General features: G+C 39.6%; 16 non-coding genes across 16 annotated transcripts; all 16 read left to right on the top strand.

Annotated features, from left to right (window-relative positions):
- Positions 1–5,109: 5,109 nt before the first annotated feature.
- Positions 5,110–5,182, top strand: TRNAF-GAA (transfer RNA phenylalanine (anticodon GAA)). The gene has a single exon. It is a non-coding gene; the product is annotated as a tRNA-Phe (tRNA).
- A 3,423-nt stretch (positions 5,183–8,605) lies between these two features.
- On the top strand, positions 8,606–8,678 carry TRNAF-GAA (transfer RNA phenylalanine (anticodon GAA)). The gene has a single exon. It is a non-coding gene; the product is annotated as a tRNA-Phe (tRNA).
- Positions 8,679–13,834: 5,156 nt separating this feature from the next.
- On the top strand, positions 13,835–13,907 carry TRNAF-GAA (transfer RNA phenylalanine (anticodon GAA)). Its single transcript has one exon. It is a non-coding gene; the product is annotated as a tRNA-Phe (tRNA).
- Positions 13,908–17,908: 4,001 nt separating this feature from the next.
- Positions 17,909–17,981, top strand: TRNAF-GAA (transfer RNA phenylalanine (anticodon GAA)). Its single transcript has one exon. It is a non-coding gene; the product is annotated as a tRNA-Phe (tRNA).
- Positions 17,982–20,819: 2,838 nt separating this feature from the next.
- On the top strand, positions 20,820–20,892 carry TRNAF-GAA (transfer RNA phenylalanine (anticodon GAA)). Its single transcript has one exon. It is a non-coding gene; the product is annotated as a tRNA-Phe (tRNA).
- Positions 20,893–23,729: 2,837 nt separating this feature from the next.
- TRNAF-GAA (transfer RNA phenylalanine (anticodon GAA)) lies at positions 23,730–23,802 on the top strand. Its single transcript has one exon. It is a non-coding gene; the product is annotated as a tRNA-Phe (tRNA).
- A 2,255-nt stretch (positions 23,803–26,057) lies between these two features.
- Positions 26,058–26,130, top strand: TRNAF-AAA (transfer RNA phenylalanine (anticodon AAA)). The gene has a single exon. It is a non-coding gene; the product is annotated as a tRNA-Phe (tRNA).
- Positions 26,131–32,458: 6,328 nt separating this feature from the next.
- On the top strand, positions 32,459–32,531 carry TRNAF-GAA (transfer RNA phenylalanine (anticodon GAA)). The gene has a single exon. It is a non-coding gene; the product is annotated as a tRNA-Phe (tRNA).
- A 1,673-nt stretch (positions 32,532–34,204) lies between these two features.
- On the top strand, positions 34,205–34,277 carry TRNAF-GAA (transfer RNA phenylalanine (anticodon GAA)). The gene has a single exon. It is a non-coding gene; the product is annotated as a tRNA-Phe (tRNA).
- A 1,091-nt stretch (positions 34,278–35,368) lies between these two features.
- On the top strand, positions 35,369–35,441 carry TRNAF-GAA (transfer RNA phenylalanine (anticodon GAA)). The gene has a single exon. It is a non-coding gene; the product is annotated as a tRNA-Phe (tRNA).
- Positions 35,442–37,114: 1,673 nt separating this feature from the next.
- On the top strand, positions 37,115–37,187 carry TRNAF-AAA (transfer RNA phenylalanine (anticodon AAA)). Its single transcript has one exon. It is a non-coding gene; the product is annotated as a tRNA-Phe (tRNA).
- A 4,583-nt stretch (positions 37,188–41,770) lies between these two features.
- On the top strand, positions 41,771–41,843 carry TRNAF-GAA (transfer RNA phenylalanine (anticodon GAA)). The gene has a single exon. It is a non-coding gene; the product is annotated as a tRNA-Phe (tRNA).
- A 3,414-nt stretch (positions 41,844–45,257) lies between these two features.
- Positions 45,258–45,330, top strand: TRNAS-GGA (transfer RNA serine (anticodon GGA)). Its single transcript has one exon. It is a non-coding gene; the product is annotated as a tRNA-Ser (tRNA).
- Positions 45,331–47,001: 1,671 nt separating this feature from the next.
- TRNAS-GGA (transfer RNA serine (anticodon GGA)) lies at positions 47,002–47,074 on the top strand. Its single transcript has one exon. It is a non-coding gene; the product is annotated as a tRNA-Ser (tRNA).
- A 15,537-nt stretch (positions 47,075–62,611) lies between these two features.
- TRNAF-GAA (transfer RNA phenylalanine (anticodon GAA)) lies at positions 62,612–62,684 on the top strand. The gene has a single exon. It is a non-coding gene; the product is annotated as a tRNA-Phe (tRNA).
- Positions 62,685–67,031: 4,347 nt separating this feature from the next.
- On the top strand, positions 67,032–67,104 carry TRNAS-GGA (transfer RNA serine (anticodon GGA)). The gene has a single exon. It is a non-coding gene; the product is annotated as a tRNA-Ser (tRNA).
- The last annotated feature ends 4,793 nt before the right edge of the window (positions 67,105–71,897 follow it).

Genomic DNA, 71,897 nt, shown 5'->3' with positions numbered 1-71,897 from the left:
TTTCTCTATTAACATTTTTATCAACTGATCTACAAAATGATCAATTCAACATAGACTTTGCTTTCTGTCCTCCTTTTAAACTTTCTTCCACCTATCTTGCCTTCAGGTTTGACAATGAATGTTTCCCATTTCGTCCTTTTTTGTAAAGTAAACTCTTGTCTGCATCACATTCCACTTCCCCTTGAACACAGATGTCAGTAGTCAGATGACATTGCTTACCTACTCATGCCAAATATATCTAGGTAATATAGTGCTAGTCCATTCAGAGTTAAAAAAACAACTACCTAACCTGGATCCGAAAAATGCTATTTACCGATTGCACCAGTTAACTGGGGAATGATACAGGACTCCTCCAAACATATCTCTACCATATGAGGTTAAAAATCCAGGTCCTGCATCTATTTTGTTAAATGGTTCAAATTAAAGTATGAAGACCACAGCTATCAGAAGGCCGAAATAGCTCAGTTGGGAGAGCGTTAGAGTGAAGATCTAAAGGTCCCTGGTTCAATCCCGGGTTTCGGCACAGTTGAGAGGTTCCTTGCTTCTAACAAAATAGGTTTTGGAATCAGCTGTAGTACTTTTTCTCTATTCATCAATTTTTTTCCAACTGATCTACAACACAATCAATTTAACATAGACTTTGCTTTATATCCTCCTTCTAAACTTGCTTCCACCTCTCTTACCTTCAGGTTTGACAATGAATATTTCCCATTTCATGCTTTTTTGTAAAGTAAACTCTTGTCTGCATTACCTTCCACTTCCCCTTGAACACAGATGTCAGTAGTCAGATGACATTGCTTACCTACTCATGCATAATATATCTGGGTAATATAGTGCTAGCCCATTCAGAGTTAAAAAAACAACTACCTAACCTGGATCCCAAAAATGCTGTTTACCCATTGCACCAGTTAACTGGGGAATGATACAGGACTCCTTAAAACATATCTCTACCATATGAGGTTAAAAATCCAGGTCCTGCATCTATTTTGTTAAATGGTTCAAATTAAAGTATGAAGACCTTAGATATCAGCAGGCCGAAATAGCTCATTTGGGAGAGTGTTAGACTGAAGATCTAAAGGTCCCTGGTTCAATCCCGGGTTTCGGCACTGTTGAGAGGTTCTTTGCTTCTAACAAAATAGGTCTTGGAATCTGCTGTAGTACTTTTTCTGTATTCATCAAATTTTTTCCAACTGATCTACAACACAATCAATTTAACATAGACTTTGCTTTCTGTCCTCCTTCTAGACTTGCTTCCACCTCTCTTGCCTTCAGGTTTTACTATGAATGCTTCCCATGTCATGCTTTTTTGTAAAGTAAACTCTTGTCTGCATTACCTTCCACTTCCCCTTGAACACAGATGTCAGTAGTCAGATGACATTGCTTACCTACTCATGCCAAATATATCTGGGTAATATAGTGCTAGTCCATTCAGAGTTAAAAAAACAACTACCTAACCTGGATCCCAAAAATGCTATTTACCCATTGCACCAGTTAACTGGGGAATGATACAGGACTCCTTAAAACATATCTCTACCATATGAGGTTAAAAATCCAGGTCCTGCATCTATTTTGTTAAATGGTTCAAATTAAAGTATGAAGACCCCAGCTATCAGAAGGCCGAAATATCTCAGTTGGGAGAGCGTCAGACTGAAGATCTAAAGGTCCCTGGTTCAATCCCGGGTTTCGTCACAGTTGAGAGGTTCCTTGCTTCTAACAAAATAGGTCTTGGAATCAGCTGTAGTACTTTTTCTCTATTCATCAAATTTTTTCCAACTGATCTACAACACAATCAATTTAACATAGACTTTGCTTTATGTCCTCCTTCTAAACTTGCTTCCACCTCTCTTACCTTCAGGTTTGACAATGAATATTTCCCATTTCATGCTTTTATGTAAAGTAAACTCTTGTCTGCATTACCTTCCACTTCCCCTTGAACACAGATGTCAGTAGTCAGATGACATTGCTTACCTACTCATGCCAAATATATCTGGGTAATATAGTGCTAGTCCATTCAGAGTTAAAAAAACAACTACCTAACCTGGATCCCAAAAATGCTATTTACCCATTGCACCAGTTAATTGCGGAATGATGCAGGACTCCTTAAAACATATCTCTACCATATGAGGTTAAAAATCCAGGTCCTGCATCTATTTTGTTAAATGGTTTAAATTAAAGTATGAAGACCACAGCTATAAGCAGGCCGCAATAGCTCAGTTGGGAGAGCGTTAGGCTGAAGATCTAAAGGTCCCTGGTTCAATCCCGGGTTTCGGCACAGTTGAGAGGTTCCTTGCTTCTAACAAAATAGGTCTTGGAATCAGCTGTAGTACTTTTTTCTCTATCAACATTTTTATCAACTGATCTACAAAATGATCAATTCAACATAGACTTTGCTTTCTGTCCTCCTTTTAAACTTTCTTCCACCTATCTTGCCTTCAGGTTTGACAATGAATGTTTCCCATTTCGTCCTTTTTTGTAAAGTAAACTCTTGTCTGCATCACATTCCACTTCCCCTTGAACACAGATGTCAGTAGTCAGATGACATTGCTTACCTACTCATGCCAAATATATCTAGGTAATATAGTGCTAGTCCATTCAGAGTTAAAAAAACAACTACCTAACCTGGATCCCAAAAATGCTATTTACCCATTGCACCAGTTAACTGGGGAATGATACAGGACTCCTTAAAACATATCTCTACCATATGAGGTTAAAAATCCAGGTCCTGCATCTATTTTGTTAAATGGTTCAAATTAAAGTATGAAGACCCCAGCTATCAGAAGGCTGAAATAGCTCAGTTGGGAGAGCGTTAGACTGAAGATTTAAAGGTCCCTGGTTCAATCCCGGGTTTCGGCACAGTTGAGAGGTTCCTTGCTTCTAATAAAATAGGTCTTGGAATCAGCTGTAGTACTTTTTCTCTATTCATCAAATTTTTTCCAACTGATCTACAACACAATCAATTTAACATAGACTTTGCTTTATGTCCTCCTTCTAAACTTGCTTCCACCTCTCTTACCTTCAGGTTTGACAATGAGTATTTCCCATTTCATGCTTTTTTGTAAAGTAAACTCTTGTCTGCATTACCTTCCACTTCCCCTTGAACACAGATGTCAGTAGTCAGATGACATTGCTTACCTACTCATGCCAAATATATCTGGGTAATATAGTGCTAGTCCATTCAGAGTTAAAAAAACAACTACCTAACCTGGATCCAAAAAATGCTATTTACCCATTGTACCATTAATTGCGGAATGATACAGGACTCCTTAAAACATATCTCTACCATATGAGGTTAAAAATCCAGGTCCTGCATCTTTTTTGTTAAATGGTTTAAATTAAAGTATGAAGACCACAGCTATAAGCAGGCCGAAATAGCTCAGTTGGGAGAGCGTTAGACTGAAGATCTAAAGGTCCCTGGTTCAATCCCGGGTTTGGGCACAGTTGAGAGGTTCCTTGCTTCTAACAAAATAGGTCTTGGAATCAGCTGTAGTACTTTTTCTCTATTCATCAAATTTTTTCCAACTGATCTACAACACAATCAATTTAACATAGACTTTGCTTTATGTCCTCCTTCTAAACTTGCTTCCACCTCTCTTACCTTCAGGTTTGACAATTAATATTTCCCATTTCATGCTTTTTTGTAAAGTAAACTCTTGTCTGCATTACCTTCCACTTCCCCTTGAACACAGATGTCAGTAGTCAGATGACATTGCTTACCTACTCATGCCAAATATATCTGGGTAATATAGTGCTAGTCCATTCAGAGTTAAAAAAACAACTACCTAACCTGGATCCCAAGAATGCTATTTGCCCATTGCACCAGTTAATTCCGGAATGATACAGGACTCCTTAAAACATATCTCTACCATATGAGGTTAAAAATCCAGGTCCTGCATCTATTTTGTTAAATGGTTTAAATTAAAGTATGAAGACCACAGCTATAAGCAGGCTGCAATAGCTCAGTTGGGAGAGTGTTAGACTGAAAATCTAAAGGTCCCTGGTTCAATCCTGGGTTTCGGCACAGTTGAGAGGTTCCTTGCTTCTAACAAAATAGGTCTTGGAATCAGCTGTAGTACTTTTTTCTCTATCAACATTTTTATCAACTGATCTACAAAATGATCAATTCAACATAGACTTTGCTTTCTGTCCTCCTTTTAAACTTTCTTCCACCTATCTTGCCTTCAGGTTTGACAATGAATGTTTCCCATTTCGTCCTTTTTTGTAAAGTAAACTCTTGTCTGCATCACATTCCACTTCCCCTTGAACACAGATGTCAGTAGTCAGATGACATTGCTTACCTACTCATGTCAAATATATCTAGGTAATATAGTGCTAGTCCATTCAGAGTTAAAAAAACAACTACCTAACCTGGATCCCAAAAATGCTATTTGCCCATTGCACCAGTTCATTGCGGAATGATACAGGACTCCTTACAACATATCTCTACCATATGAGGTTAAAAATCCAGGTCCTGCATCTATTTTGTTAAATGGTTTAAATTAAAGTATGAAGACCATAGCTATAAGCAGGTTGCAATAGCTCAGTTGGGAGAGCGTTAGACTGAAGATCTAAAGGTCCCTGGTTCAATCCCGGGTTTCGGCACAGTCGAGAGGTTCCTTGCTTCTAACAAAATAGGTCTTGGGATCAGCTGTAGTACTTTTTCTCTATTCATCAAATTTTTTCCAACTGATCTACAACACAATCAATTTAACATAGACTTTGCTTTATGTCCTCCTTCTAAACTTGCTTCCACCTCTCTTACCTTCAGGTTTGACAATGAATATTTCCCATTTCATGCTTTTTTGTAAAGTAAACTCTTGTCTGCATTACCTTCCACTTCCCCTTGAACACAGATGTCAGTAGTCAGCTGACATTGCTTACCTACTCATGCCAAATATATCTGGGTAATATAGTGCTAGTCCATTCAGAGTTAAAAAAACAACTACCTAACCTGGATCCCAAAAATGCTATTTACCCATTGCACCAGTTAATTGCGGAATGATACAGGACTCCTTAAAACATATATCTACCATATAAGGTTAAAAATCCAGGTCCTGCATCTATTTTGTTAAATGGTTTAAATTAAAGTATGAAGACCACAGCTATAAGCAGGCCGAAATAGCTCAGTTGGGAGAGCGTTAGACTGAAGATCTAAAGGTCCCTGGTTCAATCCCGGGTTTCGGCACAGTTGAGAGGTTCCTTGCTTCTAACAAAATAGGTCTTGGAGTCAGCTGTAGTACTTTTTCTCTATTCATCAAATTTTTTCCAACTGATCTACAACACAATCAATTTAACATAGACTTTGCTTTATGTCCTCCTTTTAAACTTGCTTCCACCTCTCTTACCTTCAGGTTTGACAATGAATATTTCCCATTTCATGCTTTTTTGTAAAGTAAACTCTTGTCTGCATTACCTTCCACTTCCCCTTGAACACAGATGTCAGTAGTCAGATGACATTGCTTACCTACTCATGCCAAATATATCTGGGTAATATAGTGCTAGTCCATTCAGAGTTAAAAAAACAACTACCTAACCTGGATCCCAAAAATGCTATTTACCCATTGCACCAGTTAATTGCGGAATGATGCAGGACTCCTTAAAACATATCTCTACCATATGAGGTTAAAAATCCAGGTCCTGCATCTATTTTGTTAAATGGTTCAAATTAAAGTATGAAGACCACAGATATCAGCAGGCCGAAATAGCTCAGTTGGCAGAGTGTTAGACTGAAGATCTAAAGGTCCCTGGTTAAATCCCGGGTTTCGGCACAGTTGAGAGGTTCTTTGCTTCTAACAAAATAGGACTTGGAATCAGCTGGAGTCCTTTTTCTGTATTCATCCAATTTTTTTTAACTGATCTACAACACAATCAATTCAACATAGACTTTGCTTGCTGTCCTCCTTCTAGACTTGCTTCCACCTCTCTTACCTTCAGGTTTGACAATGAATATTTCCCATTTCATGCTTTTTTGTAAAGTAAACTCTTGTCTGCATTACCTTCCACTTCCCCTTGAACACAGATGTCAGTAGTCAGATGATATTGCTTACCTACTCATGCCAAATATATCTGGGTAATATAGTGCTAGTACATTCAGAGTTAAAAAAACAACTACCTAACCTGGATCCCAAAAATGCTATTTGCCCATTGCACCAGTTAATTGCGGAATGATACAGGACTCCTTAAAACATATCTCTACCATATGAGGTTAAAAATCCAGGTCCTGCATCTATTTTGTTAAATGGTTTAAATTAAAGTATGAAGACTACAGCTGTAAGCAGGCCGCAATATCTCAGTTGGGAGAGTGTTAGACTGAAGATCTAAAGGTCCCTGGTTCAATCCCGGGTTTTGGCACAGTTGAGAGGTTCCTTGCTTCTAACAAAATAGGTCTTGGATTCAGCTGTAGTACTTTTTTCTCTATTAACATTTTTATCAACTGATCTACAAAATGATCAATTCAACATAGACTTTGCTTTCTGTCCTCCTTTTAAACTTTTTTCCACCTATCTTGCCTTCAGGTTTGACTATGAATGTTTTCCATTTCGTCCTTTTTTGTAAAGTAAACTCTTGTCTGCATCACATTCCACTTCCCCTTGAACACAGATGTCAGTAGTCAGATGACATTGCTTACCTACTCATGCCAAATATATCTGGGTAATATAGTGCTAGTCCATTCAGAGTTAAAAAAAACAACTACCTAACCTGGATCCCAAAAATGCTATTTACCCATTGCACCAGTTAACTGGGGAATGATACAGGACTCCTTAAAACATATCTCTACCATATGAGGTTAAAAATCCAGGTCCTGCATCTATTTTGTTAAATGGTTCAAATTAAAGTATGAAGACCCCAGCTATCAGAAGGCCGAAATAGCTCAGTTGGGAGAGCGTTAGACTGAAGATCTAAAGGTCCCTGGTTCAATCCTGGGTTTCGGCACAGTTGAGAGGTTCCGTGCTTCTAACAAAATAGGTCTTGGAATCAGCTGTAGTTTTTTTTCTCTATTCATCAAATTTTTTCCAACTGATCTACAACACAATCAATTTAACATAGACTTTGCTTTATGTCCTCCTTCTAAACTTGCTTCCACCTCTCTTACCTTCAGGTTTGACAATGAATATTTCCCATTTCATGCTTTTTAGTAAAGTAAACTCTTGTCAGCATTACCTTCCACTTCCCCTTGAACACAGATGTCAGTAGTCAGATGACATTGCTTACCTACTCATGCCAAATATATCTGGGTAATATAGTGCTAGTCCATTCAGAGTTAAAAAAACAACTACCTAACCTGGATCCCAAAAATGCTATTTACCCATTGCACCAGTTAATTGCGGAATGATACAGGACTCCTTAAAACATATCTCTACCATATGAGGTTAAAAATCCAGGTCCTGCATCTATTTTGTTAAATGGTTTAAATTAAAGTATGAAGACCACAGCTGTACGCAGGCCGCAATAACTCAGTTGGGAGAGTGTTAGACTGAAGATCTAAAGGTCCCTGGTTCAATCCCGGGTTTTGGCACAGTTGAGAGGTTCCTTGCTTCTAACAAAATAGGTCTTGGAATCAGCTGTAGTACTTTTTTCTCTATTAACATTTTTATCAACTGATCTACAAAATGATCAATTCAACATAGACTTTGCTTTCTGTCCTCCTTTTAAACTTTCTTCCACCTATCTTGCCTTCAGGTTTGACTATGAATGTTTTCCATTTCGTCCTTTTTTGTAAAGTAAACTCTTGTCTGCATCACATTCCACTTCCCCTTGAACACAGATGTCAGTAGTCAGATGACATTGCTTACCTACTCATGCCAAATATATCTGGGTAATATAGTGCTAGTCCATTCAGAGTTAAAAAAAACAACTACCTAACCTGGATCCCAAAAATGCTATTTACCCATTGCACCAGTTAACTGGGGAATGATACAGGACTCCTTAAAACATATCTCTACCATATGAGGTTAAAAATCCAGGTCCTGCATCTATTTTGTTAAATGGTTCAAATTAAAGTATGAAGACCCCAGCTATCAGAAGGCCGAAATAGCTCAGTTGGGAGAGCGTTAGACTGAAGATCTAAAGGTCCCTGGTTCAATCCTGGGTTTCGGCACAGTTGAGAGGTTCCGTGCTTCTAACAAAATAGGTCTTGGAATCAGCTGTAGTTTTTTTTCTCTATTCATCAAATTTTTTCCAACTGATCTACAACACAATCAATTTAACATAGACTTTGCTTTATGTCCTCCTTCTAAACTTGCTTCCACCTCTCTTACCTTCAGGTTTGACAATGAATATTTCCCATTTCATGCTTTTTTGTAAAGTAAACTCTTGTCTGCATTACCTTCCACTTCCCCTTGAACACAGATGTCAGTAGTCAGATGACATTGCTTACCTACTCATGCCAAATATATCTGGGTAATATAGTGCTAGTCCATTCAGAGTTAAAAAAACAACTACCTAACCTGGATCCCAAAAATGCTATTTACCCATTGCACCAGTTAATTGCGGAATGATACAGGACTCCTTAAAACATATCTCTACCATATGAGGTTAAAAATCCAGGTCCTGCATCTATTTTGTTAAATGGTTTAAATTAAAGTATGAAGACCACAGCTATAAGCAGGCCGAAATAGCTCAGTTGGGAGAGCGTTAGACTGAAGATCTAAAGGTCCCTGGTTCAATCCCGGGTTTCGGCACAGTTGAGAGGTTCCTTGCTTCTAACAAAATAGGTCTTGGAATCAGCTGTAGTACTTTTTCTCTATTCATCAAATTTTTTCCAACTGATCTACAACACAATCAATTTAACATAGACTTTGCTTTATGTCCTCCTTCTAAACTTGCTTCCACCTCTCTTACCTTCAGGTTTGACAATGAATATTTCCCATTTCATGCTTTTTTGTAAAGTAAACTCTTGTCTGCATTACCTTCCACTTCCCCTTGAACACAGATGTCAGTAGTCAGATGACATTGCTTACCTACTCATGCCAAATATATCTGGGTAATATAGTGCTAGTCCATTCAGAGTTAAAAAAACAACTACCTAACCTGGATCCCAAAAATGCTATTTGCCCATTGCACCAGTTAATTGCGGAATGATACAGGACTCCTTAAAACATATCTCTACCATATGAGGTTAAAAATCCAGGTCCTGCATCTATTTTGATAAATGGTTTAAATTAAAGTATGAAGACCACAGCTGTAAGCAGGCTGCAATATCTCAGTTGGGAGAGTGTTAGACTGAAGATCTAAAGGTTCCTGGGTTTCGGCACAGTTGAGAGGTTCCTTGCTTCTAACAAAATAGGTCTTGGAATCAGCTGTAGTACTTTTTTCTCTATCAACATTTTTATCAACTGATCTACAAAATGATCAATTCATCATAGACTTTGCTTTCTGTCCTCCTTTTAAACTTTCTTCCACCTATCTTGCCTTCAGGTTTGACAATGAATGTTTCCCATTTCGTCCTTTTTTGTAAAGTAAACTCTTGTCTGCATCACATTCCACTTCCCCTTGAACACAGATGTCAGTAGTCAGATGACATTGCTTACCTACTCATGCCAAATATATCTAGGTAATATAGTGCTAGTCCATTCAGAGTTAAAAAAACAACTACCTAACCTGGATCCCAAAAATGCTATTTACCCATTGCACCAGTTAACTGGGGAATGATACAGGACTCCTTAAAACATATCTCTACCATATGAGGTTAAAAATCCAGGTCCTGCAACTATTTTGTTAAATGGTTCAAATTAAAGTATGAAGACCCCAGCTATCAGAAGGACGAAATAGCTCAGTTGGGAGAGCGTTAGACTGAAGATCTAAAGGTCCCTGGTTCAATCCCGGGTTTCGGCACAGTTGAGAGGTTCCTTGCTTCTAACAAAATAGGTCTTGGAATCAGCTGTAGTACTTTTTCTCTATTCATCAAATTTTTTCCAACTGATCTACAACACAATCAATTTAACATAGACTTTGCTTTATGTCCTCCTTCTAAACTTGCTTCCACCTCTCTTACCTTCAGGTTTGACAATGAATATTTCCTGTTTCATGCTTTTTTGTAAAGTAAACTCTTGTCTGCATTACCTTCCACTTCCCCTTGAACACAGATGTCAGTAGTCAGATGAAATTGCTTACCTACTCATGCCAAATATATCTGGGTAATATAGTGCTAGTCCATTCAGAGTTAAAAAAACAACTACCTAACCTGGATCCCAAAAATGCAATTTGCCCATTGCACCAGTTAATTGCGGAATGATACAGGACTCCTTAAAACATATCTCTACCATATGAGGTTAAAAATCCAGGTCCTGCATCTATTTTGTTAAATGGTTTAAATTAAAGTATGAAGACCACAGCTATAAGCAGGCCGCAATAGCTCAGTTGGGAGAGCGTTAGACTGAAGATCTAAGGGTCCCTGGTTCAATCCCGGGTTTCGGCACAGTTGAGATGTTCCTTGCTTCTAACAAAATAGGTCTTGGAATCAGCTGTAGTACTTTTTTCTCTATCAACATTTTTATCAACTGATCTACAAAATGATCAATTCAACATAGACTTTGCTTTCTGTCCTCCTTTTAAACTTTCTTCCACCTATCTTGCCTTCAGGTTTGACTATGAATGTTTTCCATTTCGTCCTTTTTTGTAAAGTAAACTCTTGTCTGCATCACATTCCACTTCCCCTTGAACACAGATGTCAGTAGTCAGATGACATTGCTTACCTACTCATGCCAAATATATCTGGGTAATATAGTGCTAGTCCATTTAAAGTTAAAAAAACAACTACCTAACCTGGATCCCAAAAATGCTATTTACCCATTGCACCAGTTAACTGGGGAATGATACAGGACTCCTTAAAACATATCTCTACCATATGAGGTTAAAAATCCAGGTCCTGCATCTATTTTGTTAAATGGTTTAAATTAAAGTATGAAGACCACAGCTATAAGCAGGCCTAAGTAGCTAAGTTGGGAGAGCGTTAGATTGAAGGTCTAAAGGTCCCTGGTTCAATCCCCGTTGTCGGCACAGTTGAGAGGTTCCTTGCTTCTAACAAAATAGGTCTTGGAATCAGCTGTAGTACTTTTTTCTCTATCAACATTTTTATCAACTGATCTACAAAATGATCAATTCAACATAGACTTTGCTTTCTGTCCTCCTTTTAAACTTTCTTCCACCTATCTTGCCTTCAGGTTTGACTATGAATGTTTTCCATTTCGTCCTTTTTTGTAAAGTAAACTCTTGTCTGCATCACATTCCACTTCCCCTTGAACACAGATGTCAGTAGTCAGATGACATTGCTTACCTACTCATGCCAAATATATCTGGGTAATATAGTGCTAGTCCATTTAGATTTAAAAAAACTACTACCTAACCTGGATCCCAAAAATGCTATTTACCCATTGCACCAGTTAACTGGGGAATGATACAGGACTCCTTAAAACATATCTCTACCATATGAGGTTAAAAATCCAGGTCCTGCATCTATTTTGTTAAATGGTTCAAATTAAAGTATGAAGACCCCAGCTATCAGAAGGCCGAAATAGCTCAGTTGGGAGAGCGTTAGACTGAAGATCTAAAGGTCCCTGGTTCAATCCTGGGTTTCGGCACAGTTGAGAGGTTCCTTGCTTCTAACAAAATAGGTCTTGGAATCAGCTGTAGTTCTTTTTCTCTATTCATCAAATTTTTTCCAACTGATCTACAACACAATCAATTTAACATAGACTTTGCTTTATGTCCTCCTTCTAAACTTGCTTCCACCTCTCTTACCTTCAGGTTTGACAATGAATATTTCCCATTTCATGCTTTTTTGTAAAGTAAACTCTTATCTGCATTACCTTCCACTTCCCCTTGAACACAGATGTCAGTAGTCAGATGACATTGCTTACCTACTCATGCCAAATATATCTGGGTAATATAGTGCTAGTCCATTCAGAGTTAAAAAAACAACTACCTAACCTGGATCCCAAAAATGCTATTTACCCATTGCACCAGTTAATTGCGGAATGATGCAGGACTCCTTAAAACATATCTCTACCATATGAGGTTAAAAATCCAGGTCCTGCATCTATTTTGTTAAATGGTTCAAATTAAAGTATGAAGACCACAGATATCAGCAGGCCGAAATAGCTCAGTTGGCAGAGTGTTAGACTGAAGATCTAAAGGTCCCTGGTTCAATCCCGGGTTTCGGCACAGTTGAGAGGTTCTTTGCTTCTAACAAAATAGGACTTGGAATCAGCTGTAGTCCTTTTTCTGTATTCATCCAATTTTTTTTAACTGATCTACAACTCAATCAATTCAACATAGACTTTGCTTGCTGTCCTCCTTCTAGACTTGCTTCCACCTCTCTTACCTTCAGGTTTGACAATGAATATTTCCCATTTCATGCTTTTTTGTAAAGTAAACTCTTGTCTGCATTACCTTCCACTTCCCCTTGAACACAGATGTCAGTAGTCAGATGACATTGCTTACCTACTCATGCCAAATATATCTGGGTAATATAGTGCTAGTACATTCAGAGTTAAAAAAACAACTACCTAACCTGGATCCCAAAAATGCTATTTGCCCATTGCACCAGTTAATTGCGGAATGATACAGGACTCCTTAAAACATATCTCTACCATATGAGGTTAAAAATCCAGGTCCTGCATCTATTTTGTTAAATGGTTTAAATTAAAGTATGAAGACCACAGCTGTAAGCAGGCCGCAATATCTCAGTTGGGAGAGTGTTAGACTGAAGATCTAAAGGTCCCTGGTTCAATCCCGGGTTTTGGCACAGTTGAGAGGTTCCTTGCTTCGAACAAAATAGGTCTTGGAATCAGCTGTAGTACTTTTTTCTCTATTAACATTTTTATCAACTAATCTACAAAATGATCAATTCAACATAGACGTTGCTTTCTGTCCTCCTTTTAAACTTTCTTCCACCTATCTTGCCTTCAGGTTTGACTATGAATGTTTTCCATTTCGTTCTTTTTTGTAAAGTAAACTCTTGTCTGCATCACATTCCACTTCCCCTTGAACACAGATGTCAGTAGTCAGATGACATTGCTTACCTACTCATGCCAAATATATCTGGGTAATATAGTGCTAGTCCATTCAGAGTTAAAAAAAACAACTACCTAACCTGGATCCCAAAAATGCTATTTACCCATTGCACCAGTTAACTGGGGAATGATACAGGACTCCTTAAAACATATCTCTACCATATGAGGTTAAAAATCCAGGTCCTGCATCTATTTTGTTAAATGGTTCAAATTAAAGTATGAAGACCCCAGCTATCAGAAGGCCGAAATAGCTCAGTTGGGAGAGCGTTAGACTGAAGATCTAAAGGTCCCTGGTTCAATCCTGGGTTTCGGCACAGTTGAGAGGTTCCGTGCTTCTAACAAAATAGGTCTTGGAATCAGCTGTAGTTTTTTTTCTCTATTCATCAAATTTTTTCCAACTGATCTACAACACAATCAATTTAACATAGACTTTGCTTTATGTCCTCCTTCTAAACTTGCTTCCACCTCTCTTACCTTCAGGTTTGACAATGAATATTTCCCATTTCATGCTTTTTTGTAAAGTAAACTCTTGTCTGCATTACCTTCCACTTCCCCTTGAACACAGATGTCAGTAGTCAGATGACATTGCTTACCTACTCATGCCAAATATATCTGGGTAATATAGTGCTAGTCCATTCAGAGTTAAAAAAACAACTACCTAACCTGGATCCCAAAAATGCTATTTACCCATTGCACCAGTTAATTGCGGAATGATACAGGACTCCTTAAAACATATCTCTACCATATGAGGTTAAAAATCCAGGTCCTGCATCTATTTTGTTAAATGGTTTAAATTAAAGTATGAAGACCACAGCTATAAGCAGGCCGAAATAGCTCAGTTGGGAGAGCGTTAGACTGAAGATCTAAAGGTCCCTGGTTCAATCCCGGGTTTCGGCACAGTTGAGAGGTTCCTTGCTTCTAACAAAATAGGTCTTGGAATCAGCTGTAGTACTTTTTCTCTATTCATCAAATTTTTTCCAACTGATCTACAACACAATCAATTTAACATAGACTTTGCTTTATGTCCTCCTTCTAAACTTGCTTCCACCTCTCTTACCTTCAGGTTTGACAATGAATATTTCCCATTTCATGCTTTTTTGTAAAGTAAACTCTTGTCTGCATTACCTTCCACTTCCCCTTGAACACAGATGTCAGTAGTCAGATGACATTGCTTACCTACTCATGCCAAATATATCTGGGTAATATAGTGCTAGTCCATTCAGAGTTAAAAAAACAACTACCTAACCTGGATCCCAAAAATGCTATTTGCCCATTGCAACAGTTAATTGCGGAATGATACAGGACTCCTTAAAACATATCTCTACCATATGAGGTTAAAAATCCAGGTCCTGCATCTATTTTGTTAAATGGTTTAAATTAAAGTATGAAGACCACAGCTGTAAGCAGGCTGCAATATCTCAGTTGGGAGAGTGTTAGACTGAAGATCTAAAGGTCCCTGGTTCAATCCTGGGTTTCGGCACAGTTGAGAGGTTCCTTGCTTGTAACAAAATAGGTCTTGGAATCAGCTGTAGTACTTTTTTCTCTATCAACATTTTTATCAACTGATCTACAAAATGATCAATTCATCATAGACTTTGCTTTCTGTCCTCCTTTTAAACTTTCTTCCACCTATCTTGCCTTCAGGTTTGACAATGAATGTTTCCCATTTCGTCCTTTTTTGTAAAGTAAACTCTTGTCTGCATCACATTCCACTTCCCCTTGAACACAGATGTCAGTAGTCAGATGACATTGCTTACCTACTCATGCCAAATATATCTAGGTAATATAGTGCTAGTCCATTCAGAGTTAAAAAAACAACTACCTAACCTGGATCCCAAAAATGCTATTTACCCATTGCACCAGTTAACTGGGGAATGATACAGGACTCCTTAAAACATATCTCTACCATATGAGGTTAAAAATCCAGGTCCTGCATCTATTTTGTTAAATGGTTCAAATTAAAGTATGAAGAAGCCCAGCTATAAGAAGGACGAAATAGCTCATTTGGGAGAGCGTTAGACTGAAGATCTAAAGGTCCCTGGTTCAATCCCGGGTTTCGGCACAGTTGAGAGGTTCCTTGCTTCTAACAAAATAGGTCTTGGAATCAGCTGTAGTACTTTTTCTCTATTCATCAAATTTTTTCCAACTGATCTACAACACAATCAATTTAACAAAGACTTTGCTTTATGTCCTCCTTCTAAACTTGCTTCCACCTCTCTTACCTTCAGGTTTGACAATGAATATTTCCCGTTTCATGCTTTTTTGTAAAGTAAACTCTTGTCTGCATTACCTTCCACTTCCCCTTGAACACAGATGTCAGTAGTCAGATGACATTGCTTACCTACTCATGCCAAATATATCTGGGTAATATAGTGCTAGTCCATTCAGAGTTAAAAAAACAACTACCTAACCTGGATCCCAAAAATGCTATTTGCCCATTGCACCAGTTAATTGCGGAATGATACAGGACTCCTTAAAACATATCTCTACCATATGAGGTTAAAAATCCAGGTCCTGCATCTATTTTGTTAAATGGTTTAAATTAAAGTATGAAGACCACAGCTATAAGCAGGCTGCAATAGCTCAGTTGGGAGAGTGTTAGACTGAAGATCTAAGGGTCCCTGGTTCAATCCCGGGTTTCGGCACAGTTGAGATGTTCCTTGCTTCTAACAAAATAGGTCTTGGAATTAGCTGTAGTACTTTTTTCTCTATCAACATTTTTATCAACTGATCTACAAAATGATCAATTCAACATAGACTTTGCTTTCTGTCCTCCTTTTAAACTTTCTTCCACCTATCTTGCCTTCAGGTTTGACAATGAATGTTTCCCATTTCGTCCTTTTTTGTAAAGTAAACTCTTGTCTACATCACATTCCACTTCCCCTTGAACACAGATGTCAGTAGTCAGATGACATTGCTTACCTACTCATGCCAAATATATCTAGGTAATATAGTGCTAGTCCATTCAGAGTTAAAACAACAACTACCTAACCTGGATCCCAAAAATGCTATTTACCCATTGCACCAGTTAACTGGGGAATGATACAGGACTCCTTAAAACATATCTCTACCATATGAGGTTAAAAATCCAGGTCCTGCATCTATTTTGTTAAATGGTTCAAATTAAAGTATGAAGACACCAGCTATCAGAAGGCTGAAATAGCTCAGTTGGGAGAGCGTTAGACTGAAGATCTAAAGGTCCCTGGTTCAATCCCGGGTTTTGGCACAGTTGAGAGGTTCCTTGCTTCTAACAAAATAGGTCTTGGAATCAGCTGTAGTACTTTTTCTCTATTCATCAAATTTTTTCCAACTGATCTACAACACAATCAATTTAACATAGACTTTGCTTTATGTCCTCCTTCTAAACTTGCTTCCACCTCTCTTACCTTCAGGTTTGACAATGAATATTTCCCATTTCATGCTTTTTTGTAAAGTAAACTCTTGTCTGCATTACCTTCCACTTCCCCTTGAACACAGATGTCAGTAGTCAGATGACATTGCTTACCTACTCATGCCAAATATATCTGGGTAATATAGTGCTAGTCCATTCAGAGTTAAAAAAACAACTACCTAACCTGGATCCCAAAAATGCTATTTACCCATTGCACCAGTTAATTGCGGAAAGATACAGGACTCCTTAAAACATATCTCTACCATATGAGGTTAAAAATCCAGGTCCTGCATCTATTTTGTTAAATGGTTTAAATTAAAGTATGAAGACCACAGCTATAAGGGGCCGCAATAGCTCAGTTGGGAGAGCGTTAGACTGAAGATCTAAAGGTCCCTGGTTCAATCCCGGGTTTCGGCACAGTTGAGAGGTTCCTTGCTTCTAACAAAATAGGTCTTGGAATCAGCTGTAGTACTTTTTTCTCTATAAACATTTTTATCAACTGATCTGCAAAATGATCAATTCAACATAGACTTTGCTTTCTGTCCTCCTTTTAAACTTTCTTCCACCTATCTTGCCTTCAGGTTTGACGATGAATGTTTCCCATTTCGTCCTTTTTTGTAAAGTAAACTCTTGTCTGCATCACATTCCACTTCCCCTTGAACACAGATGTCAGTAGTCAGATGACATTGCTTACCTACTCATGCCAAATATATCTAGGTAATATAGTGCTAGTCCATTCAGAGTTAAAAAAACAACTACCTAACCTGGATCCCAAAAAGGCTATTTACCCATTGCACCAGTTAACTGGGGAATGATACAGGACTCCTTAAAACATATCTCTACCATATGAGGTTAAAAATCCAGGTCCTGCATCTATTTTGTTAAATGGTTCAAATTAAAGTATGAAGACCCCAGCTATCAGAAGGCTGAAATAGCTCAGTTGGGAGAGCGTTAGACTGAAGATCTAAAGGTCCCTGGTTCAATCCTGGGTTTCGGCACAGTTGCGAGGTTCCTTGCTTCTAACAAAATAGGTCTTGGAATCAGCTGTAGTACTTTTTCTCTATTCATCAAATTTTTTCCAACTGATCTACAACACAATCAATTTAACATAGACTTTGCTTTATGTCCTCCTTCTAAACTTGTTTCCACCTCTCTTACCTTCAGGTTTGACAATGAATATTTCCCATTTCATGCTTTTTTGTAAAGTAAACTCTTGTCTGCATTACCTTCCACTTCCCCTTGAACACAGATGTCAGTAGTCAGATGACATTGCTTACCTACTCATGCCAAATATATCTGGGTAATATAGTGCTAGTCCATTCAGAGTTAAAAAAACAACTACCTAACCTGGATCCAAAAAATGCTATTTACCCATTGTACCATTAATTGCGGAATGATACAGGACTCCTTAAAACATATCTCTACCATATGAGGTTAAAAATCCAGGTCCTGCATCTATTTTGTTAAATGGTTTAAATTAAAGTATGAAGACCACAGCTATAAGCAGGCCGAAATAGCTCAGTTGGGAGAGCGTTAGACTGAAGATCTAAAGGTCCCTGGTTCAATCCCGGGTTTCGGCACAGTTGAGAGGTTCCTTGCTTCTAACAAAATAGGTCTTGGAATCAGCTGTAGTACTTTTTCTCTATTCATCAAATTTTTTCCAACTGATCTACAACACAATCAATTTAACATAGACTTTGCTTTATGTCCTCCTTCTAAACTTGCTTCCACCTCTCTTACCTTCAGGTTTGACAATTAATATTTCCCATTTCATGCTTTTTTGTAAAGTAAACTCTTGTCTGCATTACCTTCCACTTCCCCTTGAACACAGATGTCAGTAGTCAGATGACATTGCTTACCTACTCATGCCAAATATATCTGGGTAATATAGTGCTAGTCCATTCAGAGTTAAAAAAACAACTACCTAACCTGGATCCCAAGAATGCTATTTGCCCATTGCACCAGTTAATTCCGGAATGATACAGGACTCCTTAAAACATATCTCTACCATATGAGGTTAAAAATCCAGGTCCTGCATCTATTTTGTTAAATGGTTTAAATTAAAGTATGAAGACCACAGCTATAAGCAGGCTGCAATAGCTCAGTTGGGAGAGCGTTAGACTGAAGATCTAAAGGTCCCTGGTTCAATCCCGGGTTCCGGCACAGTTGAGAGGTTCCTTGCTTCTAACAAAATAGGTCTTGGAATCAGCTGTAGTACTTTTTTCTCTATCAACATTTTTATCAACTGATCTACAAAATGATCAATTCAACATAGACTTTGCTTTCTGTCCTCCTTTTAAACTTTCTTCCACCTATCTTGCCTTCAGGTTTGACAATGAATGTTTCCCATTTCGTCCTTTTTTGTAAAGTAAACTCTTGTCTGCATCACATTCCACTTCCCCTTGAACACAGATGTCAGTAGTCAGATGACATTGCTTACCTACTCATGCCAAATATATCTAGGTAATATAGTGCTAGGCCATTCAGAGTTAAAAAAACAACTACCTAACCTGGATCCCAAAAATGCTATTTGCCCATTGCACCAGTTAATTGCGGAATGATACAGGACTCCTTAAAACATATCTCTACCATATGAGGTTAAAAATCCAGGTCCTGTGTCTATTTTGTTAAATGGTTTAAATTAAAGTATGAAGACCACAGCTATAAGAAGGCTGCAATAGCTCAGTTGGGAGAGCGTTAGACTGAAGATCTAAAGGTCCCTGGTTCAATCCCGGGTTTCGGCACAGTCGAGAGGTTCCTTGCTTCTAACAAAATAGGTCTTGGAATCAGCTGTAGTACTTTTTCTCTATTCATCAAATTTTTTCCAACTGATCTACAACACAATCAATTTAACATAGACTTTGCTTTATGTCCTCCTTCTAAACTTGCTTCCACCTCTCTTACCTTCAGGTTTGACAATGAATATTTCCCATTTCATGCTTTTTTGTAAAGTAAACTCTTGTCTGCATTACCTTCCACTTCCCCTTGAACACAGATGTCAGTAGTCAGCTGACATTGCTTACCTACTCATGCCAAATATATCTGGGTAATATAGTGCTAGTCCATTCAGAGTTAAAAAAACAACTACCTAACCTGGATCCCAAAAATGCTATTTACCCATTGCACCAGTTAATTGCGGAATGATACAGGACTCCTTAAAACATATATCTACCATATGAGGTTAAAAATCCAGGTCCTGCATCTATTTTGTTAAATGGTTTAAATTAAAGTATGAAGACCTCAGCTATAAGCAGGCCGAAAAAGCTCAGTTGGGAGAGCGTTAGACTGAAGATCTAAAGGTCCCTGGTTCAATCCCGGGTTTCGGCACAGTTGAGAGGTTCCTTGCTTCTAACAAAATAGGTCTTGGAATCAGCTGTAGTACTTTTTCTCTATTCATCACATTTTTTCCAACTGATCTACAACACAATCAATTTAACATAGACTTTGCTTTATGTCCTCCTTCTAAACTTGCTTCCACCTCTCTTACCTTCAGGTTTGACAATGAATATTTCCCATTTCATGCTTTTTTGTAAAGTAAACTCTTGTCTGCATTACCTTCCACTTCCCCTTGAACACAGATGTCAGTAGTCAGATGACATTGCTTACCTACTCATGCCAAATATATCTGGGTAATATAGTGCTAGTCCATTCAGAGTTTAAAAAACAACTACCTAACCTGGATCCCAAAAATGCTATTTGCCCATTGCACCAGTTAATTGCGGAATGATACAGGACTCCTTAAAACATATCTCTACCATATGAGGTTAAAAATCCAGGTCCTGCATCTATTTTGTTAAATGGTTTAAATTAAAGTATGAAGACCACAGCTGTAAGCAGGCTGCAATATCTCAGTTGGGAGAGTGTTAGACTGAAAATCTAAAGGTCCCTGGTTCAATCCTGGGTTTCGGCACAGTTGAGAGGTTCCTTGCTTCTAAAAAAATAGGTCTTGGAATCAGCTGTAGTACTTTTTTCTCTATTAACATTTTTATCAACTGATCTACAAAATGATCAATTCAACATAGACTTTGCTTTCTGTCCTCCTTTTAAACTTTCTTCCACCTATCTTGCCTTCAGGTTTGACAATGAATGTTTCCCATTTCGTCCTTTTTTGTAAAGTAAACTCTTGTCTGCATCACATTCCACTTCCCCTTGAACACAGATGTCAGTAGTCAGATGACATTGCTTACCTACTCATGCCAAATATATCTAGGTAATATAGTGCTAGTCCATTCAGAGTTAAAAAAACAACTACCTAACCTGGATCCCAAAAATGCTATTTACCCATTGCACCAGTTAACTGGGGAATGATACAGGACTCCTCCAAACATATCTCTACCATATGAGGTTAAAAATCCAGGTCCTGCATCTATTTTGTTAAATGGTTCAAATTAAAGTATGAAGACCCCAGCTATCAGAAGGCCGAAATAGCTCAGTTGGGAGAGCGTTAGACTGAAGATCTAAAGGTCCCTGGTTCAATCCCGGGTTTCGGCACAGTTGAGAGGTTCCTTGCTTCTAACAAAATAGGTTTTGGAATCAGCTGTAGTACTTTTTCTCTATTCATCAATTTTTTTCCAACTGATCTACAACACAATCAATTTAACATAGACTTTGCTTTATATCCTCCTTCTAAACTTGCTTCCACCTCTCTTACCTTCAGGTTTGACAATGAATATTTCCCATTTCATGCTTTTTTGTAAAGTAAACTCTTGTCTGCATTACCTTCCACCTCCCCTTGAATACAGATGTCAGTAGTCAGATGACATTGCTTACCTACTCATGCCAAATATATCTGGGTAATATAGTGCTAGTCCATTCAGAGTTAAAAAAACAACTACCTAACCTGGATCCCAAGAATGCTATTTGCCCATTGCACCAGTTAATTCCGGAATGATACAGGACTCCTTAAAACATATCTCTACCATATGAGGTTAAAAATCCAGGTCCTGCATCTATTTTGTTAAATGGTTTAAATTAAAGTATGAAGACCACAGCTATAAGCAGGCTGCAATAGCTCAGTTGGGAGAGCGTTAGACTGAAGATCTAAAGGTCCCTGGTTCAATCCCGGGTTCCGGCACAGTTGAGAGGTTCCTTGCTTCTAACAAAATAGGTCTTGGAATCAGCTGTAGTACTTTTTTCTCTATCAACATTTTTATCAACTGATCTACAAAATGATCAATTCAACATAGACTTTGCTTTCTGTCCTCCTTTTAAACTTTCTTCCACCTATCTTGCCTTCAGGTTTGACAATGAATGTTTCCCATTTCGTCCTTTTTTGTAAAGTAAACTCTTGTCTGCATCACATTCCACTTCCCCTTGAACACAGATGTCAGTAGTCAGATGACATTGCTTACCTACTCATGCCAAATATATCTAGGTAATATAGTGCTAGGCCATTCAGAGTTAAAAAAACAACTACCTAACCTGGATCCCAAAAATGCTATTTGCCCATTGCACCAGTTAATTGCGGAATGATACAGGACTCCTTAAAACATATCTCTACCATATGAGGTTAAAAATCCAGGTCCTGCATCTATTTTGTTAAATGGTTTAAATTAAAGTATGAAGACCACAGCTATAAGCAGGCCGAAATAGCTCAGTTGGGAGAGCGTTAGACTGAAGATCTAAAGGTACCTGGTTCAATCCCGGGTTTCGGCACAGTTGAGAGGTTCCTTGCTACTAACAAAATAGGTCTTGGAATCAGCTGTAGTACTTTTTCTCTATTCATCAAATTTTTTCCAACTGATCTACAACACAATCAATTTAACATAGACTTTGCTTTATGTCCTCCTTCTAAACTTGCTTCCACCTCTCTTACCTTCAGGTTTGACAATTAATATTTCCCATTTCATGCTTTTTTGTAAAGTAAACTCTTGTCTGCATTACCTTCCACTTCCCCTTGAACACAGATGTCAGTAGTCAGATGACATTGCTTACCTACTCATGCCAAATATATCTGGGTAATATAGTGCTAGTCCATTCAGAGTTAAAAAAACAACTACCTAACCTGGATCCCAAAAATACTATTTGCCCATTGCACCAGTTAATTGCGGAATGATACAGGACTCCTTAAAACATATCTCTACCATATGAGGTTAAAAATCCAGGTCCTACATCTATTTTGTTAAATGGTTTAAATTAAAGTATGAAGACCACAGCTTTAAGCAGGCTGCAATAGCTCAGTTGGGAGAGCGTTAGACTGAAGATCTAAAGGTCCCTGGTTCAATCCCGGGTTTCGGCACAGTTGAGAGGTTCCTTGCTTCTAACAAAATAGGTCTTGGAATCAGCTGTAGTACTTTTTTCTCTATAAACATTTTTATCAACTGATCTGCAAAATGATCAATTCAACATAGACTTTGCTTTCTGTCCTCCTTTTAAACTTTCTTCCACCTATCTTGCCTTCAGGTTTGACGATGAATGTTTCCCATTTCGTCCTTTTTTGTAAAGTAAACTCTTGTCTGCATCACATTCCACTTCCCCTTGAACACAGATGTCAGTAGTCAGATGACATTGCTTACCTACTCATGCCAAATATATCTAGGTAATATAGTGCTAGTCCATTCAGAGTTAAAAAAACAACTACCTAACCTGGATCCCAAAAAGGCTATTTACCCATTGCACCAGTTAACTGGGGAATGATACAGGACTCCTTAAAACATATCTCTACCATATGAGGTTAAAAATCCAGGTCCTGCATCTATTTTGTTAAATGGTTCAAATTAAAGTATGAAGACCCCAGCTATCAGAAGGCTGAAATAGCTCAGTTGGGAGAGCGTTAGACTGAAGATCTAAAGGTCCCTGGTTCAATCCTGGGTTTCGGCACAGTTGCGAGGTTCCTTGCTTCTAACAAAATAGGTCTTGGAATCAGCTGTAGTACTTTTTCTCTATTCATCAAATTTTTTCCAACTGATCTACAACACAATCAATTTAACATAGACTTTGCTTTATGTCCTCCTTCTAAACTTGTTTCCACCTCTCTTACCTTCAGGTTTGACAATGAATATTTCCCATTTCATGCTTTTTTGTAAAGTAAACTCTTGTCTGCATTACCTTCCACTTCCCCTTGAACACAGATGTCAGTAGTCAGATGACATTGCTTACCTACTCATGCCAAATATATCTGGGTAATATAGTGCTAGTCCATTCAGAGTTAAAAAAACAACTACCTAACCTGGATCCAAAAAATGCTATTTACCCATTGTACCATTAATTGCGGAATGATACAGGACTCCTTAAAACATATCTCTACCATATGAGGTTAAAAATCCAGGTCCTGCATCTATTTTGTTAAATGGTTTAAATTAAAGTATGAAGACCACAGCTATAAGCAGGCCGAAATAGCTCAGTTGGGAGAGCGTTAGACTGAAGATCTAAAGGTCCCTGGTTCAATCCCGGGTTTCGGCACAGTTGAGAGGTTCCTTGCTTCTAACAAAATAGGTCTTGGAATCAGCTGTAGTACTTTTTCTCTATTCATCAAATTTTTTCCAACTGATCTACAGCACAATCAATTTAACATAGACTTTGCTTTATGTCCTCCTTCTAAACTTGCTTCCACCTCTCTTACCTTCAGGTTTGACAATTAATATTTCCCATTTCATGCTTTTTTGTAAAGTAAACTCTTGTCTGCATTACCTTCCACTTCCCCTTGAACACAGATGTCAGTAGTCAGATGACATTGCTTACCTACTCATGCCAAATATATCTGGGTAATATAGTGCTAGTCCATTCAGAGTTAAAAAAACAACTACCTAACCTGGATCCCAAGAATGCTATTTGCCCATTGCACCAGTTAATTCCGGAATGATACAGGACTCCTTAAAACATATCTCTACCATATGAGGTTAAAAATCCAGGTCCTGCATCTATTTTGTTAAATGGTTTAAATTAAAGTATGAAGACCACAGCTATAAGCAGGCTGCAATAGCTCAGTTGGGAGAGCGTTAGACTGAAGATCTAAAGGTCCCTGGTTCAATCCCGGGTTCCGGCACAGTTGAGAGGTTCCTTGCTTCTAACAAAATAGGTCTTGGAATCAGCTGTAGTACTTTTTTCTCTATCAACATTTTTATCAACTGATCTACAAAATGATCAATTCAACATAGACTTTGCTTTCTGTCCTCCTTTTAAACTTTCTTCCACCTATCTTGCCTTCAGGTTTGACAATGAATGTTTCCCATTTCGTCCTTTTTTGTAAAGTAAACTCTTGTCTGCATCACATTCCACTTCCCCTTGAACACAGATGTCAGTAGTCAGATGACATTGCTTACCTACTCATGCCAAATATATCTAGGTAATATAGTGCTAGTCCATTCAGAGTTAAAAAAACAACTACCTAACCTGGATCCCAAAAATGCTATTTGCCCATTGCACCAGTTAATTGCGGAATGATACAGGACTCCTTAAAACATATCTCTACCATATGAGGTTAAAAATCCAGGTCCTGTGTCTATTTTGTTAAATGGTTTAAATTAAAGTATGAAGACCACAGCTATAAGCAGGCTGCAATAGCTCAGTTGGGAGAGCGTTAGACTGAAGATCTAAAGGTCCCTGGTTCAATCCCGGGTTTCGGCACAGTCGAGAGGTTCCTTGCTTCTAACAAAATAGGTCTTGGAATCAGCTGTAGTACTTTTTCTCTATTCATCAAAATTTTTCCAACTGATCTACAACACAATCAATTTAACATAGACTTTGCTTTATGTCCTCCTTCTAAACTTGCTTCCACCTCTCTTACCTTCAGGTTTGACAATGAATATTTCCCATTTCATGCTTTTTTGTAAAGTAAACTCTTGTCTGCATTACCTTCCACTTCCCCTTGAACACAGATGTCAGTAGTCAGCTGACATTGCTTACCTACTCATGCCAAATATATCTGGGTAATATAGTGCTAGTCCATTCAGAGTTAAAAAAACAACTACCTAACCTGGATCCCAAAAATGCTATTTACCCATTGCACCAGTTAACTGGGGAATGATACAGGACTCCTTAAAACATATCTCTACCATATGAGGTTAAAAATCCAGGTCCTGCATCTATTTTGTTAAATGGTTCAAATTAAAGTATGAAGACCCCAGCTATCAGAAAGCAGAAATAGCTCAGTTGGGAGAGCGTTAGACTGAAGATCTAAAGGTCCCTTGTTCAATCCCGGGTTTCGGCACAGTTGAGAGGTTCCTTGCTTCTAGCAAAATAGGTCTTGGAATCAGCTGTAGTACTTTTTCTCTATTCATCAAATTTTTTCCAAATGATCTACAACACAATCAATTTAACATAGACTTTGCTTTATATCCTCCTTCTAAACTTGCTTCCACCTCTCTTACCTTCAGGTTTGACAATGAATATTTCCCATTTCATGCTTTTTTGTAAAGTAAACTCTTGTCTGCATTACCTTCCACTTCCCCTTGAACACAGATGTCAGTAGTCAGATGACATTGCTTACCTACTCATGCCAAATATATCTGGGTAATATAGTGCTAGTCCATTCAGAGTTAAAAAAACAACTACCTAACCTGGATCCCAAAAATGCTATTTACCCATTGCACCAGTTAATTGCGGAATGATACAGGACTCCTTAAAACATATCTCACCATATGAGGTAAAAATCCAGGTCCTGCATCTATTTTGTTAAATGGTTTAAATTAAAGTATGAAGACCACAGCTATAAGCAGGCCGAAATAGCTAAGTTGGGAGAGCGTTAGACTAAAGATCTAAAGGTCCCTGGTTCAATCCCGGGTTTCGGCACAGTTGAGAGGTTCCTTGCTTCTAACAAAATAGGTCTTGGAGTCAGCTGTAGTACTTTTTTCTCTATCAACATTTTTATCAACTGATCCACAAAATGATCAATTCAACATAGACTTTGCTTTCTGTCCTCCTTTTAAACTTTCTTCCACCTATCTTGCCTTCAGGTTTGACAATGAATGTTTCCCATTTCGTCCTTTTTTGTAAAGTAAACTCTTGTCTGCATCACATTCCACTTCCCCTTGAACACAGATGTCAGTAGTCAGATGACATTGCTTACCTACTCATGCCAAATATATCTGGGTAATATAGTGCTAGTCCATTCAGAGTTAAAAAAACAACTACCTAACCTGGATCCCAAAAATGCTATTTACCCATTGCACCAGTTAACTGGGGAATGATACGGGACTCCTTAAAACATATCTCTACCATATGAGGTTAAAAATCCAGGTCCTGCATCTATTTTGTTAAATGGTTCAAATTAAAGTATGAAGACCCCAGCTATCAGAAGGCCGAAATAGCTCAGTTGGGAGAGCGTTAGACTGAAGATCTAAAGGTCCCTGGTTCAATACCGGGTTTCGGCACAGTTGAGAGGTTCCTTGCTTCTAACAAAATAGGTCTTGGAATCAGCTGTAGTACTTTTTTCTCTATCAACATTTTTATCAACTGATCTACAAAATGATCAATTCAACATAGACTTTGCTTTCTGTCCTCCTTTTAAACTTTCTTCCACCTATCTTGCCTTCAGGTTTGACTATGAATGTTTTCCATTTCGTCCTTTTTTGTAAAGTAAACTCTTGTCTGCATCACATTCCACTTCCCCTTGAACAAAGATGTCAGTAGTCAGATGACATTGCTTACCTACTCATGCCAAATATATCTGGGTAATATAGTGCTAGTCCATTCAGAGTTAAAAAAACAACTACCTAACCTGGATCCCAAAAATGCTATTTACTCATTGCACCAGTTAACTGGGGAATGATACAGGACTCCTTAAAACATATCTCTACCATATGAGGTTAAAAATCCAGGTCCTGCATCTATTTTGTTAAATGGTTTAAATTAAAGTATGAAGACCACAGCTATAAGCAGGCCGAAATAGCTCAGTTGGGCGAGCGTTAGACTGAAGATCTAAAGGTCCCTGGTTCAATCCCGGGTTTCGGCACAGTTGAGAGGTTCCTTGCTTCTAACAAAATAGGTCTTGGGATCAGCTGTAGTTCTTTTTCTCTATTCATCAAATTTTTTCCAACTGATCTACAACACAATCAATTTAACATAGACTTTGCTTTATGTCCTCCTTTTAAACTTGCTTCCACCTCTCTTACCTTCAGGTTTGACAATGAATATTTCCCATTTCATGCTTTTTTGTAAAGTAAACTCTTGTCTGCATTACCTTCCACTTCCCCTTGAACACAGATGTCAGTAGTCAGATGACATTGCTTACCTACTCATGCCAAATATATCTGGGTAATATAGTGCTAGTCCATTCAGAGTTAAAAAAACAACTACCTAACCTGGATCCAAAAAATGCTATTTACCCATTGCACCAGTTAATTGCGGAATGATACAGGACTCCTTAAAACATATCTCTACCATGTGAGGTTAAAAATCCAGGTCCTGCATCTATTTTGTTAAATGGTTTAAATTAAAGTATGAAGACCACAGCTATAAGCAGGCCGAAATAGCTCAGTTGGGAGAGCGTTAGACTGAAGATCTGAAGGTCCCTGGTTTAATCCCGGGTTTCGGCACAGTTGAGAGGTTCCTTGCTTCTAACAAAATAGGTCTTGGAATCAGCTGTAGTACTTTTTCTCTATTCATCAAATTTTTTCCAACTGATCTACAACACAATCAATTTAACATAGACTTTGCTTTATGTCCTCCTTCTAAACTTGCTTCCACCTCTCTTACCTTCAGGTTTGACAATGAATATTTCCCATTTCATGCTTTTTTGTAAAGTAAACTCTTGTCTGCATTACCTTCCACTTCCCCTTGAACACAGATGTCAGTAGTCAGATGACATTGCTTACCTACTCATGCCAAATATATCTGGGTAATATAGTTCTAGTCCATTCAGAGTTAAAAAAACAACTACCTAACCTGTATCCCAAAAATGCTATTTACCCATTGCACCAGTTAACTGGGGAATGATACAGGACTCCTTAAAACATATCTCTACCATATGAGGTTAAAAATCCAGGTCCTGCATCTATTTTGTTAAATGGTTCAAATTAAAGTATGAACACCCCAGATATCAGAAGGCAGAAATAGCTCAGTTGGGAGAGCCTTAGACTGAACATCTAAAGGTCCCTGGTTCAATCCCGGGTTTCAGCACAGTTGAGAGGTTCCTTGCTTCTAACAAAATAGGTCTTGGAATCAGCTGTAGTACTTTTTCTCTATTCATCAAATTGTTTCCAACTGATCTACAACATAATCAATTTAACATAGACTTTGCTTTATGTCCTCCTTCTAAACTTGCTTCCACCTCTCTTACCTTCAGGTTTGACAATGAATATTTCCCATTTCATGCTTTTTTGTAAAGTAAACTCTTGTCTGCAATACCTTCCACTTCCCCTTGAACACAGATGTCAGTAGTCAGATGACATTGCTTACCTACTCATGCCAAATATATCTGGGTAATATAGTGCTAGCCCATTCAGAGTTAAAAAAACAACTACCTAACCTGGATCCCAAAAATGCTATTTACCCATTGCACCAGTTAATTGCGGAATGATACAGGACTCGTTAAAACATATCTCTACCATATGAGGTTAAAAATCCAGGTCCTGCATCTATTTTGTTAAATGGTTTAAATTAAAGTATGAAGACCACAGCTATAAGCAGGCCGAAATAGCTCAGTTGGGAGAGCGTTAGACTGAAGAACTAAAGGTCCCTGTTTCAATCCCGGGTTTCGGCACAGTTGAGAGGTTCCTTGCTTCTAACAAAATAGGTCTTGGAATCAGCTGTAGTACTTTTTTCTCTATCAACATTTTTATCGAACTGATCTACAAAATGATCAATTCAACATAGACTTTGCTTTCTGTCCTCCTTTTAAACTTTCTTCCACCTATCTTGCCTTCAGGTTTGACTATGAATGTTTCCCATTTCGTCCTTTTTTGTAAAGTAAACTCTTGTCTGCATCACATTCCACTTCCCCTTGAACACAGATGTCAGTAGTCAGATGACATTGCTTACCTACTCATGCCAAATATATCTGGGTAATATAGTGCTAGTCCATTCAGAGTTAAAAAAACAACTACCTAACCTGGATCCCAAAAATGCTATTTGCCCATTGCACCAGTTAATTGCGGAATGATACAGGACTCCTTAAAACATATCTCTACCATATGAGGTTAAAAATCCAGGTCCTGCATCTATTTTGTTAAATGGTTTAAATTAAAGTATGAAGACCACAGCTGTAAGCAGGCTGCAATATCTCAGTTGGGAGAGTGTTAGACTGAAGATCTAAAGGTCCCTGGTTCAATCCTGGGTTTCGGCACAGTTGAGAGGTTCCTTGCTTCTAACAAAATAGGTCTTGGAATCAGCTGTAGTACTTTTTTCTCTATCAACATTTTTATCAACTGATCTACAAAATGATCAATTCATCATAGACTTTGCTTTCTGTCCTCCTTTTAAACTTTCTTCCACCTATCTTGCCTTCAGGTTTGACAATGAATGTTTCCCATTTCGTCCTTTTTTGTAAAGTAAACTCTTGTCTGCATCACATTCCACTTCCCCTTGAACACAGATGTCAGTAGTCAGATGACATTGCTTACCTACTCATGCCAAATATATCTAGGTAATATAGTGCTAGTCCATTCAGAGTTAAAAAAACAACTACCTAACCTGGATCCCAAAAATGCTATTTACCCATTGCACCAGTTAACTGGGGAATGATACAGGACTCCTTAAAACATATCTCTACCATATGAGGTTAAAAATCCAGGTCCTGCATCTATTTTGTTAAATGGTTCAAATTAAAGTATGAAGACCCCAGCTATCAGAAGGACGAAATAGCTCAGTTGGGAGAGCGTTAGACTGAAGATCTAAAGGTCCCTGGTTCAATCCCGGGTTTCGGCACAGTTGAGAGGTTCCTTGCTTCTAACAAAATAGGTCTTGGAATCAGCTGTAGTACTTTTTCTCTATTCATCAAATTTTTTCCAACTGATCTACAACACAATCAATTTAACAAAGACTTTGCTTTATGTCCTCCTTCTAAACTTGCTTCCACCTCTCTTACCTTCAGGTTTGACAATGAATATTTCCCGTTTCATGCTTTTTTGTAAAGTAAACTCTTGTCTGCATTACCTTCCACTTCCCCTTGAACACAGATGTCAGTAGTCAGATGACATTGCTTACCTACTCATGCCAAATATATCTGGGTAATATAGTGCTAGTCCATTCAGAGTTAAAAAAACAACTACCTAACCTGGATCCCAAAAATGCTATTTGCCCATTGCACCAGTTAATTGCGGAATGATACAGGACTCCTTAAAACATATCTCTACCATATGAGGTTAAAAATCCAGGTCCTGCATCTATTTTGTTAAATGGTTTAAATTAAAGTATGAAGACCACAGCTATAAGCAGGCCGCAATAGCTCAGTTGGGGGAGCGTTAGACTGAAGATCTAAGGGTCCCTGGTTCAATCCCGGGTTTCGGCACAGTTGAGATGTTCCTTGCTTCTAACAAAATAGGTCTTGGAATTAGCTGTAGTACTTTTTTCTCTATCAACATTTTTATCAACTGATCTACAAAATGATCAATTCAACATAGACTTTGCTTTCTGTCCTCCTTTTAAACTTTCTTCCACCTATCTTGCCTTCAGGTTTGACAATGAATGTTTCCCATTTCGTCCTTTTTTGTAAAGTAAACTCTTGTCTACATCACATTCCACTTCCCCTTGAACACAGATGTCAGTAGTCAGATGACATTGCTTACCTACTCATGCCAAATATATCTAGGTAATATAGTGCTAGTCCATTCAGAGTTAAAACAACAACTACCTAACCTGGATCCCAAAAATGCTATTTACCCATTGCACCAGTTAACTGGGGAATGATACAGGACTCCTTAAAACATATCTCTACCATATGAGGTTAAAAATCCAGGTCCTGCATCTATTTTGTTAAATGGTTCAAATTAAAGTATGAAGACACCAGCTATCAGAAGGCTGAAATAGCTCAGTTGGGAGAGCGTTAGACTGAAGATCTAAAGGTCCCTGGTTCAATCCCGGGTTTCGGCACAGTTGAGAGGTTCCTTGCTTCTAACAAAATAGGTCTTGGAATCAGCTGTAGTACTTTTTCTCTATTCATCAAATTTTTTCCAACTGATCTACAACACAATCAATTTAACATAGACTTTGCTTTATGTCCTCCTTCTAAACTTGCTTCCACCTCTCTTACCTTCAGGTTTGACAATGAATATTTCCCATTTCATGCTTTTTTGTAAAGTAAACTCTTGTCTGCATTACCTTCCACTTCCCCTTGAACACAGATGTCAGTAGTCAGATGACATTGCTTACCTACTCATGCCAAATATATCTGGGTAATATAGTGCTAGTCCATTCAGAGTTAAAAAAACAACTACCTAACCTGGATCCCAAAAATGCTATTTACCCATTGCACCAGTTAATTGCGGAATGATACAGGACTCCTTAAAACATATCTCTACCATATGAGGTTAAAAATCCAGGTCCTGCATCTATTTTGTTAAATGGTTTAAATTAAAGTATGAAGACCACAGCTATAAGCAGGCCGCAATAGCTCAGTTGGGAGAGCGTTAGACTGAAGATCTAAAGGTCCCTGGTTCAATCCCGGGTTTCGGCACAGTTGAGAGGTTCCTTGCTTCTAACAAAATAGGTCTTGTAATCAGCTGTAGTACTTTTTTCTCTATAAACATTTTTATCAACTGATCTGCAAAATGATCAATTCAACATAGACTTTGCTTTCTGTCCTCCTTTTAAACTTTCTTCCACCTATCTTGCCTTCAGGTTTGACGATGAATGTTTCCCATTTCGTCCTTTTTTGTAAAGTAAACTCTTGTCTGCATCACATTCCACTTCCCCTTGAACACAGATGTCAGTAGTCAGATGACATTGCTTACCTACTCATGCCAAATATATCTGGGTAATATAGTGCTAGTCCATTCAGAGTTAAAAAAACAACTACCTAACCTGGATCCAAAAAATGCTATTTACCCATTGTACCATTAATTGCGGAATGATACAGGACTCCTTAAAACATATCTCTACCATATGAGGTTAAAAATCCAGGTCCTGCATATATTTTGTTAAATGGTTTAAATTAAAGTATGAAGACCACAGCTATAAGCAGGCCGAAATAGCTCAGTTGGGAGAGCGTTAGACTGAAGATCTAAAGGTCCCTGGTTCAATCCCGGGTTTCGGCACAGTTGAGAGGTTCCTTGCTTCTAACAAAATAGGTCTTGGAATCAGCTGTAGTACTTTTTCTCTATTCATCAAATTTTTTCCAACTGATCTACAACACAATCAATTTAACATAGACTTTGCTTTATGTCCTCCTTCTAAACTTGCTTCCACCTCTCTTACCTTCAGGTTTGACAATTAATATTTCCCATTTCATGCTTTTTTGTAAAGTAAACTCTTGTCTGCATTACCTTCCACTTCCCCTTGAACACAGATGCCAGTAGTCAGATGACATTGCTTACCTACTCATGCCAAATATATCTGGGTAATATAGTGCTAGTCCATTCAGAGTTAAGAAAACAACTACCTAACCTGGATCCCAAGAATGCTATTTGCCCATTGCACCAGTTAATTCCGGAATGATACAGGACTCCTTAAAACATATCTCTACCATATGAGGTTAAAAATCCAGGTCCTGCATCTATTTTGTTAAATGGTTTAAATTAAAGTATGAAGACCACAGCTATAAGCAGGCTGCAATAGCTCAGTTGGGAGAGCGTTAGACTGAAGATCTAAAGGTCCCTGGTTCAATCCCGGGTTCCGGCACAGTTGAGAGGTTCCTTGCTTCTAACAAAATAGGTCTTGGAATCAGCTGTAGTACTTTTTTCTCTATCAACATTTTTATCAACTGATCTACAAAATGATCAATTCAACATAGACTTTGCTTTCTGTCCTCCTTTTAAACTTTCTTCCACCTATCTTGCCTTCAGGTTTGACAATGAATGTTTCCCATTTCGTCCTTTTTTGTAAAGTAAACTCTTGTCTGCATCACATTCCACTTCCCCTTGAACACAGATGTCAGTAGTCAGATGACATTGCTTACCTACTCATGCCAAATATATCTAGGTAATATAGTGCTAGTCCATTCAGAGTTAAAAAAACAACTACCTAACCTGGATCCCAAAAATGCTATTTGCCCATTGCACCAGTTAATTGCGGAATGATACAGGACTCCTTAAAACATATCTCTACCATATGAGGTTAAAAATCCAGGTCCTGTGTCTATTTTGTTAAATGGTTTAAATTAAAGTATGAAGACCACAGCTATAAGCAGGCTGCAATAGCTCAGTTGGGAGAGCGTTAGACTGAAGATCTAAAGGTCCCTGGTTCAATCCCGGGTTTCGGCACAGTCGAGAGGTTCCTTGCTTCTAACAAAATAGGTCTTGGAATCAGCTGTAGTACTTTTTCTCTATTCATCAAATTTTTCCAACTGATCTACAACACAATCAATTTAACATAGACTTTGCTTTATGTCCTCCTTCTAAACTTGCTTCCACCTCTCTTACCTTCAGGTTTGACAATGAATATTTCCCATTTCATGCTTTTTTGTAAAGTAAACTCTTGTCTGCATTACCTTCCACTTCCCCTTGAACACAGATGTCAGTAGTCAGCTGACATTGCTTACCTACTCATGCCAAATATATCTGGGTAATATAGTGCTAGTCCATTCAGAGTTAAAAAAACAACTACCTAACCTGGATCCCAAAAATGCTATTTACCCATTGCACCAGTTAATTGCGGAATGATACAGGACTCCTTAAAACATATATCTACCATATGAGGTTAAAAATCCAGGTCCTGCATCTATTTTGTTAAATGGTTTAAATTAAAGTATGAAGACCTCAGCTATAAGCAGGCCGAAATAGCTCAGTTGGGAGAGCGTTAGACTGAAGATCTAAAGGTCCCTGGTTCAATCCCGGGTTTCGGCACAGTTGAGAGGTTCCTTGCTTCTAACAAAATAGGTCTTGGAATCAGCTGTAGTACTTTTTCTCTATTCATCAAATTTTTTCCAACTGATCTACAACACAATCAATTTAACATAGACTTTGCTTTATGTCCTCCTTCTAAACTTGCTTCCACCTCTCTTACCTTCAGGTTTGACAATGAATATTTCCCATTTCATGCTTTTTTGTAAAGTAAACTCTTGTCTGCATTACCTTCCACTTCCCCTTGAACACAGATGTCAGTAGTCAGATGACATTGCTTACCTACTCATGCCAAATATATCTGGGTAATATAGTGCTAGTCCATTCAGAGTTTAAAAAACAACTACCTAACCTGGATCCCAAAAATGCTATTTGCCCATTGCACCAGTTAATTGCGGAATGATACAGGACTCCTTAAAACATATCTCTACCATATGAGGTTAAAAATCCAGGTCCTGCATCTATTTTGTTAAATGGTTTAAATTAAAGTATGAAGACCACAGCTGTAAGCAGGCTGCAATATCTCAGTTGGGAGAGTGTTAGACTGAAAATCTAAAGGTCCCTGGTTCAATCCTGGGTTTCGGCACAGTTGAGAGGTTCCTTGCTTCTAAAAAAATAGGTCTTGGAATCAGCTGTAGTACTTTTTTCTCTATTAACATTTTTATCAACTGATCTACAAAATGATCAATTCAACATAGACTTTGCTTTCTGTCCTCCTTTTAAACTTTCTTCCACCTATCTTGCCTTCAGGTTTGACAATGAATGTTTCCCATTTCGTCCTTTTTTGTAAAGTAAACTCTTGTCTGCATCACATTCCACTTCCCCTTGAACACAGATGTCAGTAGTCAGATGACATTGCTTACCTACTCATGCCAAATATATCTAGGTAATGTAGTGCTAGTCCATTCAGAGTTAAAAAAACAACTACCTAACCTGGATCCCAAAAATGCTATTTACCCATTGCACCAGTTAACTGGGGAATGATACAGGACTCCTCCAAACATATCTCTACCATATGAGGTTAAAAATCCAGGTCCTGCATCTATTTTGTTAAATGGTTCAAATTAAAGTATGAAGACCCCAGCTATCAGAAGGCCGAAATAGCTCAGTTGGGAGAGCGTTAGACTGAAGATCTAAAGGTCCCTGGTTCAATCCCGGGTTTCGGCACAGTTGAGAGGTGCCTTGCTTCTATCAAAATAGGTTTTGGAATCAGCTGTAGTACTTTTTCTCTATTCATCAATTTTTTTCCAACTGATCTACAACACAATCAATTTAACATAGACTTTGCTTTATATCCTCCTTCTAAACTTGCTTCCACCTCTCTTACCTTCAGGTTTGACAATGAATATTTCCCATTTCATGCTTTTTTGTAAAGTAAACTCTTGTCTGCATTACCTTCCACCTCCCCTTGAATACAGATGTCAGTAGTCAGATGACATTGCTTACCTACTCATGCCAAATATATCTGGGTAATATAGTGCTAGTCCATTCAGAGTTAAAAAAACAACTACCTAACCTGGATCCCAAAACTGCTATTTGCCCATTGCACCAGTTAATTGCGGAATGATACAGGACTCCTTAAAACATATCTCTACCATATGAGGTTAAAAATCCAGGTCCTGCATCTATTTTGTTAAATGGTTCAAATTAAAGTATGAAGACCTCAGATATCAGCAGGCCGAAATAGCTCATTTGGGAGAGTGTTAGACTGAAGATCTAAAGGTCCCTGGTTCAATCCCGGGTTTCGGCACAGTTGAGAGGTTCCTTGCTTCTAACAAAATAGGTCTTGGAATCAGCTGTAGTACTTTTTTCTCTATCAACATTTTTATCAACTGATCTACAAAATGATCAATTCAACATAGACTTTGCTTTCTGTCCTCCTTTTAAACTTTCTTCCACCTATCTTGCCTTCAGGTTTGACAATGAATGTTTCCCATTTCGTCCTTTTTTGTAAAGTAAACTCTTGTCTGCATCACATTCCACTTCCCCTTGAACACAGATGTCAGTAGTCAGATGACATTGCTTACCTACTCATGCCAAATATATCTGGGTAATATAGTGCTAGTCCATTCAGAGTTAAAAAACACAACTACCTAACCTGGATCCCAAAAATGCTATTTACCCATTGCACCAGTTAACTGGGGAATGATACAGGACTCCTTAAAACATATCTCTACCATATGAGGTTAAAAATCCAGGTCCTGCATCTATTTTGTTAAATGGTTCAAATTAAAGTATGAAGACCCCAGCTATCAGAAAGCAGAAATAGCTCAGTTGGGAGAGCGTTAGACTGAAGATCTAAAGGTCCCTTGTTCAATCCCGGGTTTCGGCACAGTTGAGAGGTTCCTTGCTTCTAGCAAAATAGGTCTTGGAATCAGCTGTAGTACTTTTTCTCTATTCATCAAATTTTTTCCAAATGATCTACAACACAATCAATTTAACATAGACTTTGCTTTATATCCTCCTTCTAAACTTGCTTCCACCTCTCTTACCTTCAGGTTTGACAATGAATATTTCCCATTTCATGCTTTTTTGTAAAGTAAACTCTTGTCTGCATTACCTTCCACTTCCCCTTGAACACAGATGTCAGTAGTCAGATGACATTGCTTACCTACTCATGCCAAATATATCTGGGTAATATAGTGCTAGTCCATTCAGAGTTAAAAAAACAACTACCTAACCTGGATCCCAAAAATGCTATTTACCCATTGCACCAGTTAATTGCGGAATGATACAGGACTCCTTAAAACATATCTCACCATATGAGGTAAAAATCCAGGTCCTGCATCTATTTTGTTAAATGGTTTAAATTAAAGTATGAAGACCACAGCTATAAGCAGGCCGAAATAGCTAAGTTGGGAGAGCGTTAGACTAAAGATCTAAAGGTCCCTGGTTCAATCCCGGGTTTCGGCACAGTTGAGAGGTTCCTTGCTTCTAACAAAATAGGTCTTGGAATCAGCTGTAGTACTTTTTTCTCTATCAACATTTTTATCAACTGATCCACAAAATGATCAATTCAACATAGACTTTGCTTTCTGTCCTCCTTTTAAACTTTCTTCCACCTATCTTGCCTTCAGGTTTGACTATGAATGTTTTCCATTTCGTCCTTTTTTGTAAAGTAAACTCTTGTCTGCATCACATTCCACTTCCCCTTGAACAAAGATGTCAGTAGTCAGATGACATTGCTTACCTACTCATGCCAAATATATCTGGGTAATATAGTGCTAGTCCATTCAGAGTTAAAAAAACAACTACCTAACCTGGATCCCAAAAATGCTATTTACCCATTGCACCAGTTAACTGGGGAATGATACAGGACTCCTTAAAACATATCTCTACCATATGAGGTTAAAAATCCAGGTCCTGCATCTATTTTGTTAAATGGTTTAAATTAAAGTATGAAGACCACAGCTATAAGCAGGCCGAAATAGCTCAGTTGGGCGAGCGTTAGACTGAAGATCTAAAGGTCCCTGGTTCAATCCCGGGTTTCGGCACAGTTGAGAGGTTCCTTGCTTCTAACAAAATAGGTCTTGGGATCAGCTGTAGTTCTTTTTCTCTATTCATCAAATTTTTTCCAACTGATCTACAACACAATCAATTTAACATAGACTTTGCTTTATGTCCTCCTTTTAAACTTGCTTCCACCTCTCTTACCTTCAGGTTTGACAATGAATATTTCCCATTTCATGCTTTTTTGTAAAGTAAACTCTTGTCTGCATTACCTTCCACTTCCCCTTGAACACAGATGTCAGTAGTCAGATGACATTGCTTACCTACTCATGCCAAATATATCTGGGTAATATAGTGCTAGTCCATTCAGAGTTAAAAAAACAACTACCTAACCTGGATCCAAAAAATGCTATTTACCCATTGCACCAGTTAATTGCGGAATGATACAGGACTCCTTAAAACATATCTCTACCATGTGAGGTTAAAAATCCAGGTCCTGCATCTATTTTGTTAAATGGTTTAAATTAAAGTATGAAGACCACAGCTATAAGCAGGCCGAAATAGCTCAGTTGGGAGAGCGTTAGACTGAAGATCTGAAGGTCCCTGGTTTAATCCCGGGTTTCGGCACAGTTGAGAGGTTCCTTGCTTCTAACAAAATAGGTCTTGGAATCAGCTGTAGTACTTTTTCTCTATTCATCAAATTTTTTCCAACTGATCTACAACACAATCAATTTAACATAGACTTTGCTTTATGTCCTCCTTCTAAACTTGCTTCCACCTCTCTTACCTTCAGGTTTGACAATGAATATTTCCCATTTCATGCTTTTTTGTAAAGTAAACTCTTGTCTGCATTACCTTCCACTTCCCCTTGAACACAGATGTCAGTAGTCAGATGACATTGCTTACCTACTCATGCCAAATATATCTGGGTAATATAGTTCTAGTCCATTCAGAGTTAAAAAAACAACTACCTAACCTGTATCCCAAAAATGCTATTTACCCATTGCACCAGTTAACTGGGGAATGATACAGGACTCCTTAAAACATATCTCTACCATATGAGGTTAAAAATCCAGGTCCTGCATCTATTTTGTTAAATGGTTCAAATTAAAGTATGAACACCCCAGATATCAGAAGGCAGAAATAGCTCAGTTGGGAGAGCCTTAGACTGAACATCTAAAGGTCCCTGGTTCAATCCCGGGTTTCAGCACAGTTGAGAGGTTCCTTGCTTCTAACAAAATAGGTCTTGGAATCAGCTGTAGTACTTTTTCTCTATTCATCAAATTGTTTCCAACTGATCTACAACATAATCAATTTAAGATAGACTTTGCTTTATGTCCTCCTTCTAAACTTGCTTCCACCTCTCTTACCTTCAGGTTTGACAATGAATATTTCCCATTTCATGCTTTTTTGTAAAGTAAACTCTTGTCTGCAATACCTTCCACTTCCCCTTGAACACAGATGTCAGTAGTCAGATGACATTGCTTACCTACTCATGCCAAATATATCTGGGTAATATAGTGCTAGCCCATTCAGAGTTAAAAAAACAACTACCTAACCTGGATCCCAAAAATGCTATTTACCCATTGCACCAGTTAATTGCGGAATGATACAGGACTCGTTAAAACATATCTCTACCATATGAGGTTAAAAATCCAGGTCCTGCATCTATTTTGTTAAATGGTTTAAAGTAAAGTATGAAGACCACAGCTATAAGCAGGCCGAAATAGCTCAGTTGGGAGAGCGTTAGACTGAAGAACTAAAGGTCCCTGTTTCAATCCCGGGTTTCGGCACAGTTGAGAGGTTCCTTGCTTCTAACAAAATAGGTCTTGGAATCAGCTGTAGTACTTTTTTCTCTATCAACATTTTTATCGAACTGATCTACAAAATGATCAATTCAACATAGACTTTGCTTTCTGTCCTCCTTTTAAACTTTCTTCCACCTATCTTGCCTTCAGGTTTGACTATGAATGTTTCCCATTTCGTCCTTTTTTGTAAAGTAAACTCTTGTCTGCATCACATTCCACTTCCCCTTGAACACAGATGTCAGTAGTCAGATGACATTGCTTACCTACTCATGCCAAATATATCTGGGTAATATAGTGCTAGTCCATTCAGAGTTAAAAAAACAACTACCTAACCTGGATCCCAAAAATGCTATTTACCCATTGCACCAGTTAACTGGGGAATGATACAGGACTCCTTAAAACATATCACTACCATATGAGGTTAAAAATCCAGGTCATGCATCTATTTTGTTAAATGGTTCAAATTAAAGTATGAAGACCATAGATATCAGCAGGCTGAAATAGCTCAGTTGGGAGAGTGTTAGACTGAAGATCTAAAGGTCCCTGGTTCAATCCCGGGTTTCGGCACTGTTGAGAGGTTCTTTGCTTCTAACAAAATAGGTCTTAGAATCAGCTGTTGTCCTTTTTCTGTATTCATCATTTTTTTTCCTACTGATCTACAACACAATCAATTTAACATAGACTTTGCTTTCTGTCCTCCTTCTAGACTTGCTTCCAACTCTCTTGCCTTCAGGTTTGACTATGAATGTTTCCCATTTCGTCCTTTTTTGTAAAGTAAACTCTTGTCTGCATCACATTCCACTTCCCCTTGAACACAGATGTCAGTAGTCAGATGACATTGCTTACCTACTCATGCCAAATATATCTGGGTAATATAGTGCTAGTCCATTCAGAGTTAAAAAAACAACTACCTAACCTGGATCCCAAAAATGCTATTTACCCATTGCACCAGTTAACTGGGGAATGATACAGGACTCCTTAAAACATATCTCTACCATATGAGGTTAAAAATCCAGGTCCTGCATCTATTTTGTTAAATGGTTCAAATTAAAGTATGAAGACCTCAGCTATCAGAAGGCCGAAATAGCTCAGTTGGGGGAGCGTTAGACTGAAGATCTAAAGGTCCCTGGTTCAATCCCGGGTTTCAGCACAGTTGAGAGGTTCCTTGCTTCTAACAAAATAGGTCTTGGGATCAGCTGTAGTTCTTTTTCTCTATTCATCAAATTCTTTCCAACTGATCTACAACACAATCAATTTAACATAGACTTTGCTTTATGTCCTCCTTCTAAACTTGCTTCCACCTCTCTTACCTTCAGGTTTGACAATGAATATTTCCCATTTCATGCTTTTTTGTAAAGTAAACTTGTCTGCATTACCTTCCACTTCCCCTTGAACACAGATGTCAGTAGTCAGATGACATTGCTTACCTACTCATGCCAAATATATCTGGGTAATATAGTGCTAGTCCATTCAGAGTTAAAAAAACAACTACCTAACCTGGATCCCAAAAATGCTATTTACCCATTGCACCAGTTAATTGCGGAATGATACAGGACTCTTTAAAACATATCTCACCATATGAGGTTAAAAATCTAGGTCCTGCATCTATTTTGTTAAATGGTTTAAATTAAAGTATGAAGACCACAGCTATAAGCAGGCCGCAATAGCTCAGTTGGGAGAGCGTTAGACTGAAGATCTAAAGGTCCCTGGTTCAATCCCGGGTTTCGGCACAGTTGAGAGGTTCCTTGCTTCTAACAAAATAGGTCTTGGAATCAGCTGTAGTACTTTTTTCTCTATCAACATTTTTGTCAACTGATCTACAAAATGATCAATTCAACATAGACTTTGCTTTCTGTCCTCCTTTTAAACTTTCTTCCACCTATCTTGCCTTCAGGTTTGACAATGAATGTTTCCCATTTCGTCCTTTTTTGTAAAGTAAACTCTTGTCTGCATCACATTCCACTTCCCCTTGAACACAGATGTCAGTAGTCAGATGACATTGCTTACCTACTCATGCCAAATATATCTAGGTAATATAGTACTAGTCCATTCAGAGTTAAAAAAACGACTACCTAACCTGGATCCCAAAAATGCTATTTACCCATTGCACCAGTTAACTGGGGAATGATACAGGACTCCTTAAAACATATCTCTACCATATGAGGTTAAAAATCCAGGTCCTGCATCTATTTTGTTAAATGGTTCAAATTAAAGTATGAAGACCCCTGCTATCAGAAGGCCGAAATAGCTCAGTTGGGAGAGCGTTAGACTGAAGATCTAAAGGTCCCTGGTTCAATCCCGGGTTTCGGCACAGTTGAGAGGTTCCTTGCTTCTAACAAAATAGGTCTTGGAATCAGCTGTAGTACTTTTTCTCTATTCATCAAATTTTTTCCAACTGATCTACAACACAATCAATTTAACATAGACTTTGCTTTATATCCTCCTTCTAAACTTGCTTCCACCTCTCTTACCTTCAGGTTTGACAATGAATATTTCCCATTTCATGCTTTTTTGTAAAGTAAACTCTTGTCTGCATTACCTTCCACTTCCCCTTGAACACAGATGTCAGTAGTCAGATGACATTGCTTACCTACTCATGCCAAATATATCTGGGTAATATAGTGCTAGTCCATTCAGAGTTAAAAAAACAACTACCTAACCTGGATCCCAAAAATGCTATTTACCCATTGCACCAGTTAATTGCGGAATGATACAGGACTCCTTAAAACATATCTCACCATATGAGGTTAAAAATCCAGGTCCTGCATCTATTTTGTTAAATGGTTTAAATTAAAGTATGAAGACCCCAGCTTTAAGCAGGCCGAAATAGCTAAGTTGGGAGAGCGTTAGACTGAAGATCTAAAGGTCCCTGGTTCAATCCCAGGTTTCGGCACAGTTGAGAGGTTCCTTGCTTCTAACAAAATAGGTCTTGGAATCAGCTGTAGTACTTTTTTCTCTATCAACATTTTTATCAACTGATCTACAAAATGATCAATTCAACATAGACTTTGCTTTCTGTCCTCCTTCTAAACTTGCTTCCACCTCTCTTACCTTCAGGTTTGACAATGAATATTTCCCATTTCATGCTTTTTTGTAAAGTAAACTCTTCTCTGCATTACCTTCCACTTCCCCTTGAACACAGATGTCAGTAGTCAGATGACATTGCTTACCTACTCATGCCAAATATATCTGGGTAATATAGTGCTAGTCCATTCAGAGTTAGAAAAACAACTACCGAACCTGGATCCCAAAAATGCTATTTGCCCATTGCACCAGTTAATTGCGGAATGATACAGGACTCCTTAAAACATATCTCTACCATATGAGGTTAAAAATCCAGGTCCTGCATCTATTTTGTTAAATGGTTTAAATTAAAGTATGAAGACTACAGCTAGCAGGAGGCAGAAATAGCTCAGTTGGGAGAGCGTTAGACTGAAGATCTATAGGTCCCTGGTTTAATCCTGGGTTTCGGCACTGTTGAGAGGTTCCTTGCTTCTCACAAAATAAGTCTTGGAATCAGCTGTAGTACTTTTTTCTCTATGAACATTTTTATCAACTGATCCACAAAATGATCAATTCAACATAGACTTTGCTTTCTGTCCTCCTTTTAAACTTTCTTCCACCTATCTTGCCTTCAGGTTTGACTATGAATGTTTCCCATTTCGTCCTTTTTTGTAAAGTAAACTCTTGTCTGCATCACATTCCACTTCCCCTTGAACACAGATGTCAGTAGTCAGATGACATTGCTTACCTACTCATGCCAAATATATCTGGGTAATATAATGCTAGTCCATTCAGAGTTAAAAAAACAACTACCTAACCTGGATCCCAAAAATGCTATTTACCCATTGCACCAGTTAACTGGGGAATGATACAGGACTCCTTAAAACATATCTCTACCATATGAGGTTAAAAATCCAGGTCCTGCATCTATTTTGTTAAATGGTTCAAATTAAAGTATGAAGACCCTAGCTATCAGAAGGCCGAAATAGCTCAGTTGGGAGAGCGTTAGTCTGAAGATCTAAAGGTCCCTGGTTCAATCCCGGGTTTCGGCACAGTTGAGAGGTTCCTTGCTTCTAACAAAATAGGTCTGGGGATCAGCTGTAGTTCTTTTTCTCTATTCATCAAATTTTTTCCAACTGATCTAAAACACAATCAATTTAACATAGACTTTGCTTTATGTCCTCCTTCTAAACTTGCTACCACCTCTCTTACCTTCAGGTTTGACAATGAATATTTCCCATTTCATGCTTTTTTGTAAAGTAAACTCTTGTCTGCATTACCTTCCACTTCCCCTTGAACACAGATGTCAGTAGTCAGATGACATTACTTACCTACTCATGCCAAATATATCTGGGTAATATAGTGCTAGTCCATTCAGAGTAAAAAAACAACTACCTAACCTGGATCCCAAAAATGCTATTTGCCCATTGCACCAGTTAATTGCGGAATTATACAGGACTCCTTAAAACATATCTCTACCATATGAGGTTAAAAATCCAGGTCCTGCATCTATTTTGTTAAATGGTTTAAATTAAAGTATGAAGACCACAGCTATAAGCAGGCCGCAATAGCTCGGGTGGGAGAGCGTTAGACTGAATATCTAAAGGTCCCTGGTTCAATCCCGGGTTTCGGCACAGTTGAGAGGTTCCTTGCTTCTAACAAAATAGGTCTTGGAATCAGCAGTAGTACTTTTTTCTCTATCAACATTTTTATCAACTGATCTACAAAATGATCAATTCAACATAGACTTTGCTTTCTGTCCTCCTTTTAAACTTTCTTCCACCTATCTTGCCTTCAGGTTTGACTATGAATGTTTCCCATTTCGTCCTTTTTTGTAAAGTAAACTCTTGTCTGCATCACATTCCACTTCCCCTTGAACACAGATGTCAGTAGTCAGATGACATTGCTTACCTACTCATGCCAAATATATCTAGGTAATATAGTGCTAGTCCATTCAGAGTTAAAAAAACAACTACCTAACCTGGATCCCAAAAATGCTATTTACCCATTGCACCAGTTAATTGCGGAATGATACAGGACTCCTTAAAACATATCTCACCATATGAGGTTAAAAATCCAGGTCCTGCATCTATTTTGTTAAATGGTTTAAATTAAAGTGTGAAGACCACAGCTATAAGCAGGCCGAAATAGCTAAGTTGGGAGAGCGTTAGACTGAAGATCTAAAGGTCCCTGGTTCAATCCCGGGTTTCGGCACAGTTGAGAGGTTCCTTGCTTCTAACAAAATAGGTCTTGGAATCAGCTGTAGTACTTTTTTCTCTATCAACATTTTTATCAACTGATCTACAAAATGATCAATTCAACATAGACTTTGCTTTCTGTCCTCCTTTTAAACTTTCTTCCACCTATCTTGCCTTCAGGTTTGACTATGAATGTTTTCCATTTCGTCCTTTTTTGTAAAGTAAACTCTTGTCTGCATCACATTCCACTTCCCCTTGAACACAGATGTCAGTAGTCAGATGACATTGCTTACCTACTCATGCCAAATATATCTGGGTAATATAGTGCTAGTCCATTCAGAGTTAAAAAAACAACTACCTAACCTGGATCCCAAAAATGCTATTTACCCATTGCACCAGTTAACTGGGGAATGATACAGGACTCCTTAAAACATATCTCTACCATATGAGGTTAAAAATCCAGGTCCTGCATCTATTTTGTTAAATGGTTCAAATTAAAGTATGAAGACCCCAGCTATCAGAAGGCCGAAATAGCTCAGTTGGGAGAGTATTAGACTGGAGATCTAAAGGTCCCTGGTTCAATCCCGGGTTTCGGCACAGTTGAGAGGTTCCTTGCTTCTAACAAAAAAGGTCTTGGGATCAGCTGTAGTTCTTTTTCTCTATTCATCAAATTTTTTCCAACTGATCTACAACACAATCAATTTAACATAGACTTTGCTTTATGTCTTCCTTCTAAACTTGCTTCCACCTCTCTTACCTTCAGGTTTGACAATGAATATTTCCCATTTCATGCTTTTTTGTAAAGTAAACTATTGTCTGCATTACCTTCCACTTCCCCTTGAACACAGATGTCAGTAGTCAGATGACATTGCTTACCTACTCATGCCAAATATATCTGGGTAATATAGTGCTAGTCCATTCAGAGTTAAAAAAACAACTACCTAACCTGGATCCAAAAAATGCTATTTACCCTTTGCACCAGTTAATTGCGGAATGATACAGGACCCCTTAAAACATATCTCTACCATATGAGGTTAAAAATCCAGGTCCTGCATCTATTTTGTTAAATGGTTTAAATTAAAGTATGAAGACCACAGCTATAAGCAGGCCGCAATAGCTCGGGTGGGAGAGCGTTAGACTGAAGATCTAAAGGTCCCTGGTTCAATCCCGGGTTTCGGCACAGTTGAGAGGTTCCTTGCTTCTAACAAAATAGGTCTTGGAATCAGCAGTAGTACTTTTTTCTCTATCAACATTTTTATCAACTGATCTACAAAATGATCAATTCAACATAGACTTTGCTTTCTGTCCTCCTTTTAAACTTTCTTCCACCTATCTTGCCTTCAGGTTTGACTATGAATGTTTCCCATTTCGTCCTTTTTTGTAAAGTAAACTCTTGTCTGCATCACATTCCACTTCCCCTTGAACACAGATGTCAGTAGTCAGATGACATTGCTTACCTACTCATGCCAAATATATCTAGGTAATATAGTGCTAGTCCATTCAGAGTTAAAAAAACAACTACCTAACCTGGATCCCAAAAATGCTATTTACCCATTGCACCAGTTAATTGCGGAATGATACAGGACTCCTTAAAACATATCTCACCATATGAGGTTAAAAATCCAGGTCCTGCATCTATTTTGTTAAATGGTTTAAATTAAAGTGTGAAGACCACAGCTATAAGCAGGCCGAAATAGCTAAGTTGGGAGAGCGTTAGACTGAAGATCTAAAGGTCCCTGGTTCAATCCCGGGTTTCGGCACAGTTGAGAGGTTCCTTGCTTCTAACAAAATAGGTCTTGGAATCAGCTGTAGTACTTTTTTCTCTATCAACATTTTTATCAACTGATCTACAAAATGATCCATTCAACATAGACTTTGCTTTCTGTCCTCCTTTTAAACTTTCTTCCACCTATCTTGCCTTCAGGTTTGACTATGAATGTTTTCCATTTCGTCCTTTTTTGTAAAGTAAACTCTTGTCTGCATCACATTCCACTTCCCCTTGAACACAGATGTCAGTAGTCAGATGACATTGCTTACCTACTCATGCCAAATATATCTGGGTAATATAGTGCTAGTCCATTCAGAGTTAAAAAAACAACTACCTAACCTGGATCCCAAAAATGCTATTTACCCATTGCACCAGTTAACTGGGGAATGATACAGGACTCCTTAAAACATATCTCTACCATATGAGGTTAAAAATCCAGGTCCTGCATCTATTTTGTTAAATGGTTCAAATTAAAGTATGAAGACCCCAGCTATCAGAAGGCCGAAATAGCTCAGTTGGGAGAGTATTAGACTGGAGATCTAAAGGTCCCTGGTTCAATCCCGGGTTTCGGCACAGTTGAGAGGTTCCTTGCTTCTAACAAAAAAGGTCTTGGGATCAGCTGTAGTTCTTTTTCTCTATTCATCAAATTTTTTCCAACTGATCTACAACACAATCAATTTAACATAGACTTTGCTTTATGTCTTCCTTCTAAACTTGCTTCCACCTCTCTTACCTTCAGGTTTGACAATGAATATTTCCCATTTCATGCTTTTTTGTAAAGTAAACTATTGTCTGCATTACCTTCCACTTCCCCTTGAACACAGATGTCAGTAGTCAGATGACATTGCTTACCTACTCATGCCAAATATATCTGGGTAATATAGTGCTAGTCCATTCAGAGTTAAAAAAACAACTACCTAACCTGGATCCAAAAAATGCTATTTACCCTTTGCACCAGTTAATTGCGGAATGATACAGGACCCCTTAAAACATATCTCTACCATATGAGGTTAAAAATCCAGGTCCTGCATCTATTTTGTTAAATGGTTTAAATTAAAGTATGAAGACCACAGCTATAAGCAGGCCGAAATAGCTCAGTTGGGAGAACGTTAGACTGAAGATCTAAAGGTCCCTGGTTCAATCCCGAGTTTCGGCACAGTTGAGAGGTTCCTTGCTTCTAACAAAATAGGTCTTGGAATCAGCTGTAGTACTTTTTCTCTATTCATCAAATTTTTTCCAACTGATCTACAACACAATCAATTTAACATAGACTTTGCTTTATGTCCTCCTTCTAAACTTGCTTCCACCTCTCTTACCTTCAGGTTTGACAATGAATATTTCCCATTTCATGCTTTTTTGTAAAGTAAACTCTTGTCTGCATTACCTTCCACTTCCCCTTGAACACAGATGTCAGTAGTCAGATGACATTGCTTACCTACTCATGCCAAATATATCTGGGTAATATAGTGCTAGTCCATTCAGAGTTAAAAAAAACAACTACCTAACCTGGATCCCAAAAATGCTATTTGCCCATTGCACCAGTTAATTGCGGAATGATACAGGACTCCTTAAAACATATCTCTACCATATGAGGTTAAAAATCCAGGTCCTGCATCTATTTTGTTAAATGGTTTAAATTAAAGTATGAAGACCACAGCTATAAGCAGGCCGAAAAAGCTAAGTTGGGAGAGCGTTAGACTGAAGATCTAAAGGTCCCTGGTTCAATCCTGGGTTTCGGCACAGTTGAGAGGTTCCTTGCTTCTAACAAAATGGAAAGGGGCGACCACTCGGTCCCCCCGAACGTATGGCTGAGTGCCTCGATCCCCCCGGGAAGCCATTTTTGGGCGGGAGGCGCGTCTCGGCTGGTATGCCCGAAGCGGCGTAGCCGGGGCACGCTTTTTCCCGCCCTAGAGTGGGCTGGCCTAGACACCGACGCAGCCGGCCACGCCCTCGGGGCGGGCAGGGGCGGGTTTTCGCCCACCCTGAAGACGGATAAAAGAAGGCGCAAGACCAGAAGACGTCCTCTTGTTCTTGTGCTCCGAAGCTGCACCCCCTCGCTACACGTGAGCTCGGGACGGAACGAAGAGCCAATTTTGAGCGTTTTGATCTTTTTCTTTGTCTTCTAGATACTTCCTCGGAGAGATGCCCAAGAAAGGCGCAAAAAGAATGACGACCGAACAGATGGTGCGGGCCCTTTGCAAAGAAGTGTCCGACATAAAGAAACGGTTGGCGGAGCGAGATGGGGAGGAGGGTTCGGGCACCCCGCCGGCTGGAGGGAGACCTAAGAGGCCGAGAAAGGTTCCAGCCGGTGGGGCCGTCCCGGTTCCCTCTGCCCCGCTCGAGGCGCCGACCCCAGTACCGATGGAGGGGAATCCAATCCCCGTTGTCGTCACCCCGACATCCAAGGAAGACATGCCCCCCGAGCTGGCAGCACAGCTAGCAGCATGGTTGGGGGATAGTAGTGATGGCGCCACGGCTGCCGAAGCACAGGCGCTGATAAAAGGGCTTCGTGAGAAGAAAGAGGCAGCTAGAGTGGCTACGCCGTTGGCGGGGATAGACAAGCCGCAAGCGGCAGAAGCTGCGTCCGGTGCAGGTAAGCGGCCATTGCCGATTGCAAGGGACGAGTCAGCACCCTCTCGTAGAGAGAGATTAGGACAACATGTGCCTTTAGCTATAAAGGAAAAGATCTGGGCGGGGGAGTACGTGAATATTTTTTCCCTGCTTGTTGATCATTATGATGTGGAGCATGTAAAAAGTCAGAAGGACTTAATGCATCCGAGTGTTTGGCGCGCAAAGATGGCCGCCTTTAAGGTAAATGAGAACATTGGCAACTGGGGCAATGCATGGGGTATTTTCACATCAATTTTGGGGGAACGTAGGCCCGAGTTGCTTCCTGAGTTTCCCGTTTATCAATCACGAATTATGGGTTACTCGACAGCGTATCAAGGTAACCATTGGTTTTGTTATGACAATTTGTTCAGGAAAGAAAAGGAACATAACAAGAGTTTGACTTGGGATTGTTACGATTCTTTAACATGGGATAAGATGAAAGAATCGGGAATGTTAAGAATGCCATTGGTCGGGAGCACTGTTGTTGATTACTCCCGCCAAAATGTGGGGACGCCCTTTCGACCAAGTACGAGCACCGACGACCAGTCGAGGCCCGCAGGCAATACAGGGAGAAAGGGTTTCTGTTTTAATTTTAACAAGGGGAAGTGTACCAGGCCTCCGGGATCGTGTAAATTCAAACATGAGTGTAGTACGTGTGGGTCGTCCCATCCTGAGTCATCGTGCAGAGCCAGAACGAGTGAGAATGGGGGTAAGGGAGGCGCCAAACAGGTCTAAGCTAGGCCGAGGGGCGCCTTTACCAACCCCGATTGATACCTTGGCAATGATTCCCTGGCTCAGCGAATACCCGGATCGTACTTCTGCCGGGGTGCTGCGGAACGGTTTTACACATGGTTTCCGCATCCCGGTAGGGGACTTTCAGGGTGTAGGGATGTGCAAAAATCAACTTTCCGTTTTACAACATGCATCTGTAGTGCAAGAAAAAATTCAGAAAGAGGTTAGCCGGGGACGGGTCGCCGGCCCGTTTAGTGAGCCCCCGGTACCGGATTTCGTTTGTTCTCCGTTAGGGGTGGTCCCCAAGAAGGACCCGGGTGAGTTTCGTTTGATTCATAATCTATCTTCTCCATATGGTCTTTCGGTGAACGACGCAATTGAGCCAGAAGTTTGTTCGGTGCGATACGCATCTTTTGATGAGGCGGTAGCCATCTTGAATCGCCTGGGGCACGGGACGTTGATGGCGAAATCTGATATCGAGTCAGCGTTCCGGTTGCTTCCGGTACACCCAGACGATCAGCGTCTTCTGGGATTCGGGTTCCAGGGGTCATTTTACATGGATAGGTGTATGCCAATGGGATGCTCTATATCATGTGCTTACTTTGAGCAATTCAGTACTTTCCTGCAATGGGTGTTCACTAAGAAAACGGGTTTCCGAAATGTAATGCACTACCTTGACGATTTTCTGTTCCTTGGCCCCGCCGGTACTTCCGAATGTGCCCGGGCCTTAGCTGAATTCTGTGTGTTAATGGATCATCTTGGCGTGCCATTGGCACCAGGTAAAACTATGGGTCCCACGACTTGCCTCGAGTTTTTGGGGATCGAGTTGGACTCAAGGGAGGGGTGCTTCCGTTTACCAGCTAGCAAAGTGTCGAAATTCAGGGCAGCCCTCCAAGTATGTTTAAAGGCATCCAAAGTTACACTGCATCAGTTGCAACAGTTAGTGGGAAAGTTGAACTTTGCCTTGAGGGTGATACCAATGGCTCGCCCCTTTTCCCGCTCAATTGCCCAAGCGATGGTTGGCTTAAAGGAGGGTCATCATCGCACAAGGTTATCGGCCGAGGTCCGCCAGGACATGCGGATTTGGTTAGCATTCTTGGCGGACTTCAATGGCCGGGTCGTCTGGAACAAGCCAGCCGTCTCCTCTGAAGAGCTTGGGCTATGGACAGATTCAGCAGGAAGCGTAGGTTTTGGCGCCATCTTCGGCACAAAATGGTCGGCACAAAAGTGGCCCCTATGGTGGCACGAGAAGGGGCTGACAAGTAACATCGCTTTCCTCGAACTATTTCCCATTCTGGTGGCCCTGAGAACCTGGCCAGAAGGGTTCAGAGATCATTCTGTTGTGTTCTGGTCCGACAATATGACCGTGGTAGAATGCATCAATAGTCAGGCAGCCCGTTGTAAGTTGATTTTGAGGCTCCTCAAAGAAATTGTCTTACTGTGTATGCAACTGAACGTAGTATTCAGAGCAAAACATGTCCCAGGGGTGATGAATCAGGCTGCTGATGCACTGTCTCGTTTTCACATGCAGGCTTTCTCGGGTTTCCTTCCTTCAGCGGACCCGGAGCCGGCACCCTTCCCCGAAGCTCTCTGGTCTCTCGGTGCCCCGAACTTCGTCACCTCGTGGGAGAGAGTCTAGCACCCAGGACAAGGAAGGCATATGAAGGGGCGTTCCAGGCCTATTTAGCCTTTTTGGGGGCAGAGAGAGGAGGACTTTGGGGTCAGGAGGAGTTGGTAGTACTTTTTCTGATGTCCTTACGTAGGGCTGGGAAATCGGTGGCTACGGCCCAAAGGCATCGTGCCGCCATTTCCTTTGTTGCCAGGGCCCATGGCATCCTGGACCCAACAGCGTCTTTCACGGTACAAAAAGCGCTACGTGGGTGGCAACGTCTAGAGGGTCGCAGAGTAGATGTACGACGACCGATAGGTCTAGACAGGTTGTCCCAGTTACTGGTCACGCTCCCGAACACATGCTCGTCCCCGTTCGAGACCTGTTTGTTCCGGACTGCATTTACGCTGGCATTTCACGGGGCTATGAGAGTTAGTGAGCTGGTTGCAAGGAACAAACGGGACGTGACGGGGGGCTTGTGCAGGGAGCATGTCCAGATCAGGGGTGATGCGATGATTGTCTCCTTTCTCAGGTCCAAGACTGACCAAGATGGGAGAGGGGACTGCACGATCATCCGCAGGAACCCCGACTCATCCATGTGTCCGGTACAGTGCTTAGAAGATTACCTAGCACGAAGGGTGGCATCATGGGGAGGGACATTGTTGAGGCATGCAGACGCCACCCCGCTGACGAGGTTTCAGTTTCAACGGGTGCTTGCAATGGCCATTGCCGCAGCGGGCTTGGACCCGGGCGAATTTGGGACCCACTCCTTTCGTATAGGGGCTGCCACTGAAGCTACAGCCAGAGGTCTTAATGTAGAACAAGTGAAACGTGTGGGGCGCTGGTCCTCCAATTGTTATAAGAGGTACGTGCGATTGCACATGTTGTGAAACTGTAATCATGTACTCACGCCTCTTGTTTTTGTTTGTTTTCAGTTGCGCAAGCCTACGCGGCAGGGCAGACTGAGCAGTCGACCCAACACCAGGTCAGCGGTCGCACGTCACCGGCTGTGAGGAAGGAGGTTTGGGTCGTGGGCCACTCATACGTGAGACGGGCTGCAGACGTATTCAAAGCAGGTGACATGGTTCACGTACCTGAGGAATACGGGTACAGAGTGTCCTTCTACGGAAGGGGCGGTCTCTGTATTGACCAGTTTCAGGAATTTTTTGAGGGCTTGTTAGAGCGGATGAGGTCACCGCCGTCCATAGTCATAGTGCATTTGGGGGGCAATGATTTGGTCACCACCGGTAGACGACTTCTCCTGGAGGCTATGCTTTCCACGGTAAGTTGGTTAGCGAGGAGAGTTCCGGGGTGCCTAATCGCATGGTCTCATATGATCCCACGAAAAGTGTGGCGGGGGGCTATCTCGATCCCTGCTTTGAATCATTCGGTTAGAAAATTGAATAACAAAGTGAGTAGGTTGTTCCGTTCCAAGGCATTGCATTCGATCTCGCATAATTGTATTAATGATGACAGTATGTATCTGGGGGATGGTGTGCATTTGTCGAGGGCGGGGAATGAGTTACTCATAGGAGACTTCCTAGCCTGGTTAAAATCTTTGGAACATGACCTTTAGGTAGGAGTTTTGTGGGGGGTCCGGATAGCCGGTCAACTATCCGGACCTGTGGCGGTAAGGTCATGATCGGTGAGCACTAATTGGTAGATCCCTATGAGTGGGCGTCACCCAACACGGATGGGAGCGCTCGGGAGAGGTGGCCATTGGCCCCTCAGTGGGGAGGCGGTCCCGTCTAAGGGCGGGTCGCCGGAAGTAAAGGAAAGGCGGTCAAGGCCCCTTCCTTTGTAGGAGGGGTTACAGCCCCCTCCTGGGGAATTTCCCGGGGCCAGGGTCATCTGCGACGGCAGATGCGGTAAGTTGTGTGGGGTGGGGAGAGGTCAACGATACCTTCTAGATACCACACACAAGTGTTCGAACGACCTTTAAATGGCGTCGAGTCTTAAGGGCCCCCGTCAAGTCAAGGGAAATTGTTAGTAGTTGCACTTGAGGTAAGCCTCTGTGCTGTCGCCCCTCCCAAGTGGGAGGGGTAAGTCTGGTTAGGGATCTTGACACCGGTTATGACCTTGCCGTTGGCCCTTAAACGTTAGGATGTACAATTTCAGTGTTCTTAGAGAATGTTTTGTAGGATGCTAGTTCGGCTAGGAGAACCTCTGTATTAGAGATTATGTTAAGGTTAGCCAAACATCGTAATGTGATAATGAAATTGTACATAACATGAAAACGTTTAATGTTTTAATTTTGTTTTAATAAATACGGCCGGGATGGTCACTCCATCCCACATCCAAAAACTTTAAGAACTGTTTCCGGTTTCCCTCCTTTTGGGGATTGTGTTGAGAGGGGGTGGCGGGTATCTCAGCCATATGGAAAGGGGCGACCACTCGGTCCCCCCGAACGTATGGCTGAGTGCCTCGATCCCCCCGGGAAGCCATTTTTGGGCGGGAGGCGCGTCTCGGCTGGTATGCCCGAAGCGGCGTAGCCGGGGCACGCTTTTTCCCGCCCTAGAGTGGGCTGGCCTAGACACCGACGCAGCCGGCCACGCCCTCGGGGCGGGCAGGGGCGGGTTTTCGCCCACCCTGAAGACGGATAAAAGAAGGCGCAAGACCAGAAGACGTCCTCTTGTTCTTGTGCTCCGAAGCTGCACCCCCTCGCTACACGTGAGCTCGGGACGGAACGAAGAGCCAATTTTGACCCACCCACCAGCCCCTGAGGACAGCAAGTTGTTGTGCAATAAAGTGAAGTTATAAGTTGGTTTTTCCATTTCGTTTACAGGCTGTGACAGTATCAGTTTGTGGTTAATCATAATAAAGTATGGTGAATACAGTCTAGGTTGTTACGATTAAAATGAGTTGATGTAGTGTTGCATTTCTAGCAGGCTCTTTCGGTCGTAGTGACCAATGTTTTCATAGGTTTCAGAATTGTCGTATTTATTTTTGGTAGGCGGTAAGGTCATGATCGGTGAGCACTAATTGGTAGATCCCTATGAGTGGGCGTCACCCAACACGGATGGGAGCGCTCGGGAGAGGTGGCCATTGGCCCCTCAGTGGGGAGGCGGTCCCGTCTAAGGGCGGGTCGCCGGAAGTAAAGGAAAGGCGGTCAAGGCCCCTTCCTTTGTAGGAGGGGTTACAGCCCCCTCCTGGGGAATTTCCCGGGGCCAGGGTCATCTGCGACGGCAGATGCGGTAAGTTGTGTGGGGTGGGGAGAGGTCAACGATACCTTCTAGATACCACACACAAGTGTTCGAACGACCTTTAAATGGCGTCGAGTCTTAAGGGCCCCCGTCAAGTCAAGGGAAATTGTTAGTAGTTGCACTTGAGGTAAGCCTCTGTGCTGTCGCCCCTCCCAAGTGGGAGGGGTAAGTCTGGTTAGGGATCTTGACACCGGTTATGACCTTGCCGTTGGCCCTTAAACGTTAGGATGTACAATTTCAGTGTTCTTAGAGAATGTTTTGTAGGATGCTAGTTCGGCTAGGAGAACCTCTGTATTAGAGATTATGTTAAGGTTAGCCAAACATCGTAATGTGATAATGAAATTGTACATAACATGAAAACGTTTAATGTTTTAATTTTGTTTTAATAAATACGGCCGGGATGGTCACTCCATCCCACATCCAAAAACTTTAAGAACTGTTTCCGGTTTCCCTCCTTTTGGGGATTGTGTTGAGAGGGGGTGGCGGGTATCTCAGCCATATAGGTCTTGGAATCAGCTGTAGTACTTTTTTGTCTATCAACATTTTTATCAACTGATCTACAAAATGATCAATTCAACATAGACGTTGCTTTCTGTCCTCCTTTTAAACTTTCTTCCACCTATCTTGCCTTCAGGTTTGACTATGAATGTTTCCCATTTCGTCCTTTTTTGTAAAGTAAACTCTTGTCTGCATCACATTCCACTTCCCCTTGAACACAGATGTCAGTAGTCAGATGACATTGCTTACCTACTCATGCCAAATATATCTGGGTAATATGGTGCTAGTCCATTCAGAGTTAAAAAAACAACTACCTAACCTGGATCCCAAAAATGCTATTTACCCATTGCACCAGTTAACTGCGGAATGATACAGGACTCCTTAAAACATATCTCTACCATATGAGGTTAAAAATCCAGGTCCTGCATCTATTTTGTTAAATGGTTCAAATTAAAGTATGAAGACCCCAGCTATCAGAAGGCTGAAATAGCTCAGTTGGGAGAGCGTTAGACTGAAGATCTAAAGGTCCCTGGTTCAATCCTGGGTTTTGGCACAGTTGAGAGGTTCCTTGCTTCTAACAAAATAGGTCTTGGAATCAGCTGTAGTACTTTTTTCTCTATCAACATTTTTATCAACTGATCTACAAAATGATCAATTCAAGATAGACTTTGCTTTCTGTCCTCCTTTTAAACTTTCTTCCACCTATCTTGCCTTCAGGCTTGACTATGAATGTTTCCCATTTTGTCCTTTTTTGTAAAGTAAACTCTTGTCTGCATCACATTCCACTTCCGCTTGAACACAGATGTCAGTTGTCAGATGACATTGCTTACCTACTCATGCCAAATATATCTGGGTAATATAGTTCTAGTCCATTCAGAGTTAAAAAAACAACTACCTAACCTGGATCCCAAAAATGCTATTTACCCATTGCACCAGTTAACTGGGGAATGATACAGGACTCCTTAAAACATATCTCTACCATATGAGGTTAAAAATCCAGGTCCTGCATCTATTTTGTTAAATGGTTCAAATTAAAGTATGAACACCCCAGATATCAGAAGGCAGAAATAGCTCAGTTGGGAGAGCCTTAGACTGAAGATCTAAAGGTCTCTGGTTCAATCCCGGGTTTCAGCACAGTTGAGAGGTTCCTTGCTTCTAACAAAATAGGTCTTGGAATCAGCTGTAGTACTTTTTCTCTATTCATCAAATTGTTTCCAACTGATCTACAACACAATCAATTTAACATAGACTTTGCTTTATGTCCTCCTTCTAAACTTGCTTCCACCTCTCTTACCTTCAGGTTTGACAATGAATATTTCCCATTTCATGCTTTTTTGTAAAGTAAACTCTTGTCTGCAATACCTTCCACTTCCCCTTGAACACAGATGTCAGTAGTCAGATGACATTGCTTACCTACTCATGCCAAATATATCTGGGTAATATAGTGCTAGCCCATTCAGAGTTAAAAAAACAACTACCTAACCTGGATCCCAAAAATGCTATTTTCCCATTGCACCAGTTAATTGCGGAATGATACAGGACTCGTTAAAACATATCTCTACCATATAAGGTTAAAAATCCAGGTCCTGCATCTAGTTTGTTAAATGGTTTAAATTAAAGTATGAAGACCACAGCTATAAGCAGGCCGAAATAGCTCAGTTGGGAGAGCGTTAGACTGAAGAATTAAAGGTCCCTGTTTCAATCCCGGGTTTCGGCACAGTTGAGAGGTTCCTTGCTTCTAACAAAATAGGTCTTGGAATCAGCTGTAGTACTTTTTTCTCTATCAACATTTTTATCGAACTGATCTACAAAATGATCAATTCAACATAGACTTTGCTTTCTGTCCTCCTTTTAAACTTTCTTCCACCTATCTTGCCTTCAGGTTTGACTATGAATGTTTCCCATTTCCTCCTTTTTTGTAAAGTAAACTCTTGTCTGCATCACATTCCACTTCCCCTTGAACACAGATGTCAGTAGTCAGATGACATTGCTTACCTACTCATGCCAAATATATCTGGGTAATATAGTGCTAGTCCATTCAGAGTTAAAAAAACAACTACCTAACCTGGATCCCAAAAATGCTATTTACCCATTGCACCAGTTAACTGGGGAATGATACAGGACTCCTTAAAACATATCACTACCATATGAGGTTAAAAATCCAGGTCATGCATCTATTTTGTTAAATGGTTCAAATTAAAGTATGAAGACCACAGATATCAGCAGGCTGAAATAGCTCAGTTGGGAGAGTGTAGACTGAAGATCTAAAGGTCCCTGGTTCAATCCCGGGTTTCGGCACTGTTGAGAGGTTCTTTGCTTCTAACAAAGTAGGTCTTAGAATCAGCTGTTGTCCTTTTTCTGTATTCATCAATTTTTTTCTAACTGATCTACAACACAATCAATTTAACATAGACTTTGCTTTCTGTCCTCCTTCTAGACTTGCTTCCAACTCTCTTGCCTTCAGGTTTGACTATGAATGTTTCCCATGTCATGCTTTTTTGTAAAGTAAACTCTGGTCTGCATTACCTTCCACTTCCCCTTGAATACAGATGTCAGTGGTCAGATGACATTGCTTACCTACTCAGGCAAAATACGTCTGGGTAATATAGTGCTAGTCCATACGGAGTTAAAAAAAAAATGACCTAACCTGGATCCCAAAAATAGTATTTACCCATTGCACCAGTTAACTGCTGAATGATACAGGACTCCTTAAAACATATCTCTAACCTATAAGGTCAAATATCCAGGTCATGCATCTATTTTGTTAAATGGTTCAAATCAAAGTATGTAGACTACAGCTAGCAGGAGGCAGAAATAGCTCAGTTGGGAGACCGTTAGACTGAAGATCTAAAGGTCCCTGGTTTAATCCCGGGTTTCGGCACTGTTGAGAGGTTCCTTGCTTCTCACAAAATAAGTCTTGGAATCAGCTGTAGTACTTTTTTCTCTATCAACATTTTTATCAACTGATCCACAAAATGATCAATTCAACATAGACTTTGCTTTCTGTCCTCCTTTTAAACTTTCTTCCACCTATCTTGCCTTCAGGTTTGACTATGAATGTTTCCCATTTCGTCCTTTTTTGTAAAGTAAACTCTTGTCTGCATCACATTCCACTTCCCCTTGAACACAGATGTCAATAGTCAGATGACATTGCTTACCTACTCATGCCAAATATATCTGGGTGTATGCTAGTCCATTCAGAGTTAAAAAAACAACTACCTAACCTGGATCCCAAAAATGCTATTTACCCATTGCACCAGTTAACTGGGGAATGATACAGGACTCCTTAAAACATATCTCTACCATATGAGGTTAAAAATCCAGGTCCTGCATCTATTTTGTTAAATGGTTCAAATTGAAGTATGAAGACCCCAGCTATCAGAAGGCCGAAATAACTCAGTTGGGAGAGCGCTAGACTGAAGATCTAAAGGTCCCTGGTTCAATCCAGGGTTTCGGCACAGTTGAGAGGTTCCTTGCTTCTAACAAAATTGGTCTTGGAATCAGCTGTAGTACTTTTTCTCTATTCATCAAATTTTTTCCAACTGATCTACAACACAATCAATTTAACATAGACTTTGCTTTATGTCCTCCTTCTAAACTTGCTTCCACCTCTCTTACCTTCAGGTTTGACAATGAATATTTCCCATTTCATGCTTTTTTGTAAAGTAAACTCTTGTCTGCATTACCTTCCACTTCCCCTTGAACACAGATGTCAGTAGTCAGATGATATTGCTTACCTACTCATGCCAAATATATCTGGGTAATATAGTGCTAGTCCATTCACAGTTAAAAAAACAACTACCTAACCTGGATCCAAAAAATGCTATTTACCCATTGCACCAGTTAATTGCGGAATGATACAGGACTCCTTAAAACATATCTCTACCATATGAGGTTAAAAATCCAGGTGCTGCATCTATTTTGTTAAATGGTTTAAATTAAAGTATGAAGACCTCAGCTATAAGCAGGCCGAAATAGCTCAGTTGGGAGAGCGTCAGACTGAAGATCTAAAGGTCCCTGGTTCAATCCCGGGTTTCGGCACAGTTGAGAGGTTCCTTGCTTCTAACAAAATAGGTCTTGGAATCAGCTGTAGTACTTTTTCTCTATTCATCAAATTTTTTCCAACTGATCTACAACACAATCAATTTAACATAGACTTTGCTTTATGTCCTCCTTCTAAACTTGCTTCCACCTCTCTTACCTTCAGGTTTGACAATGAATATTTCCCATTTCATGCTTTTTTGTAAAGTAAACTCTTGTCTGCATCACATTCCACTTCCCCTTGAACACAGATGTCAGTAGTCAGATGACATTGCTTACCTACTCATGCCAAATATATCTGGGTAATATAGTGCTAGCCCATTCAGAGTTAAAAAAACAACTACCTAACCTGGATCCCAAAAATGCTATTTTCCCATTGCACCAGTTAATTGCGGAATGATACAGGACTCGTTAAAACATATCTCTACCATATAAGGTTAAAAATCCAGGTCCTGCATCTAGTTTGTTAAATGGTTTAAATTAAAGTATGAAGACCACAGCTATAAGCAGGCCGAAATAGCTCAGTTGGGAGAGCGTTAGACTGAAGAATTAAAGGTCCCTGTTTCAATCCTGGGTTTGGCACAGTTGAGAGGTTCCTTGCTTCTAACAAAATAGGTCTTGGAATCAGCTGTAGTACTTTTTTCTCTATCAACATTTTTATCGAACTGATCTACAAAATGATCAATTCAACATAGACTTTGCTTTCTGTCCTCCTTTTAAACTTTCTTCCACCTATCTTGCCTTCAGGTTTGACTATGAATGTTTCCCATTTCCTCCTTTTTTGTAAAGTAAACTCTTGTCTGCATCACATTCCACTTCCCCTTGAACACAGATGTCAGTAGTCAGATGACATTGCTTACCTACTCATGCCAAATATATCTGGGTAATATAGTGCTAGTCCATTCAGAGTTAAAAAAACAACTACCTAACCTGGATCCCAAAAATGCTATTTACCCATTGCACCAGTTAACTGGGGAATGATACAGGACTCCTTAAAACATATCACTACCATATGAGGTTAAAAATCCAGGTCATGCATCTATTTTGTTAAATGGTTCAAATTAAAGTATGAAGACCACAGATATCAGCAGGCTGAAATAGCTCAGTTGGGAGAGTGTTAGACTGAAGATCTAAAGGTCCCTGGTTCAATCCCGGGTTTCGGCACTGTTGAGAGGTTCTTTGCTTCTAACAAAGTAGGTCTTAGAATCAGCTGTTGTCCTTTTTCTGTATTCATCAATTTTTTTCTAACTGATCTACAACACAATCAATTTAACATAGACTTTGCTTCCTGTCCTCCTTCTAGACTTGCTTCCAACTCTCTTGCCTTCAGGTTTGACTATGAATGTTTCCCATGTCATGCTTTTTTGTAAAGTAAACTCTGGTCTGCATTACCTTCCACTTCCCCTTGAATACAGATGTCAGTGGTCAGATGACATTGCTTACCTACTCAGGCAAAATACGTCTGGGTAATATAGTGCTAGTCCATACGGAGTTAAAAAAAAAATGACCTAACCTGGATCCCAAAAATAGTATTTACCCATTGCACCAGTTAACTGCTGAATGATACAGGACTCCTTAAAACATATCTCTAACCTATAAGGTCAAATATCCAGGTCATGCATCTATTTTGTTAAATGGTTCAAATCAAAGTATGTAGACTACAGCTAGCAGGAGGCAGAAATAGCTCAGTTGGGAGACCGTTAGACTGAAGATCTAAAGGTCCCTGGTTTAATCCCGGGTTTCGGCACTGTTGAGAGGTTCCTTGCTTCTCACAAAATAAGTCTTGGAATCAGCTGTAGTACTTTTTTCTCTATCAACATTTTTATCAACTGATCCACAAAATGATCAATTCAACATAGACTTTGCTTTCTGTCCTCCTTTTAAACTTTCTTCCACCTATCTTGCCTTCAGGTTTGACTATGAATGTTTCCCATTTCGTCCTTTTTTGTAAAGTAAACTCTTGTCTGCATCACATTCCACTTCCCCTTGAACACAGATGTCAATAGTCAGATGACATTGCTTACCTACTCATGCCAAATATATCTGGGTGTATGCTAGTCCATTCAGAGTTAAAAAAACAACTACCTAACCTGGATCCCAAAAATGCTATTTACCCATTGCACCAGTTAACTGGGGAATGATACAGGACTCCTTAAAACATATCTCTACCATATGAGGTTAAAAATCCAGGTCCTGCATCTATTTTGTTAAATGGTTCAAATTGAAGTATGAAGACCCCAGCTATCAGAAGGCCGAAATAACTCAGTTGGGAGAGCGCTAGACTGAAGATCTAAAGGTCCCTGGTTCAATCCAGGGTTTCGGCACAGTTGAGAGGTTCCTTGCTTCTAACAAAATTGGTCTTGGAATCAGCTGTAGTACTTTTTCTCTATTCATCAAATTTTTTCCAACTGATCTACAACACAATCAATTTAACATAGACTTTGCTTTATGTCCTCCTTCTAAACTTGCTTCCACCTCTCTTACCTTCAGGTTTGACAATGAATATTTCCCATTTCATGCTTTTTTGTAAAGTAAACTCTTGTCTGCATTACCTTCCACTTCCCCTTGAACACAGATGTCAGTAGTCAGATGATATTGCTTACCTACTCATGCCAAATATATCTGGGTAATATAGTGCTAGTCCATTCACAGTTAAAAAAACAACTACCTAACCTGGATCCAAAAAATGCTATTTACCCATTGCACCAGTTAATTGCGGAATGATACAGGACTCCTTAAAACATATCTCTACCATATGAGGTTAAAAATCCAGGTGCTGCATCTATTTTGTTAAATGGTTTAAATTAAAGTATGAAGACCTCAGCTATAAGCAGGCCGAAATAGCTCAGTTGGGAGAGCGTCAGACTGAAGATCTAAAGGTCCCTGGTTCAATCCCGGGTTTCGGCACAGTTGAGAGGTTCCTTGCTTCTAACAAAATAGGTCTTGGAATCAGCTGTAGTACTTTTTCTCTATTCATCAAATTTTTTCCAACTGATCTACAACACAATCAATTTAACATAGACTTTGCTTTATGTCCTCCTTCTAAACTTGCTTCCACCTCTCTTACCTTCAGGTTTGACAATGAATATTTCCCATTTCATGCTTTTTTGTAAAGTAAACTCTTGTCTGCATCACATTCCACTTCCCCTTGAACACAGATGTCAGTAGTCAGATGACATTGCTTACCTACTCATGCCAAATATATCTAGGTAATATAGTGCTAGTCCATTCAGAGTTAAAAAAACAACTACCTAACCTGGATCCCAAAAATGCTATTTACCCATTGCACCAGTTAACTGGGGAATGATACAGGACTCCTTAAAACAAATCTCTACCATATGAGGTTAAAAATCCAGGTCCTGCATCTATTTTGTTAAATGGTTCAAATTAAAGTATGAAGACCCCAGCTATCAGAAGGCCGAAATAGCTCAGTTGGGAGAGCGTTAGACTGAAGATCTAAAGGTCCCTGGTTCAATCCCGGGTTTCGGCACAGTTGAGAGGTTCCTTGCTTCTAACAAAATAGGTCTTGGAATCAGCTCTAGTACTTTTTCTCTATTCATCAAATTTTTTCCAACTGATCTACAACACAATCAATTTAACATAGACTTTGCTTTATGTCCTCCTTCTAAACTTGCTTCCACCTCTCTTACCTTCAGGTTTGACAATGAATATTTCCCATTTCATGCTTTTTTGTAAAGTAAACTCTTGTCTGCATTACCTTCCACTTCCCCTTGAACACAGATGTCAGTAGTCAGATGACATTGCTTACCTACTCATGCCAAATATATCTGGGTAATATAGTGCTAGTCCATTCAGAGTTAAAAAAACAACTACCTAACCTGGATCCCAAGAATGCTATTTGCCCATTGCACCAGTTAATTGCGGAATGATACAGGACTCCTTAAAACATATCTCTACCATATGAGGTTAAAAATCCATGTCCTGCATCTATTTTGTTAAATGGTTTAAATTAAAGTATGAACACCACAGCTATAAGCAGGCTGCAATAGCTCACTTGGGAGAGCGTTAGACTGAAGATCTAAAGGTCCCTGGTTCAATCCCGGGTTTCGGCACAGTTGAGAGGTTCCTTGCTTCTAACAAAATGGGTCTTGGAATCAGCTGTAGTACTTTTTTCTCTATCAACATTTTTATCAACTGATCTACAAAATGATCAATTCAACATAGACTTTGCTTTCTGTCCTCCTTTTAAACTTTATTCCACCTATCTTGCCTTCAGGTTTGACAATGAATGTTTCCCATTTCGTCCTTTTTTGTAAAGTAAACTCTTGTCTGCATCACATTCCACTTCCACTTGAACACAGATGTCAGTAGTCAGATGACATTGCTTACCTACTCATGCCAAATATATCTAGGTAATATAGTGCTAGTCCATTCAGAGTTAAAAAAACAACTACCTAACCTGGATCCCAAAAATGCTATTTACCCATTGCACCAGTTAACTGGGGAATGATACAGGACTCCTTAAAACATATCTCTACCATATGAGTTAAAAATCCAGGTCCTGCATCTATTTTGTTAAATGGTTCAAATTAAAGTATGAAGACCCCAGCTATCAGAAGGCCGAAATAGCTCAGTTGGGAGAGCGTTAGACTGAAGATCTAAAGGTCCCTGGTTCAATCCTGGGTTTCGGCACAGTTGAGAGGTTCCTTGCTTCTAACAAAATAGGTCTTGGAATCAGCTGTAGTTCTTTTTCTCCATTCATCAAATTTTTTCCAACTGATCTACAACACAATCAATTTAACATAGACTTTGCTTTATGTCCTCCTTCTAAACTTGCTTCCACCTCTCTTACCTTCAGGTTTGACAATTAATATTTCCCATTTCATGCTTTTTTGTAAAGTAAACTCTTGTCTGCATTACCTTCCACTTCCCCTTGAACACAGATGTCAGTAGTCAGATGACATTGCTTACCTACTCATGCCAAATATATCTGGGTAATATAGTGCTAGTCCATTCAGAGTTAAAAAAACAACTACCTAACCTGGATCCCAAGAATGCTATTTGCCCATTGCACCAGTTAATTGCGGAATGATACAGGACTCCTTAAAACATATCTCTACCATATGAGGTTAAAAATCCATGTCCTGCATCTATTTTGTTAAATGGTTTAAATTAAAGTATGAAGACCACAGCTATAAGCAGGCTGCAATAGCTCTGTTGGGAGAGCGTTAGACTGAAGATCTAAAGGTCCCTGGTTCAATCCCGGGTTTCGGCACAGTTGAGAGGTTCCTTGCTTCTAACAAAATAGGTCTTGGAATCAGCTGTAGTACTTTTTTCTCTATCAACATTTTTATCAACTGATCTACAAAATGATCAATTCAACATAGACTTTGCTTTCTGTCCTCCTTTTAAACTTTATTCCACCTATCTTGCCTTCAGGTTTGACAATGAATGTTTCCCATTTCGTCCTTTTTTGTAAAGTAAACTCTTGTCTGCATCACATTCCACTTCCGCTTGAACACAGATGTCAGTAGTCAGATGACATTGCTTACCTACTCATGCCAAATATATCTAGGTAATATAGTGCTAGTCCATTCAGAGTTAAAAAAACAACTACCTAACCTGGATCCCAAAAATGCTATTTACCCATTGCACCAGTTAACTGGGGAATGATACAGGACTCCTTAAAACATATCTCTACAATATGAGTTAAAAATCCAGGTCCTGCATCTATTTTGTTAAATGGTTCAAATTAAAGTATGAAGACCCCAGCTATCAGAAGGCCGAAATAGCTCAGTTGGGAGAGCGTTAGACTGAAGATCTAAAGGTCCCTGGTTCAATCCTGGGTTTCGGCACAGTTGAGAGGTTCCTTGCTTCTAACAAAATAGGTCTTGGAATCAGCTGTAGTTCTTTTTCTCTATTCATCAAATTTTTTCCAACTGATCTACAACACAATCAATTTAACATAGACTTTGCTTTCTGTCCTCCTTCTAAACTTGCTTCCACCTCTCTTACCTTCAGGTTTGACAATGAATATTTCCCATTTCATGCTTTTTTGTAAAGTAAACTCTTGTCTGCATTACCTTGTTAAATGGTTTAAATTAAAGTATGAAGACCACAGCTATAAGCAGGCTGAAATAGCTAAGTTGGGAGAGCGTTAGACTGAAGATCTAAAGGTCCCTGGTTCAATCCCGGTTGTCGGCACAGTTGAGAGGTTCCTTGCTTCTAACAAAATAGGTCTTGGCATCAGCTGTAGTACTTTTTTCTCTATCAACATTTTTATCAACTGATCTACAAAATGATCAATTCAACATAGACTTTGCTTTCTGTCCTCCTTTTAAACTTTCTTCCACCTATCTTGCCTTCAGGTTTGACTATGAATGTTTTCCATTTCGTCCTTTTTTGTAAAGTAAACTCTTGTCTGCATCACATTCCACTTCCCCTTGAACACAGATCTCAGTAGTCAGATGACATTGCTTACCTACTCATGCCAAATATATCTGGGTAATATAGTGCTAGTCCATTCAGAGTTAAAAAAACAACTACCTAACCTGGATCCCAAAAATGCTATTTACCCATTGCACCAGTTAACTGGGGAATGATACAGGACTCCTTAAAACATATCTCTACCATATGAGGTTAAAAATCCAGGTCCTGCATCTATTTTGTTAAATGGTTCAAATTAAAGTATGAAGACCTCAGCTCTCAGAAGGCCGAAATAGCTCAGTTGGGAGAGCGTTAGACTGAAGATCTAAAGGTCCCTGGTTCAATCCTGGGTTTCGGCACAGTTGAGAGGTTCCTTGCTTCTAACAAAATAGGGCTTGGAATCAGCTGTAGTCCTTTTTCTGTATTCATCAAATTTTTTCCAACTGATCTACAACACAATCAATTTAACATAGACTTTGCTTTATGTCCTCCTTCTAAATTTGCTTCCACCTCTCTTACCTTCAGGTTTGACAATGAATATTTCCCATTTCATGCTTTTTTGTAAAGTAAACTCTTGTCTGCATTACCTTCCACTTCCCCTTGAACACAGATGTCAGTAGTCAGATGACATTGCTTACCTACTCATGCCAAATATATCTGGGTAATATAGTGCTAGTCCATTCAGAGTTAAAAAAACAACTACCTAACCTGGATCCCAAAAATGCTATTTGCCCATTGCACCAGTTAATTGCGGAATGATACAGGACTCCTTAAAACATATCTCTACCATATGAGGTTAAAAATCCAGGTCCTGCATCTATTTTGTTAAATGGTTTAAATTAAAGTATGAAGACCACAGCTATAAGCAGGCCGCAATATCTCAGTTGGGAGAGTGTTAGACTGAAGATCTAAAGGTCCCTGGTTCAATCCTGGGTTTCGGCACAGTTGAGAGGTTCCTTGCTTCTAACAAAATAGGTCTTGGAATCAGCTGTAGTACTTTTTTCTCTATTAACATTTTTATCAACTGATCTACAAAATGATCAATTCAACATAGACTTTGCTTTCTGTCCTCCTTTTAAACTTTCTTCCACCTATCTTGCCTTCAGGTTTGACAATGAATGTTTCCCATTTCGTCCTTTTTTGTAAAGTAAACTCTTGTCTGCATCACATTCCACTTCCCCTTCAACACAGATGTCAGTAGTCAGATGACATTGCTTACCTACTCATGCCAAATATATCTAGGTAATATAGTGCTAGTCCATTCAGAGTTAAAAAAACAACTACCTAACGTGGATCCCAAAAATGCTATTTACCCATTGCACCAGTTAATTGCGGAATGATATAGGACTCCTTAAAACATATCTCTACCATATGAGGTTAAAAATCCAGGTCCTGCATCTATTTTGTTAAATGGTTTAAATTAAAGTATGAAGACCACAGCTATAAGCAGGCCGAAAAAGCTCAGTTGGGAGAGCGTTAGACTGGAGATCTAAAGGTCCCTGGTTCAATCCCGGGTTTCGGCACAGTTGAGAGGTTCCTTGCTTCTAACAAAATAGGTCTTGGAATCAGCTGTAGTACTTTTTTCTCTATCAACATTTTTATCAACTGATCTACAAAATGATCAATTCAACATAGACTTTGCTTTCTGTCCTCCTTTTAAACTTTCTTCCACCTATCTTGCCTTCAGGTTTGACAATGAATGTTTCCCATTTCGTCCTTTTTTGTAAAGTAAACTCTTGTCTGCATCACATTCCACTTCCCCTTGAACACAGATGTCAGTAGTCAGATGACATTGCTTACCTACTCATGCCAAATATATCTAGGTAATATAGTGCTAGTCCATTCAGAGTTAAAAAAATAACTACCTAACCTGGATCCCAAAAATGCTATTTACCCATTGCACCAGTTAACTGGGGAATGATACAGGACTCCTTAAAACATATCTCTACCATATGAGGTTAAAAATCCAGGTCCTGCATCTATTTTGTTAAATGGTTCAAATTAAAGTATGAAGACCACAGCTATGAGAAGGCCGAAATAGCTCAGTTTGGAGAGCGTTAGACTGAAGATCTAAAGGTCCCTGGTTCAATCCCGGGTTTCGGCACAGGTGAGAGGTTCCTTGCTTCTAACAAAATAGGTCTTGGAATCAGCTGTAGTACTTTTTCTCTATTCATCAAATTTTTTCCAACTGATCTACAACACAATCAATTTAACACAGACTTTGCTTTATATCCTCCTTCTAAACTTGCTTCCACCTCTCTTACCTTCAGGTTTGACAATGAATATTTCCCATTTCATGCTTTTTTGTAAAGTAAACTCTTGTCTGCATTACCTTCCACTTCCCCTTGAACACAGATGTCAGTAGTCAGATGACATTGCTTACCTACTCATGCCAAATATATCTGGGTAATATAGTGCTAGTCCATTCAGAGTTAAAAAAACAACTACCTAACCTGGATCCCAAAAATGCTATTTACCCATTGCACCAGTTAATTGCGGAATGATACAGGACTCCTTAAAACATATCTCTACCATATGAGGTTAAAAATCCAGGTCCTGCATCTATTTTGTTAAATGGTTTAAATTAAAGTATGAAGACCACAGCTATAAGCATGCCGAAATAGCTCAGTTGGGAGAGCGTCAGACTGAAGATATAAAGGTCCCTGGTTCAATCCCGGGTTTCGGCACAGTTGAGAGGTTCCTTGCTTCTAACAAAATAGGTCTTGGAATCAGCTGTAGTACTTTTTCTCTATTCATCAAATTTTTTCCAACTGATCTACAACACAATCAATTTAACATAGACTTTGCTTTATGTCCTCCTTCTAAACTTGCTTCCACCTCTCTTACCTTCAGGTTTGACAATGAATAGTTCCCATTTCATGCTTTATTGTAAAGTAAACTCTTGTCTGCTTTACCTTCCACTTCCCCTTGAACACAGATGTCAGTAGTCAGATGACATTGCTTACCTACTCATGCCAAATATATCTGGGTAATATAGTGCTAGTCCATTCAGAGTTAAAAAAACAACTACCTAACCTGGATCCCAAAAATGCTATTTGCCCATTGCACCAGTTAATTGTGGAATGATACAGGACTCCTTAAAACATATCTCTACCATATGAGGTTAAAAATCCAGGTCCTGCATCTATTTTGTTAAATGGTTTAAATTAAAGTATGAAGACCACAGCTATAAGCAGGCCGCAATAGCTAAGTTGGGAGAGCGTTAGACTGAAGATCTAAAGGTCCCTGGTTCAATCCCGGGTTTCGGCACAGTTGAGAGGTTCCTTGCTTCTAACAAAATAGGTCTTGGAATCAGCTGTAGTACTTTTTTCTCTATCAACATTTTTATCAACTGATCTACAAAATGATCAATTCAACATAGACTTTGCTTTCTGTCCTCCTTTTAAACTTTCTTCCACCTATCTTGCCTTCAGGTTTGACAATGAATGTTTCCCATTTCGTCCTTTTTTGTAAAGTAAACTCTTGTCTGCATCACATTCCACTTCCCCTTGAACACAGATGTCAGTAGTCAGATGACATTGCTTACCTACTCATGCCAAATATATCTAGGTAATATAGTGCTAGTCCATTCAGAGTTAAAAAAATAACTACCTAACCTGGATCCCAAAAATGCTATTTACCCATTGCACCAGTTAACTGGGGAATGATACAGGACTCCTTAAAACATATCTCTACCATATGAGGTTAAAAATCCAGGTCCTGCATCTATTTTGTTAAATGGTTCAAATTAAAGTATGAAGACCACAGCTATGAGAAGGCCGAAATAGCTCAGTTTGGAGAGCGTTAGACTGAAGATCTAAAGGTCCCTGGTTCAATCCCGGGTTTCGGCACAGGTGAGAGGTTCCTTGCTTCTAACAAAATAGGTCTTGGAATCAGCTGTAGTACTTTTTCTCTATTCATCAAATTTTTTCCAACTGATCTACAACACAATCAATTTAACACAGACTTTGCTTTATATCCTCCTTCTAAACTTGCTTCCACCTCTCTTACCTTCAGGTTTGACAATGAATATTTCCCATTTCATGCTTTTTTGTAAAGTAAACTCTTGTCTGCATTACCTTCCACTTCCCCTTGAACACAGATGTCAGTAGTCAGATGACATTGCTTACCTACTCATGCCAAATATATCTGGGTAATATAGTGCTAGTCCATTCAGAGTTAAAAAAACAACTACCTAACCTGGATCCCAAAAATGCTATTTACCCATTGCACCAGTTAATTGCGGAATGATACAGGACTCCTTAAAACATATCTCTACCATATGAGGTTAAAAATCCAGGTCCTGCATCTATTTTGTTAAATGGTTTAAATTAAAGTATGAAGACCACAGCTATAAGCATGCCGAAATAGCTCAGTTGGGAGAGCGTCAGACTGAAGATCTAAAGGTCCCTGGTTCAATCCCGGGTTTCGGCACAGTTGAGAGGTTCCTTGCTTCTAACAAAATAGGTCTTGGAATCAGCTGTAGTACTTTTTCTCTATTCATCAAATTTTTTCCAACTGATCTACAACACAATCAATTTAACATAGACTTTGCTTTATGTCCTCCTTCTAAACTTGCTTCCACCTCTCTTACCTTCAGGTTTGACAATGAATAGTTCCCATTTCATGCTTTATTGTAAAGTAAACTCTTGTCTGCTTTACCTTCCACTTCCCCTTGAACACAGATGTCAGTAGTCAGATGACATTGCTTACCTACTCATGCCAAATATATCTGGGTAATATAGTGCTAGTCCATTCAGAGTTAAAAAAACAACTACCTAACCTGGATCCCAAAAATGCTATTTGCCCATTGCACCAGTTAATTGTGGAATGATACAGGACTCCTTAAAACATATCTCTACCATATGAGGTTAAAAATCCAGGTCCTGCATCTATTTTGTTAAATGGTTTAAATTAAAGTATGAAGACCACAGCTATAAGCAGGCCGCAATAGCTAAGTTGGGAGAGCGTTAGACTGAAGATCTAAAGGTCCCTGGTTCAATCCCGGTTGTCGGCACAGTTGAGAGGTTCCTTGCTTCTAACAAAATAGGTCTTGGAATCAGCTGTAGTACTTTTTTCTCTATCAACATTTTTATCAACTGATCTACAAAATGATCAATTCAACATAGACTTTGCTTTCTGTCCTCCTTTTAAACTTTCTTCCACCTATCTTGCCTTCAGGTTTGACAATGAATGTTTCCCATTTCGTCCTTTTTTGTAAAGTAAACTCTTGTCTGCATCACATTCCACTTCCCCTTGAACACAGATGTCAGTAGTCAGATGACATTGCTTACCTACTCATGCCAAATATATCTAGGTAATATAGTGCTAGTCCATTCAGAGTTAAAAAAATAACTACCTAACCTGGATCCCAAAAATGCTATTTACCCATTGCACCAGTTAACTGGGGAATGATACAGGACTCCTTAAAACATATCTCTACCATATGAGGTTAAAAATCCAGGTCCTGCATCTATTTTGTTAAATGGTTCAAATTAAAGTATGAAGACCACAGCTATGAGAAGGCCGAAATAGCTCAGTTTGGAGAGCGTTAGACTGAAGATCTAAAGGTCCCTGGTTCAATCCCGGGTTTCGGCACAGGTGAGAGGTTCCTTGCTTCTAACAAAATAGGTCTTGGAATCAGCTGTAGTACTTTTTCTCTATTCATCAAATTTTTTCCAACTGATCTACAACACAATCAATTTAACACAGACTTTGCTTTATATCCTCCTTCTAAACTTGCTTCCACCTCTCTTACCTTCAGGTTTGACAATGAATATTTCCCATTTCATGCTTTTTTGTAAAGTAAACTCTTGTCTGCATTACCTTCCACTTCCCCTTGAACACAGATGTCAGTAGTCAGATGACATTGCTTACCTACTCATGCCAAATATATCTGGGTAATATAGTGCTAGTCCATTCAGAGTTAAAAAAACAACTACCTAACCTGGATCCCAAAAATGCTATTTACCCATTGCACCAGTTAATTGCGGAATGATACAGGACTCCTTAAAACATATCTCTACCATATGAGGTTAAAAATCCAGGTCCTGCATCTATTTTGTTAAATGGTTTAAATTAAAGTATGAAGACCACAGCTATAAGCATGCCGAAATAGCTCAGTTGGGAGAGCGTCAGACTGAAGATCTAAAGGTCCCTGGTTCAATCCCGGGTTTCGGCACAGTTGAGAGGTTCCTTGCTTCTAACAAAATAGGTCTTGGAATCAGCTGTAGTACTTTTTCTCTATTCATCAAATTTTTTCCAACTGATCTACAACACAATCAATTTAACATAGACTTTGCTTTATGTCCTCCTT

The sequence above is a fragment of the Lissotriton vulgaris genome, chromosome 8, assembly GCF_964263255.1.
Source record: "Lissotriton vulgaris chromosome 8, aLisVul1.2, whole genome shotgun sequence".
Lineage (NCBI taxonomy): Eukaryota > Metazoa > Chordata > Amphibia > Caudata > Salamandridae > Lissotriton > Lissotriton vulgaris.
Note: the sequence above shows the minus strand (reverse complement) of the source record. Positions and strands in the feature narration are given on the sequence as shown.